Below are 72,089 nucleotides of genomic sequence, written 5' to 3'. Positions count from 1 at the left end.
CACAAAGGCACAGAGAATTTAAGGGAAAACCAAAAACCTTTTGGGAAAAAAAAAAAGAAAAATTATGGAAATTCAAACTGGAAATGCGTTCATTTCACCTGATGTTGTCTGTGTAAAATGCTGTCTGAAGCCAATGAAGAGGCACAGACATCTCCAGAGGGGAATTCAGTCCTCCTTTCTTAATGCTCTACTCACTGCAGCCAGAGGGTGCTCTTTAAAGTTCTGTTTCCCTCCACTCTGCAGGAGCGATTAAGTTCCTAGTCAAAAGCAATTAGTGATATTTTAAGTGCTGTAGGGATTCTGCCTGCCCTTCAGCCACTTCTTCACAAGCCTTGGGTCTCTTTGCAGACCCTGTGTTGCAGTTGGCAGTGCCATGTGCATGTCTTAGGTGCCCTGGATGCCACTTGGGCAAGGTAGCCTGCCTCTTGCTACTTGTTGAAACACTTCGCTTTTAGACGTCTTAGTGCCATTGAGACATCTGATGGTACAACATTAAAACCATTTAAGAGGATGCTGTCAAGGGCCTCCATTTGCTCTTGAGCTGATGGTCACCTGACCACGCAGTAAGCCAGTTGAAGTGTTGACCTGTCCAGTTCAGCTCCCTGCTGTCCTATAGACAGCCTCAAACAAGCCCCAGTCTCTACAAGGAGGCGAGTGGGACTCTGGCAGTACAGCCAGGCTTGGAATAGAGAGTGAGACTCCAGCAACAACAATTCAGAGCAGCTCAGACTTTGCAGAGTGATCAAAAGATAAGAAAAGATGAAGTTGTCTTTCTACAGTGTGGTAGCAACATTCTCCATGCCTTCCATTCTCTTCCCCTTCTCCCCAGTTCCAACAGAAGGGGCTGAGCTGGTTGCCTCCACAGTTTACTTCGTGTTAATTTGTCTCATTCCAGTGGCAGGAGAAACAGGGCTTATTTTCAGTGCCAAACACATTCTGGTTTTTCTATCACCAGAAGAACTATTGTGAAGAGAATATACTTCATATTGACCAATACCAAAGGTAGGGGATTAATTTTCACAGACTCGGTTGTATGTGTTGACTCTGACCCTGTGGTTTGTGCATAAAGAGAGGCTCTGAAGTCGTTACAAAAGGGAATAGGTGAGTAGCTTTCTTTTCCAAGACTCTGCTTGTTAAATGTCTCCTGGAAGCAATGCATAGCCCCTTTCTAAGGCTAAGGGTTAAACATCATCAAGAAATGTCTCTGATCTGTCAGACCAAGAGGAAAAGAGCAGGGGAAATGTAAACTTCACATTGAAGTAGATGCAAGTAGAATTCCTTCTGCTGGCTAGGGTGCATAATGGCATGGCCTTTTTAAAAGATAGAGGTATAATAGCAGCTCCCAGCCATCACAAGAGCTGCATGAGGCCAAAACCTGAACTTCCCTCTCATTTCTTGCATCTATACCAGAGCGAGTGGCAGCCAATGGCAGCTCTGTATATTTGATGAACAATTCTGTCTGGCCTGAGCAGAGAACAGAGCAATATCCACCCAAAAGCAGGAAAGCAATTGCACCTTCACAAACAGTGTGCTTCAGAGCAGTCTCCACAGACACACCATGTCAAGGAAAAGCTCATAACAAGCCTTAGCAGTGCCTATCTGCACACTCCTCCCTCAGAGTCCACATACATGAGCGTGTGTTTGTCATACATACAGGCTGACCTGTATTTTTGTTACACCACAGGCTGGTCCTGTTTGTGAGGCTACTGCAGCAAGGTTTTTACTGGCCAGTCTTCTAATCAGCAGATTTCTGGCTCCCGTTTGCTTTGCTTCCCCTTCTGTTCCCCTCTCCCATTTTACAAAGGAAAAAATGAAGGAGCAGAGATGAAAACCTGAGCTACAGAACCAGCAAGGCTAGGCATCAAGCATTATTAGGCCTTTGCCTGAGGGCCACTATCCATGACTGTGACGAGTCGAACGATCACTTAGAAGTAGCTTATGGAAATGCCTTCTCTGATTCCTTCTTCCTGCCTTTTTCCTGTTTACTGCTCAACCACTTGACCTATTCAAGCCCATGATCTGGGCTTGTACTCCAACCAATCCATGAGACAGAAAAGTGTTTCTGACTATTAAGGGTTGGGGGTTTTTTTGGTGTGGTTTTTTTTTTTTTTTATTCAGCTTCATATTTTTACTGGTGTGTAAGAAAACTAGATACAAGAGATCGTTAGAGAAACAAACAAGAGACTGCATCCTCTAAAAGTATGCTAGGAATAACCACCAGCTAGCAACACTGAATAAGTCACCTTTTTCTTGGTGTTGGCATGTTATGGCTGGAGAGTAATTTACTAACTTTTCCAGCTCCCACAGTGCATAGCCTTCCGATATCTGTTAGATTATCCTAGGTAAACAGTCATCATCCATATTAATACCTGCTTCTGGCAGTGGTTATCGATCATCTAGCAAGAAGATGACGTATTGCAAAAGCACAGGGCTGATGCTGATGTACTCAGAAGTTATTCATCTGGCTAATGGGGTGCATCTCCAAGTGTATCCATCTTTCAATCATTTCCCTGGCTTCCTGCAAGACTACAGGTTTCCCTCAGGGGTCATCAGACCTTCTACTTCTCCATCTACAGGGCTGACAAGAGATCCCTTTAGACTCCTCCACCCTGCCACAGAAGGGGAGGGTTCCTTCATTCCGAAGATTTAAAAAGGGACCCCCAACCTGTAGGAGATCTTGTGATGCATTATCCCATGAAAAGAAGACTGAAGATTTTCCACTGAACTAAGTATGAAGGTGAGTGAGACTCTTCTGGTGTGTGGGAAACATTTAATTTGCAATTTATGCTTTTTCATGTGACTATAATATTTAGAAACTGCAGGGGAGCTTAATAATTTTAACTTAAAAATAACCTGAGAGGAATATATATATAGTTATATTCAGTGTGCTTGAAACAACCGCATTGAAAAAACATTAATAGCCCAATGTGCTCTCAAAAACGGGATGAAATAAACCCTTGTGAATCATAATGTTAGATGCTCTCTGTTGCCCGTCACTGTTATCAATGCATGAATAACTACATGATCTGTGCGAACAAGCTGAGATGCCACTTGTTCACAGAGGATTCATGCTCAATGCTTTTGTTTGCATACGCTGCATCAGTGAACAAACTCCAAGAATCAAAAAAGCCTCTCTCGTGACTCGTGTGTAATCTTGGTTGATGCAAATAGGATGCTAAGTTTAAAAACTTTCTTTTCCTGAGGAAGTAGCGATCGCTCTCTGGTTGGTTGGTTGGTCTGTTTGAATGGCAAGTCCCCTACATTTCCTTGTTGTCTAAACTCCATGATTCAAGGTCTGGTAAAATCAAGAAATACTTTGCATCGTCTTCCCCCTCAGTTTGTACATTGTTCTCATTTCTGGAGGCTCTAACATAGGAGCACAGGAGGTGCTTGCCTCGATGGCAGTTCTCACCAGTATGGAACTTCTATAGTTAATATGAGTAAAGAGAATAAAGTATGTTTGATTTAACATTCATCCTCCCATCAGATCACTGTGTATTGAAGCTGAAATAGCCACTGAGCAAGAGGAGGTTTGGCAGCAAGACAGGGAGAAAAGAGCAACTGGAAATACCCTCACATTTAGAAGTGAGGTTGAGATGATCTACAGATCTGAAAGGCTTTTTCTGTACCTTGTGGTTCTTTGTTGTTCACAGGGACTGTGTAAGCTGACGGCACCTGCAATGGCACTCTTCCTGGCAGCATCCTTCATATCTTTCTCCTGGAGTGCTCCTCAGGTAAACAGCTTGCTCAGGCTGAATGTGCATTGTCCATGAATCTCACAGGCTGGCGTTGTTCAAGTATTTATACTAGTTAGTAATGGCACGCAACATTGACATGTCTCTCTTTTTTTGGCATAAAGGCCCATTTGCAAAGGAGAAACTGGACTCCCCAGGCGATGCTCTATTTGAAGGGTGCACGTAAGTCCCAACCCATTTAAATTTTGAGGACATAACTTTCTCTACCAGTGGATTATTCGTGATCTGCTTGGCTCCACACAAGCAGTAAATCCACACGGATGCTGTGGAGGTAGAAGTTCTGAGGCCTGAAGGGATGTGCTAATTGTTATTTCTTCTTGTCTCTGAAACAGTGGCATTACCAGTATTGGGTTTTTTTAAGAACTCGGGTAGAAGAAAGCAAGTATTAGAAGAAGAAAAGCAAAAAAAAAGTACTGAAAATGTATAAAGTTCAAAGCTTGATTGTAAAAACTATTGGAAAAGCAGCTTCCTTATCTGAAAAATCTCAAAGGGGGGGTCTAAGACACACTGGATATAGTTATCATTCCTTATTCTCACTCAGGCTTTAGTATAACTTCTTCTCAAGCAATAGGAGAACACACATTCTTATTACAAGAACCTTGCATTAGAATTGGTATTAAGACCATAACCAACTTCTTCTGAGGAGAGCTTGGATGTCAGTGTTATCAACACACTGTGGTCTTAAGGATGTGCAAATAACTGTTTGAATTACTACTGTTAGTCCAGAGCTAAAAAAGCATTAAATATAAAGATAAAATTTAGAGCCAAAGAGATATTTTGTCCTTTGATGCAAACCCATGAAGTTTAACAGAAATATTCGTATTTTTAAAAATTCTATTCTGCATTGTTGTTTCAAAATTTAAAAGTATCAGGCAGGGTAGGTATTAAAAGAGTGAGAAAAATAAATTCCTTGAAATAAAAAAAAATAATTGAACCTTATAATCCTGAGAGAAATGCAGAAGGGAGGCAATACAAATGATAACAATACAAAATAAATATGGGCCCTAAACAACTGTAAGTGTAACTGGAAGAAGTTCTGGTGACATTAATAAAACTATTTCTATTCATAAAAGCAAAGAATTTGGCGCTTTTTCGTTTTGTTTTATTCTTCCAACTGAATAATGCACTGTGTTAATGTGCTATACAGACTTGTGTATCATTCTTATTGATGCATAGGAGGTAAGATGATTTTATTTTTTAGGGTTTTTTTTCATTTTTAAATATAAATATCCCTTTGAAAGGCAATACTTTACAGTTCAGCAAAGAGATTGAAGGATCTTGACCATACAGCAGTCGAGGAAAGAATGAGGGAAAGACAGTAAATTCCTCCTTACGTGCAGTTCCTACAGCAGGTTAATACAAGAATGAAAAGTGCTGAAACACCAGTTCCATGGAATAAAGTATGTCTTCAGTGTTCCAGTTTAGGACGGGCTATTGCTGATTTAGAAACACCTCAGGACAGACTTATGCCTCCCATTTTATATTTGTAGAAGTATTGCTGTAATTTTGTATTTTGAAGGGACTACTTTAGGGATTGTAAAGTAGGAAAGACAATAGATTTGGGAGGTTGCTTTCACCCTTCTCTCACTGCTTTTGCAGAAGGACGTCGATTCATCTCAGATGAGGGACAGCGAAAGGATCTGTATGACAGAATGCAGCTTGGTAAGTGCCTGTGCACAGGTGTATGTAACACATCAGTCTTTCCTCAGATTACGGGAGAAATATGTGGAAACTGGAGAGGATTTGTTTTCCTGGAGTAACATTCAAGGAAGCAGTTAAACTCCCTTTTGTTAGTTCCTTCATTCCAGAAAGCACATGATAAAGACTGACTTTCCTCTCTTGTGTACCTGGGTGACTTCATTTACATAAGTGACGGTCCAGACTGACCTGGCTGTTAAGTGAGATTATCATCAGTACCTTTGACTTTCTTTTTCCACTGGAAAAAATCATTCAAGTTATTAACTGTGCTGAACTGACAAATGACAAAAGTAGACAACATTAATGCATGATAGACAATGTTTCTGGAGGAAACAGAATGTTATAGCAAAGTATGGAACATATGAAAAGAGAAAATGACCTTTTTACCTTCTAAGGGACTTTAAAAGAGCCTCTTTGTAAAAAAGTTTGCTTGTCTTTTCTGTGTTAGATATTTATCAGGCTGGTTTTGAGCAGAGAATGTTATAGAGCGAAGAAGACAACAGTATTTTTTTCTCTTTGGGTCTCTAGTTATAGAGATAAAAAAGCAAAGAACAAAATAAGTAAATGCCAGCAAACACTATCAAACTCTGCACCTCTGATTTTATAATTCTAGAAACACGCAGCCGAAACACAAATCCTTTATCTCTTCCTGAAGCTGCAGCACTGTTCCTTAGTTCCTTACGGAAAACACAAGAAGGTAAATGCATGTTTTGTCTAACCTGACTTTCTTTAAATGGGTTTTTCATTTACTAACAATTTAGCAAATTGATCTAAAAGGCCTGGTTTGAACTGAGATATTATGCCACAGAGTGCATTGTGTTAGAGTGTACATTTGCACAGAATGTATTGTATGAGGGTGTACTTTTACACAGATTAGAACAAGAATTGGACAAATGTCAGTAGGTAAATTTTTGTATATTCTACTTTTAATTTGCTTTTCAAATTTTTATTGGTTTAGATTCAAAGGAATGGCTATTTTGAATTGAAATTTCCAGAACAGAAATTTGCTGGTGCTCCTCTTTCTGCAGAATATTTTTTGTTTGTGAAATTTTCATTCCTCCATTGGCTCTTACGTCTTGGTGGAAAGGCTTAAAAGAATCCCAAACAGCCCCAGCAGAGGAGCTGTGGGATTCAAATCTGGCTCCTGAGAGTTCTGTTGCTGGTGCAGCTTAGAAGGGGTCGTAATGGTATTTAGAGGCAGAGCGCTGAAATATCGTGAAAAATCCCGAAATTCATTCATGTGTTCTCAGCCTCCCGGAGATATTGTCTAACCCTCCCATCTCTGTCTCCTCGCCACCTGCTATGTGCTTCCACTTCTCACTTCAGAACCTCAGAACCCACGTCTCCCTCCCACAATACCCCCCAGCAAAACCCAGGTAATGAGTCAGGCTTAAATAACTTGTGTTTCCTCATCTCCTTCATGCATATTGTGCCCGCTTAGAAGAGGACCCCTATCCTATGTTCCCCAGCTCCCTCACCCTACTAGAGTTCACCTTTCCTCCCTAGAGCAGCTTTCCTGCAAAGCCATTATCCTGAGCCCTTCATCATCTGATGCATACATACAGCTCAGCAGGCTGAGACCCTAAATCTTTGCTATCCATGTCCTCTGTCTTTCTACCTTTCACCTCTTCAGGTACATAGACTATTTTTTTGGAAGTGGAGCTGGGGACAGGGAGGCTGTAAAGGCAGGATACACCCTATAGTGCTGTGGAGAGTCCGTGCCGTGCCCTGGCCCGGGGCTGCTGGGGAGGCTGTTGTAGCACATACAAGCCCAGGAGTTTGTCTAAATTAGGCTCTTCCCCTTTTTGTTTCAGGAAAGGAAGGAACCAGACATCGCTAGAAGCTATCTTTGTTTCTTACTGTCCTGGTTGTGAGCTCCATATTCAGACTGTTAGCTTCTGTCATTGTGACAGGAATAAAAAGTGCTTTACTTGAATTAGGAAACGTGAAGTAAAACCCTAGTGAAATATGAGGCAATTTTGTACCTTTCACATAGGTGAGTGGTAAGGCAGGCCTGTTAACCACCTAATCACCTTTGACATCATCAACAGTGTGTAATGAACAACTGCCTTGCCATCACTGCCATATCACCTCTCCTTAGCTACCTGAAGCGTGCAGCTTTCCTGAAACGAAAAGAGGGTGTGAGAAACACCTGACAGAATTTACCTGGTGCATGTGTAGATATGCTGTAATCACTCCTGTCTCCTCCACTTCCTAAAATTTCCCACTGTACATCACGTAGTGCTGGGGCTCTGCCCTCAGCTCTCTGTCCCCTGCCCTGGCGGAGCGCTGCTAACTGAAAAAATTCAGTGGCATTTTGACTGAGAGAAAAAGGCAGAATTAAAAATGAGCGTAGTGCTTTGGACAAAATATATGAGAAGCTCTGAAGATAAATCAGTGAATGTGGCGTTTGTGTGCTAACAAAAAGAGAAAATGCTCTGAAGTTCAGGATCTGTACATTTTAGTGGCATTTTCCTGTCTGCTGTCGCTATTCCAGAGGAGACAGTGGACAGCAGCAGCCCCCTAAAAAAAAGGTGACATATTGGAGAGAGCTAAGCAGAACTGGCAGCTTGTTTGAAAAATACTATGTGGAATAGCATTGCCATCGTTGTAGTAGTGAGCAACACCACGGTCAAACCTGGGTAAGCCCTGCACTTTCAGAATATCACTTTCAGGTGATTTTAGAATCCTCTTGACTGAGAGAAAGGTGCAAATAAAGAACAAATATTTAACTCTGCGTGAAAAATTTGTGCCTTGTACTGAGATATCCCTCTGGAGGTGGGTTGTATCTTTGCTCTTCAGAATACAGAAAAATTCCTACGTTTAAAATGAGAGAAGACATGACTATTTCTACAGATGCCTGCACCTCGTAGCGAAGCACATTACACTAGGCCTGTGCCTGAGGCACATCTGTCTCATGAAAACGTTGGCTGACTGAACTTTTCCTTTATCTACAGCTTATTTTTTCCCCATTGTGTCTTGTCTTACAGTTGAAGACGAGAAGAGTGATCTCCCTGGCTACTTGACAGATAATCTATCAAATTGGTGAAATATTTCAAATTTCTTTAACATTCGTATTGCATATATCCTGAAATCATGATTTGTGTAAACACAGTATTTCGTCCATCCTCGCTTAAGCTCCCAAAGGGTGATGTATATACTCATTGCAACATTTTGAATGCAAACTGATTAAAAGTTACTAGTTTAGTTAAGGAAATTATTTGTAAAGTTACTGCCTTGTTTAGATCATTTTGCCTGTCCCGCCCAAAATTTAAAATACACTGTATCATCTTGCATGAAAAGATGATTTGAACTGTCTTTTTGGACAACTACTTCATTAAAAAGAATTTTTTCAATAGTCTTTGGGAAACCTTTTACCATCTTCTGCCCAGCTGTATATTGAAGCCTTCTTACTTCTGGTAAAGGTAGATTCCTTCACCACTCCACTGCTGGCCCTATAAGTTGCTGATGGTCAATAAAGTCAGCGAGATACTAAAACAATCCAGCTATTTTGGACTGCAAAGCAGATATTTCTTTTTTTTCCAGAAATCTGTCACTACAGTGAATAGGCAACAGCACTTACTTAGATCTCAGTGCTGCCCCAGTTACACGCATGCAGAAATGTGTGCGCTGAACAATCCTATTGAGCAAGTCCCACCGCATAAAGCCAGTGTGGGGGTAGGTCTTACAGGATCAGGGCCTCATTAATGACCGCGGCACGCGGTCACTGCTGTTGCCAGGAGGTGCAGTACCGCTGGAGCTAGTGGCGGTGTACTAGGTACAAATCCAGTCCCACACGGGACAACAGGCACGCAGAATATTAATTGCATTGTTATTGTACCGTTTTGTTAGCCTGGTTTTTGAGTGGCAAAACTGGAATTATACATAAATTGGTTAATTATTATTCCATGCTGATAAGGATTTATTTAACAGTATTTATGTAGTTTTGTGGTCTTACTGGAAAGCCCTCTGTAGTTCTCATGTAATTAAAAAGTAGCCACATGATTCTTGTGTCCAAGCAACTATGTTATTTTTTTTTAACCTTTAACCGTAGTCATGCTCTTCATCTTTTAATGCTACTTTCCTCTGATCTTTCTCACCACACTGCTAATTAATTTTGTTAACTCACACTAACCATAATGTTGCTTCTCCTTGACACAAAGAAATGCAGCAGAAGGAACAGAGGAATTAATTTCTATCATGGGACTATAGGCACTTTCAGTAACTGTTTATAATCGATATCATTTCAGGGAGGAACATAACTGGAAAAAACAAAATGTCCTTGTTTGTTCATTTTTGAGCACTAATATATCTTTCAATGGCAGTATACGTTGTATGAAGGAATGCATTCCTGATGAAATTCATCTAAAGACCAATGGCATCCACCAGAACCGTTTCATTAATCGCTCTTTGTTTCAAGCATACTCTGACATTCTCAGGTGCATCTAAGTTATTTTTCAGCATATTTTACAGTATGATCAGTCAGTGCTCAGACAAAAAGTAGAAGGCTTATACCTCCTTTGGTTTATTAGTATCGTGAAATTCATATGCCTCTAAATGTCCCAGAGGTACAAAAACTGTAATCTGGAACTGGAATCACATTCCCAGTTGACTGATTTTTGTATGTATTCCTGATCCCAGCCCACAAGCTCAAACAATTCTTTACAAATATCGTGAAATAGAATAAACATTCTCCCTCGTTGGTGGGCTGTTTGTGAAACCCTAATATTTTCAATCTGGCAGATAATCGCTTATGTAACAGATAGCTGCTACCGAGCTTGTCAGATGTCAGTAACTGTTAGAAATGTGTGGCATTTAAGTTAGGCAATCTGTCGCCTTGACTGAATGAAAAGCCTTTCCCTGTAACACAGCAAATATAAAAAGGCAGAGATGTTTTGCTGTAGTTAAATAGCCTTGCTACTGATGGCTAGTCCAAGCATTCAAGGCAGAAATAAAATAAGCCCAGAGGCATGAGGCAGAGGTCACTCTGGGCACTGTGGGACCGTTTCTGAGAAGACTGGGCACAGTATTCACATTAGTCATATCTCAAAAGTTATGCACTTTCTGTCACCGGGCAGGTGCTCAAAGCACGTGAGCTCGCTGAAACAAACACAGCTGGATTTGTGCGAGATGTCATGCCAGATCTCTGCTCTTCCCAGGGAACTCAAACACCGTAAGCAGAGGAGCTGCAACCTGGGACATACATGTTGCTTATTTTTCTCCTCTGGGACTTGTCCAGAAAGAACAAGCGTATCTGTCTCAGTGCAACCCTAGCAAAACCCTTCCGCTGTCGGCATTGCCCGTGCTGTGCCTCCACCGCTTAGCGATATTTACAATATGTGTGTAGTGATCGTATCTTCCACCACTGCAGTGAAGCTGGGTCCGGAATGATGATAAACAGATGTTCACCAGCCCGCAGCTACTAGAACAATTTTAGGCAACAAAGGAAGTGCTGGATCACTCTCAGATGATGCTAATACAGTTTTGATGTCAAGGAATTTGTTTACTTCAGTAAAACAGTGCATTGAAATGCAAGCAATAAGGTCAGATTTCTTGAAATGTTTTTATTTTGAAGAGAACTGTAACTTTCAGTCAATTTCCCCTTTAAATGGTCTTTTGTTGGGACTCTCAGCCATTGCATTCTTTGACTCTGCAAGGGAACTTTGATTAAAAGCACTTTGGGGAAGAATGTATATTTCTGAACTCACAAAATGCAGTTGTTCTCCACTTAGTAAACTGTATGAAGGTAAATATTTGCAGTATCTTTGTTTTCACCACTTCCATAAGAAAAATAACTACTCATTGTTTTCATTACTTTTAAAATAGCTAAAAAATAGTGGCTCCTTTTAAATCCAGTGAAGTTTTCGCCATAAAAGCCTGAACCTGTCTTCTGAGAATAGTTATTCTTTCAGGTTTCCAAATCTGTTTAAGAATGCAAGTTTAAATTTAGAATTGATTTTAGGTGGCCAAAAATACAAATAGGCACCTAATCACTTCTATTCTATATGGCCTATAGTAAGAACCACGTCACTAAATGTTGGTTAAGCATTTGAAAGGTAGGTGTCTAATCGAAGTTGGACATCTAGGCTCCCCCTGGGATTGACAGTGAAGGTAAATACCTCCAAAGGTTACATCGTCCTACCTGCCGAAGAACAGGCCAAATCGATTCCTGGAAATGTCTCTTCTTGAACAGCAAGAAAAATTCTTGATGCACAAACTTCTAAATTAAAGATAAATCTCTTTCCTAATGTCTTCATGTCAAGATCTACTTTGGAAGAGCATGTTCAGGCCCTCTCTGCATCTCTAGGAATTTAAATTTTTTCAAAAGCTTTCTGTAAGGCAAATGAAATGTCTAGTTCTCCTTGTGAAGTTCAGTTTTTCCCCAAGCACTTTGAAGTTTCAGGTGCTTTTCAAAATTACATCTGTGGGGCAGATGTGTTCTTGGAATTCTTTTACCTTATTTGTTATGATTAGGTCTCTTCTAGAAGAAGTGAAATAGACCGTGGGCTAACGGGCTAATTGGAAGAACTAGAGTTACTCATCTTTGAACGTTGTCCCATTGCTCTATGGCATGTACGTTTGTCTGCACGGGAAGGTGTTAAGGAAATTTTGTTGTTCTCTAGCTGAGTCACATTAATTTCTTCCCAAACTAGTTTGTTAGCAGACTTAGAATCCAAGGCAAGATGAAAACAATGAGAGAGACATACTAGAGAAATCAGAAAATACACGGTCTGCTGTTTATTGTGGGTCTAAGTAACTTCATAAAGATGAATTCATTTGTCTTTCAAATTCAAATGCCCACTGCATAAGACTTTATATAGTTCCACAGGAAGTATGTTTTACCACTGGATCAAGACACTTCTGTGTGCCGTAAAAAATGTTTTAAATGATGTAAGCTTACAATAAACAGCATAAGAAAAAAGAAAAAACATTTTCTTTCAGTGTACCTTTTTAAACCCTGCCAAGGTTTCCCCAGTGTAACACTTTTTTTCTCTAAATCTTTGAGCTCTCTCTTAAAGTTCGTGTTAGTTTAGAAGGGAAAAGGAGGAACATAAATGAAGCAGAAATACATTTGGGACACCCATAATGGAGCTATCAGCATTGACTATGATTAATATAGATAATTATGTAGATAAAGGTATGATCTGCCGTCTGTATAAGCTCCTGCGGGCACTGTTGCATTCTAGGTTTATTAAGCTTGAGAAATCCCTTCTACCTCAAAGGGGCACAGACGAATTGTCATTTAAACTACGTTCAAGGTGAAACAATATTAGTCTTTCCAACAGTGTAGCTCAAGTTACATTTAAGATTCCTCTAATTTTATCACACTGTCCTTAACACAAAGCTTGCCAAGCCTACAGGAGAAACTGTTGAATGGATGGAGAGACCCTGCCAGGGTGAAAGCAAAAAATTCAGTTCCTGTACTCTCCATGTTGCTTCTTTTTTCCTTGCGGCAATACTCCAAGGGAAAAGGGAGACTTGATGTTCTGTCTATCCCTTTCAGCTTCCTCATCCTCATCATATCTTTCATCCTCATCTTCATCTTCGCCTTCGCTATGGTGAGGGCTGGAATGCTGAGAGACAGAAGGTGATGGTGGCACTGATGAAGGCCTGGGGTACCTGAAACCTTCCGTCTGGCAGAGAGAGAAGCAAGTTGTATATATTATCACAGTGTTCCTCAGTTGGTTGTATAGAGCAATTTAAGGCTATCAACACTTCAAAGGAAAACAATGGTGGGGTGTAAGCTAGACCTGCTCTGCACTCTAAAATTAAACTGCCTTGAACCCAGACCCCCTCAGTCCTCCTCCACCACTAAGTACACGCTTGTATGGCAGTGATCTTTACAATGTGCTGCCCTTCCAGCACTGCTTTTTGCAAAATATGACTATCTTTATTGAGGCTTAAAACCGTCAACACAACACAAAATCCTTCTGTACTCTGTAGTCAGAATATTCTAACTGAAAGTCAGAATTCAGTCCGAAGTTTAAAAACTGTTTTCTAGTTATAATGTCACTATCTGCAAAACCAGAACCAAGCAAGGGATTTTGGCCTGAGCGTCATTTCTCCACCTTATTTAAAAAAAATTAGTTGTTCTCTGGAGGTGTCTGGAGGTTGGGTTTCAAGTAACATGGTTCTTAAACTGGATCTGAGCAGGCTCCCTTCTCAAATCAGTGCCATCGTGGACTATGCAAGAACTCTTTGAAGGCATGCCTTTACACTGACCCCTTGGAGTTCCAGCCACAGCCTCCTCCTCACATACCATGTTTAGATGATGGCAATACTTTGCCTTGCTTTCCCTAGAACATCCTTTCCCAGCTTCTCTTCTATCTGGTTTGTGCAGAACGTCTCCATAGCATTTATCATAGAATAAAAGAATCGTTTATGTTGGAAAAGACCTTTAAGATCGTCAAATCCAACCAGTAACCCAGCACTGCCAAGTCCAGCACTTCACTGGACAGCCTGTTCCAATGCTTAACAACCCTTTCAGTGAATAAATTTTTCCTAATATCCAGTCAAATACTCCCCTGGTGCAAATTGAGGTCATTTCCTCTCACCCTATCACTCGTTACTTGAGAGAAGAGACTGACGCCCACCTCACTACAACCTCCTTTCAGGAAGTTGTAGAGAGTGGTAAGGTCTCTCCTGAGCCTCCTTTTCTCCAGGCTAATCAATCCCAGTTCCCTCAGCTGCTCCTAAGACTTGGGCTTTAGGCTCTTCACCAGCCTTGTTGTTGCCCTTCTTTGGACATGCTCCAGCACCTCAAACAGAAGCAAAATTAGAAGCTGCCACTTTTCTAATAGGAACTTCAAGAGCCGTTTCCTCTGCTGGTCTGAAGTGGCACAGTCCCATCCAGGTCACTATAAATCACCTGAATAATGGTTCCTGCATTGCACTTTGTACTCCTACTGTTTGCATCTAATAGCATTACAACTCCTGACAGGAGCTTGTGTCTATAACTTGTTAAGCTTTTAACTATGAGTTTCTACTTCCCTTCAGTTAAAACAAAACTTGCAAACTCTCTTCTCTCTCACATACACGTGCACTCTGTTTCTCTCTTTCTTTGTAAAGTAGCTAAAATGCAGATGAACTCGTCTCCAAAAGCAGACCTTACCTTTGGTGGAGCACTTGGTTCCATCTCAAATTTATCTGGGAATGTTCTGCTGAGGGCCAAGTGTCTGGCATGGATGTAATACTGCAACATAAAAGAAGAAGCCTGTACAAGTCAAGGAAGTCTTGGGTAGAATTTAAGCAGGAGAAAAGGGAACATAAAATGAGAGTCTTCTAAAAGATGATGCTGAACAAAGGCTAAACATGTTTTCAGCTAAGGATAATTGAACTGATATCACTGCTTGTAACGAACACATTGCTGTGAAGTAGTGAGCCATTCATGTTAGATTCACATTGAAGTAGAGTCTGGAACAGAAGCTGCATAAGTTTTCTGTATGACTAAGATATATCAAGATGGAAACCAGCACTTGTCTCGATCAGTGTAGTTCTTAGCAGTGATAGGTATTCTTTATCCCTCTAGACAGAACTGGCTCTTTTTTAACCAGGAAAATTTACATCTTTAAGTGTGCATGTGCATACACATAAACTTTGGATGCGTCCTTGCATAGGAAGCATGTGTAACAGTTACGGAGAAGTAACATTTATGAGTTTACCGAGGCCTGGTATTCAAGAATTTGGCAAAAATATTTATGGATCCACTATATTCATGAGTCTCCATCACACGCATCAAAAAAATAGCTTCTTGTGTCAGGGTCTTATGCTGTGTTGGGAACCATATAAACAGAAAGGTTCTCACACAGGTATCAGAGCCAGACAAGGTCCAAAATAGTTACAAAACTGATATATGTGCATCCACTTCTTTGCTCCTGTGGACTTGAGAATACTGCTTCGCTGCTACCTTCATAGTAGGTGGTGCTGCAGTGTTTTCTGTATCAAATTAAAAACAGCATTTTGCCTTTAAGGCACAGATGTAGTTTAGGAGCGTTGAGGAGCCACAAGGCCCAGCAGCATTTTAGGAAGAACAGGTAGGATTTTTGAAAGAGTCCAGGTGACTTTGGAGCACAAATCCTACTTAGTGTAGAGTTGCCAGTGCTGTCAGAGACACAAGCTTTTTACATTGTCTTTAGCACAAGGATTACAAAGACCTCAGTGTGTCCAGCTTCTGCTCTAACCTATTCAGTTAAGTCATGTGTCTCTTTACCACTGGAGAATGGAAGCATTACACTGAAGTGTAAACGCAGGCTTTGCCTCTATCGCCTTTGAGAGGTGCTTTTCAGAACAGGGATGTTTTCTTGCACTGTAGCATGACACTGAAGGCTGCTAGTTAGGCCTGTGTGTCTGGAATTTTTAATACCTCTATTACATAGTTTCACACACCCTGCCGAGGTATCTCCAGTCCAACAGATCTGAGAGCCTCTCAGTTCGGTTTCTTTGGATGATCCTCTGGCGGCGGGACTGCTGGCAAAATCCATATAGGAACTGAGTCAACTGGTTGCATGATTCATCAGGTGAGCGGAACCTCCTGTCAACTATGTAGATGCCTGAAGGACACAGAAAAGGTGAAGATGAGTGGAACTGAAAATGGGTTCCGACTTCTTACATTTCCCTTCTACCCTCTATCACGTAGTCTTACAAACATTATATGTATTACATGTTCTTTTTAATGTTAGAAGGCAGCTATAACTGGAACACTTGTTACTATTCTGATGGAAAGGAAAACTGCAGAGAAATATGTACTTTTTATTTTAATTTTCTTTACCTTTCAGGCTGAAATTCAGAAAATTATTCAAAACTCAGAGGCTTTGCTTTTGTTGTGTAAGTATGTCCAAAAGGATTCAAGAGTTTCTGGAAAAAGATGTATTTATTTTATCTGCCATAATTTTTAAAATACTGACTGCTTAAAAAAAAATATGTAGTGCTTTCCTAGTTTGCAGTAGGATTTAGAAGTGTGGATGGTCAGAATCAGCCTGTAGGAGAGAGGCTGTGTTTTCTGTAGAAATACAACTGTTTCCATAGAGATAGCTAACTTGCATACATTAATCAATACATAATTCTGGCAGAGGGAGGACCAAGGTAAACTTTGTCTCTATGTCGTTTGTTGCCATCAATACTTTATTCTTGCCACCTTCCTTACACCAGGGTGTTGGGAAAAAGAGGGTACTAGACCTCAGATATCTTAATGGACAAGACAGACACACAACCACCTTAACTGAAGTGCCTGGTATCCAGGCAGGAATGTACAGTAAGTTACATCAATGCTTACATCTATGTTTTGGTAGAGAAGAGCAAGTGACCTGTGCTCTTGGTCTGTGACCTTTCTGAAGGTGTAACCAAAGTGATGAAATCAATCAACCAGGGATGTTGTTATATTATGGGAACATGGGGTGTACGAATCAGTGTATCTGTTGATCTGTATTTTAGTCTCTAGGTAATCATTAATGTGAACAAAACAATAGACTATGTGCTTCTGTCAGAAAAGGATGACAAAATGTGGTTTCGTGTAGTGGACTGAGAAAACTGGCCAGGACTGCCAAGATTAAGAGCCAAGTAGGTAAAAGGTAATCCCAGCAGGGGGAGATCGCAACCACTGACTCACGGACCACCAACCCAAGTAACACCACCTACTCAGAAGAGAACAATGGATAAGGACAACTGAGCCTGCGAAGCAATTTACACATGAAGCAAGCAAGTTTGTTCCAATCACCAAAGAGAATAATATCGAATATGTGTGGATAAAATGAATATGTATATTTTTAGTCTATATAAATCACATGAGAAGGTGTCTAAGGTATGCACGTTAGGAGGAGCGAACCCCCGTGCACCCAGCACCATGAATAAAGAACGCCTGCTCTTTAATACTAAACTGGTGTTAAAGAGTTGTTTCTGATTTTACCGTGTTTTTCGGTAACAAAGGCTCTCAAAGACATGTCTACCCAGGCAGGCAGGCAGGCAGGCATAGTTATATTTTGCAAATGGCTCGACCCTGCCCCTAGGTCAGGGCATAGCTGGGACTAGTGTGGAGCCGTCATTGCCTGGTTGTGCAGACAAGCCAAGGTACTCAGAAAGAGGCCCTAGTCTCAGCACATTTCCAATATTGGCCTGCCTGACACACCAGGAGCTGGCTACCCTCCTCCTCACCACAATCCAATAATGAACGACTTCTAAACCCTTATTAGCAGATTCTTATTTGTAAGTAGGTTCCTTTTATTTTCACAGGTTTATTTTTTAGCCTACATGATAATTTACTCTTTGTTTGGTGGGGGCAATTTCCAGTGGCCTCAAAGACCCGGTACATCCTTCTTGGACTTTTCAAAGAGAAGCAGATTTTTGTTGCTTCTTTTGAAGGGCTCAAAGTGTTGCACTGTAACCAGAGGCATTAAAGGGAAGCGCTGGGAGACTCTAGAGTAGTTTGAGGAGCTTTGATTTCAGAAGGATAAAGTAGGCGAAACGTTAAAGGGAGACAAAAGAGAGAGAACTTGGAATGGGTTTGGATAAATACAAAAGCTTGAATGGCTGGTTCAACATTCTGAGGTATTCAGAGCTCTGAATATATTCTCCCAATGAACTCCATTGCACTAGTGAAAGCACAAAATTGGGATCAACAGCATTGTTGCTGTGCTTTTTGCTTTCCTAACTCAGAGGTGGTAATTTGATATGGTGTTAAAAATTTTACCATAAGCCGCTGGGTCAGAGACATGTTCCTGCATGAAACAGCCGAATCCAGAAAGGTTTGTGGTTACACTGGGAATGCCCATCACAGTACATTCAGCTGCCGAAAGAAACAGACAAAACGTGTTTCAGGTCAATATGCTTTGAATGGTTTCACCTTGAGAGAAAAGAAGAAAAAGAAACAGGCAGACAGAAGGTCCCATAACACTAGAGCTGCTCTGAAAATGTCAAGTGAAAACAATTATGCTTTGTTGTGGATTTGGAGAAAAAGAAAAAAGAAAGAAAGAAAAAGAAATTTTAAAAAGCAAATTTCACACTGTTTTTGCAAACATATCTTTGTCTTTCCCAGCAGTCAAGTGCTGAAACAGAGAACTCCAATATACATTCTGGACTGTTTGTTTGGATTTTAAATTGAAGCCTGTTGTACAGATATGTCCACTAGTTGTTCACAACTATTTACAAAAGGGAATCTCTTAAGTGCAGGAGCATGTTAAACTTTGTATTTTGATATTCATTGTTTGTGAACTGGTCCCTACAACAAGAAAAAGACCCCCAACAAACCCCATCATTAACTTAGGACTGCATTCAAAGTAGATATAGGGCTAGTTTTACAAAATTAGGAAAAGTTTGCATCTTTTGTAGTTATTTCTGTCATTGCTGTGGCTAAGGATAACTGTTTACTCAGGCTTAAAGAGTTTTTGCTAGTGAACATAAGCCTAATCTAAGACAGCATACGGCTAAAGTAAATGGTCTTTGAAATTCTGAAAGCCATCTACATGGCTTTCATTCATATGACAATAAAACTGGTGTCTATAAAACAGAGCTTTAAATCTACCTTAAAAACATCACTTTTTGTTTCTGGGAGAATTAAATGGGTATCAACAAAGAGAATCACTTTTGCACTAGTAAAGGAAACTACCCTTTTAACTGGTGTAAACTGAAACTTTCCTCAAAACTGCTAAGTACCAGTCTAACTTTTCTGACTGGGTTACTTTAATGTACACTTCAAAATCATCCCTGGCTGTCACACTTTCTCTATACCTTAGCTGAGATTAGAACAGGAAGAGAAACTGCTGGAATTCAAGACAGTTGTCTTACTCGGAATTGAATAGCTTTCTTACTTGGCAAGAAATAGCTCTGGAGTATTACTAAATTTGCAAAATTTCTATTCTGATGCATTGGCTTGCAATAAATGCTCTCCAGAGGGGCACCTCGACTTTCAGATGTGTATCAAGACTACAGAAGGTATTTTGGAGCACATAAAAAACACAGGCACCTAGGCTTTGATCTTCATAGGCATTCAAATTCATAGTTTACACTGATTTCGTTCAGGTGTTGAGTGCCTTTTGTAAAGCTGGGCCAATATTTTTTTCCTGTCAGAACTACATGCTCTCTATCTTTAGAAATTTCCATTTAATTCTGTGAAATTGTCTACCACTGTATGTATTTGTGGTAAATATCTTAAATATGGTGTTACATAATTCTATCAAACTTAATTGTTATCTTGAATTAAATCCACTGAAGTACATCAGCAGGCAGCAGCAGATTTCTTGCACTACTTTTTCACTATGTACATTCCTCTAAATCTTCTTTTAAAATCCTTGAATCAAGTTAAGAATTAAGTTTAAAAAATTATTTTTTTTTCTAAAGCCACAGAAAATCAAAAGATTACATGTTAGTACGGGAAAGGGTCCAGCGCAGGGACAAATGTGAGTAGTTGTCAGTCAGTAGGTGCCATTTTATACCACCTGGCCCCCAAATATTGCCAGCAGTAAGACCTTTGCACTGCAGAAGAAACAGAGCCAAAAGAGTTTTTTCAGCACTCCAGAAGAAACTGCCTGCAAAGCTATTCTGCATCAGAGGAGTGGGTTTTCATCTTTTGATAATGGTTGTGTACAGATTGCCTACCTGGAGTGTAGCCCCATGGTTCATAGTATGATGGAAATACACCAAGGTGGCAGCCTCTAACGAACTCCTCATAGTCCAAGGGCAGCAATGGGCTTGTTGAAGAAAGGAATTCTGGATGTAGGATCACCTGAATATTCAAAATGTACATTAGAGGTGAAAGAAAACCATCACCAATACCTTCTAATTACCAATAAGCTTAAGCAATTTCTTTACTCTGGTCTTTTCCTGAGTATCTGGACAACACCCCCTTTGCCCATCTGTTATCTAATTCACTTCCCATACTAAAATGTATCCTGCCTGTGTGCAGTCTTGTGCTGGAAATAGTACTGATAATGAACCTTTTTTCTGGACAGGTCTTCACATATTTCCTTGTTGATCGAGGAAGACCATGTGCATTGAGAATTATGCCTAAGGCTGTGGCATTTAGTAATACTAAATTGATTCTCTTGGTCTGTTGTACCAAGGTACAGAGTATTGGGATGTCTCGTTCCAGAGAAGGACTCAGGAGGATATAGTACTTCTGAGCTTCACAGCATCCAACTGAAATTTAGAAATGCTTATGGTACTCAATGGAGCTCTCAAGAACTGAGAGAATTTTGAAACCAGATGTATTACAGCCCCACCATCACTATCCTGTGCCTAGGCTAACTAATCTTGCTAAGAAACAAAGCTTATTAACTTAGGCTTATTAACTTCAGGACCTAAGCTAATTTATCTGCATGACTCTGCAGGGCTTGGGGTCGCTGCCCCATATTCCACTGCTAAGTAGAGAAGTCCCTTGTGTATGCTGTCCAGTCAGGTTTGGGAGGAAGAAGTGTGAGGGAAAGGTTTAACCTTCTCTGGGCTTTTTTCCCCACATAAACATACTGCAGCCATTATTCCATGTCATGGATATGTTTTTATCCTTTCTTAATAATATAGTCATGCTACTCACTTGAGTAAATCAACACATGAACGTATTCAACCAATAAATGGGCTGTAAACCCATTATGCAAGCTTATTTGACCCCAGTGAACCAAATAAGATTTTCCATTGGCATTGCAGAGGCTATTTTTCACGTGCCAACTGTGTCTGCATGGATATGTCATACATCTCTCAAAATTACTTTCCATTTGAACTTTAAAGAATTTTTGTCTGTGGCATTCAGCTTATATAGTATTAAGCTTGTTCGTGCAGCAGGTGATTTTCCAGTGGTAATGACAATTTTGTACAAGTTTGGCATATACATAGCCAAACAAGTCTGCTGAGAAGCAGGAAGAGGTGCCTGCAGTGTTATATGCTATCTGCTTTCTAATGACATCAAGCAGTTAGTTCTGAGGAATTTTTAATTACATTTATAAGCAATATAAATGAGAATATGTTAAGCCAGGAAGAAGCAACTAGGAAGTTGAAGAAAATGTTACTCAGTTATTGTCATGGGGTCAAGAGCCAAAACACTGAGAATAAGTGATATGTCATTTCAGAGATACTATGGATTTGACTTTAAACAGAAGGTTTGGAAGAGGAAAAAATTGCAATTTTAGATTTTACTTTGAATAGATAGATGATGAGGTAGTCATAGTTAACAGAGAATAACAGAGATTGCCAGACCAAAAAAACCTTTGGCAGACTTGTGAAAGTGGGAGCTGATCATTTCTATGGTCTGGCAAGATAGACGTGGAAGTAAGAAAAGTATTTATTTACATATATTTAGCTTCAGCCCTTGATGTAAACATGAGCACAGCATGAACAGGAAGTATTTCTGCTTGGGATCAAAGCCCTGGTTACCTTCTATGGCAAATGCTGAGTGTCAGGGTGCTGCTCGTAAGAGATGAACTCCAGAAATATCTGTGCTTAAACTCTGGACCTCCAGTTTTAAGCAAATGAATCTATTACAGGGTTTTATATCTGGGTGCAAACAACCTGTGGCACTTTCCAGATTTCAGGAGTAGTAGCTCCTCATTCAGTACAGGAGGCAGCAATGAAAACAATTCCCTAACGTCAGATTTCTAACTTGAAATTAACTTGGTTAAACAGCAACTGAGGATATCTGTGAAGTGAGTAGTTGTTACTCCTGGAAAGAGAGGAAGAGGGAAGAAGCACTCTATTAGTATAATACTGCCTATCAATAATCTGACTGCACTCCCAATGCTAATGATCCAGACTGAGAGTGTTGAAAGAAATTCCATTTTATATCTAAAATGAAAATGACAGAATGTACCTTTACTCTGTCTGTACGGTTATTGAAAAGGCCAATGCGTCGGATGGTATTGAGTATTGGATCATTGCTGTCGTCAATCATGTTGTGAGTGGTCACTGGAGGCAGACAGTGTCGCTAAAGAGAGAAAAGGCAACCCGTAAGCCAGACAAAACTGTTGGCAAAGAGGCCTGTTACCATTTTCTAAGGTTACTGGAAGACAGTGGGAGATTTTTTCATTGATGTGGATAGGTTTTTACCCTTTCATTTTAAGGTACGAAAGGAAAGTTATGATCAAATAATGTTGTCTTCTACATAACTAAGGCCACAAATGAGACCATAAAATCTGTCATAGGACTTGTTTCATTCACCTCAAAATAAATGCATTTGTACTAACTTTTAGAAAGGCTTACCATTTAATTTTAAATTATTTAGTCAATACGTTACATCCCTTTAAGAGATTGATTTTACATATTTAATAAAAATGCAAAAATACAGGCTTCAGGAACAATGCAAAGTTCACACAGTGCAGAAGAAAAGAATCAGGGATTTTGGTGTCCTGCACATGACTGGGGGAATATCCATTGATTCCCCAAAGGAATTACTTTGGGTCATAGTCTCATTAAAAATGATCACAGGTGATTTTTAAATGTTACCAATGAGAAGTATATTTGCTGAAAACTTCTTTTTCAATGCACGCATATCACTATATGTCATATACAATCCTTGTACATAGTCATGTTTATCATTTATACTAGATGTTTGTGTAAATAAAACATTTTCTGACCTGAGTTGAAAAGATGGCTCTTTTCATAATGGTTATATCATCTCGGTCAAGAATCTTGTTCAAGTCTGGAATTTCTCCTCTGCAGAGGCAACACAGAGCCTATTTTACCAAATGACTTATTATCAGATGTATAAACAAAATGAAGAAACAGAAAACAAGGTCTGATCTGAAATCTGCTGATGTCAACATGAATCTTTCCTTTATTTTCATGGCCCTTCTATATTCCCTACATTTTGTTCTCCCATACCCTTGCTGACTTTCCAATTAGCTTCCAAAAAAGCTAAAAAAATTATATTTTTTTTCTATTTTTCAGAAATGCCTTGTTTTTGCTGGAGTTCCAGTCATCTCATCTGTGCTCTAGGTCATTCACTTCCAACTGTCTTTTGAAAGCATATGACTAAGCCACTAGTACATCTTATTTTGGTGCTTTTTTAAACTGAGGTAGCTAATTTTTGAAAGCAAGCAAGCCTTTATATTACTTAGACATCATGTATGTCCCTTAAGACTCTTTCCATAATGGGGTGCTAGTACCTTTAAATTTTTTCTCTGTGATTTCCCTATTGAACAAGTTACCCGTATACGGAATAGAGGGTCCCATATCCTTCTCCTATGCCCTCCATATGGATGTAAAAATTTCTTACACAAAGAGTAGAAGCACAGAAAGACCACAGGTAAGCCAGCTGAATATGTGGCTCTGCAAGACAGAGCAAAGTAACCTACACACTCACTTTAGCAGGGCATTGTACAGCTTCTTTCCAAACTTTTCTTTCACAGATTGTGCAGTGTCCCTAGGAAAATAAATAAATATATGTATAAAACAGAAGAATCCAGGAAAAAGACAGAAAAAAAGAGATTCCTGCTGTTGGAAATTAAACTGTGCTTTCATGTATACTGATGGAATCAAGAATGCAGCAGCAGAGGTCTGGTTCTCAAAGCTTTTTTATCCAGCCAGCAGCCATACTGATGGATTTCAACACAACGGAGGATTTGACCTGCATCCAAAGATGAATGCACAGTGAAAGCCAGGAGCAGACCTCGCTAGTGATTACTTCTAATATTTTGCTCTGTGTAGACCACGCTTTAATCTCAGCTATGAAAAACAGAGCGTATATATGACTCTACATAGAGAAACATGATCATTAACATTGGACACTAATCAAGACTGAGAGGTCTCCAATCTAACTTGACCTAGTAGAAAGACGTAAACAAGTTAAATAAATAGGGATTTTAAAGCAAGATTCTCCTTTCACTTTCTGCCCTATTGCCTAGCTCAAAGACTTCTGAAAACAAATGTTAGACTAAAAGGTTGTTTGCCATAAATTAGTTTGCAAACCAAAAAACTTCCTGGAAAGTGCAGGCCATGTTTTAAGCTAATAATAAAGCCTGTGCCAGACAAATGTTATACTTTAGCTAAGAAAGAACTCCAGTGAACAACTCTTCTAAATGCAAAAAGCCATTTATATTATCCTGCCCCAGTTGAAATAACTTGAAAGTACAGCTGGAAATGCCGTTGTCAAAGTAGTAAATGCCCTCTCAATTTGAGCAAAACACCCACTTCATGGAACTTTTCCTGCCTTTCTGATTTCCAAGAATTATACTTTAGGCTAAGACAAAACTTGTTAAGTGAAATCCTGAACTCTACCAAGCTGAAAATCCACATACTTGTTAGTTACTCTTTCTCCCAACTCACATAGACACTATAGTGGATGGGTTAATTTTGGATGAGTTGTAAAGCAGCTAAATGTCAAACCAAATTGATCCAAATCCCAGCAAGCTAGTTCCCTCATGACAATATTTTCATAGAGTCATGCCATGAACAATATCCAAAACTTAAACCCAGATAGGATAGAATGCTGGAAACAGCATTTTTTGCATGATTTCCCATCTTTAGGTTTGCCTTTACTGTTACTATTGTGCCTGCATTACTGAGTACCAGAGAAATAACCATGTAGTAGAGATACAACAGGCAAAAACCTTTGCATATTTCATTTAATTTAAACTTTCCTAATATCCATATATGATTTATTTAATATGTACCTGTTGTATCATATTCAAACATTACATACTTTTTCTCAAAGACAAAGCAGAGGTCAAAAGCACTTGGTGCAAGCATGGCTGTTTCCCACTGCACATTATTTTCCTACAGTTCTTGTGTACAGGTTTGTCTGGCTATGTTACTCCACTTTAGCCATCTATAGTTTAAGCTAGTTGCACCGATCCTCCATGCATCCAAGAGGGTGACGGTACATTTCAGAGCATGATTCCCTTCACTCCTCTTAGACACTTCCTGAAGTGGTATAGGGTGAAACATCACTTGAAGTGAACCATCACTCTCCACCAGCAGTGAAGGCAGCTCAGATGCATTACTTTTAGGAAGCCAGAGTTGGACAATCAATTCCAACCTCTGCATTTGTGGTACGTGTTTCCAGAGTCGTAACCAGGCAGAATGTTTTCTGTAAGTCCCAAGAAGTTGCTGTGTGATGACTTCAGGGATAATCCTATCTGTCTTCTTTTCCAGATATGGCAAAGGCTACATTATTTCAATAATCCTTGTTAAACTATTTCTGTCACTGTTTTTGGGTAGGTTTAGTATCTATTAATCAAAGACTTCAACTTGATTACTGATATCCAGAAACTGAGCCAGAAATCATCTGCTGGAGGCAGTTAATGAGATAACAGGAAAAATTGTATCCTTCTCTTACACAGTGCCTTTCATCTGCAGACCTCTAAGTCGTTTAGATTTCTATCATTTTATAAATATAGAACTGGCATCAAAAAGAGGTTAAACAGTGAGACACAGGCATAAAAGCAGAAGCTAGGTCTTGTGGGTTTCACTCCCTTAGCTATAAGACCAGCTTCCTTACTTCTGCAGCAGAGTTTAACCGCTCTAGCCACCTGATAAGATGCACATTTCCATTTCCCTGCTTAGATACTTAATCTGTAAATATGTTGAGTGAAATGGCATTTTTCACTTTTTTAAACAAAATTAGTCCTTAATAACCCACCACTACTTTTCTTTATGAATCTGAACCTTCAATTTTGCCATGTCTCTTAGTTTAGAAGTACCTCATAATGTGTCTTTTCCTATATAGAATCACATAGCAGTCAAAGTGAAGTGAAAGCTAAGTGTGCTCCTGCTTTGTTTTTTTTGTTTGGGAAGTTGTAAAATTAAATCTGTTTACCTGAGAAGGGCTGTGACAATTTTCCCTTTATAATTTTAAGTTTCATTGCTTGGGTATGGCCATTGATTATTGTAGGCTATATAGAAAATTACACACAATTGTTATCAACTGTTATTCTGCTGGATTAGACAATACAATTTCCATATTTCTAATTAAAAGAGGACATGTAATTAAGTTCTTTTTCCCACTGGTGGCAGAGAAGCTCACTCTGATAAACTAGCAGGTGGTCCTTATTTTGTGGAAGCTCAATGGCATGTCTAAAGGGAGTATTAGAAACAGTCAGAAGACATCCAGAACACCATTTTTTCTGGAACCTTTGACTTTGTCACTGCAAAACAAGTACTATTTGCTAACCTGTTACAGAGAACAACAAGGCAAGTTTACTAAAAATAACGTAGGACAAAAAAAAAAAGATAAATATTTGCCCTTATGTATCACTCCATCTCTTTTACCCCCACAAATACATTCTAGTTACCCACAATCTTGATTTTAGCAGACCAAAAAGAAAGAGCATATTCTTCATCAGAAACTTTTGCATGTCTCCTCAGTTCACTGTACAAGGCCCTCAGTGAGAATGGCAGTTACCAGAGCTGCTTCCGGACTGCTTGTCCTTTCAGGGTTTCCACATTGAAATTGTTTGTCTTGGCTGGCATGATGAAGAACACAACAACTGTAACATCAGTCTTATGAACCTACATGGACACAAGATAGAGAGAAAAAAAAAATCTCACTACGAGGTATCACAGCCGACTTCAACAGTAAGAATTAGTCACAGGAAAAGCCAATGCACTTTTACTGGTTGTTCAGGAAGGCTCTGATCTTATAACTCTCCCTTCAGCTGTGAAGTTTTTGTCAAGTCAGAGATATAGCTGAGGATAGATACAGGTGAACAGATGTCACCTGATTCCAATTTGGGCAATAGAGATCATCCTGACTTCTTATGGTTTAGAGGCCATGGCTTAGGAGGTGAATATAAACGACAAAAAATAAAAGTCCTACACACATTTTCTCACCTGACAGTTACCTGTCAGTAACTATTTAAATAAAAGCTAAGGGTGAACTCTGTTAGAGCTGCAAAAATTAAATTATTTTTAATTGCCTCCACTCTAAACTTTAGAGACATAAATATGCTATTAGCATACCTTCTCTCAGATTGAGGTACAGGGAAATGTACAGTATAAAATAACCTATGGTAGTCATCTATCATTTTACGTTTCTTCCCTTCCCCTTCTTCAAGGCAGGTTCAAAGTCCATCATGCTATGATCTCAGTGTGTATTAACAATCTGTCCCAACATTCATATTTTATTTCCAAAATGTTAGTAAGGTTTTCAAGTAGCAAAGGGAAAGGACTCTATAAAATAAAATAATTCCATCTAATGCTATGTATTTTTTAGGCTCAGGCACATCAGTGGGATTTGTTTAAGAAGCACCACCATTCCCAGATTCACAAGTAGTACAGGTATTCTGCTGTTCCCAATGGAATTACCTCTTGAAATAATTACACAGCAAGTGTTCTTTGAATAGCTAATCAAGTGCTGGCATGCATGTGGGAACCATAATGCAATAATGCCAGCCTCAGCTTATGGGAAAAGCAAGTCCCAGTACACTGCTCTAAAGAGATTTGGAAAACTAGCCTGTTTCCTTTGACTTTCCATCAGCTTAGCTTGTCATTGATGGTGTATAAATCATTAGACACAATAAGAGATCGCTGCAATCATTGCTCAAGCATGAGACCTCCCACATTATCAGCATTTATAGTTAATAGCTATGTAATTGCCATTAACAGATAGTTGATGTTGCACAGCATTGCCAAACAACAGAAGTCAGTTGTGGAAGAAATACTTAAGTTAGGTGAGGTGACCAGTTGTGTGAGTGAATGGATTAAGTATTTCCAGAAAGTCCACATGCTCTAATGGCATATTAACAGAAGGCAGCGGTAGAACAAGTTTACTTAGGGCTTTGAACATTAATATTATTTCAGCCCTGCTGACAATACAGTATCAAGATTTTAATCCAGATTTTCCATATCATTTAAAAAGCAGAGTACAAAAGACAGTGTCTGGGAGAATAGTCAATTGATCCTTGCTAGATGACTGAAAACTGATTAGCATTTTTCTTATTTTTTATTTTGAATGTATTAGTCTTTGGGACACACCTGGAGACATTTTCAGTGACCTCATTTGTAGGTGGTAAGTGTTCTGCTCTTTGATCGTGACAAGGTCTAGATCTTACCTTCATTAAGGTACTCCATAAAGGCATTTAGAAACATTACACTCATTTTTTTACCTGAGAAAACAGACGCTTATTCATCAGGTCACTGCCATACTGTGAATTTTAATGCAAGATTCCCATCCACTGGGATAATAGTACTCAAAAATTTAAAAGATCATGGTCAGGTCCTAAAGAATTAAGCAATTTCCTTAAAAATATTTTTTTTAATTGCATCGTTAAAGGATTATTTTATTTGCCTTCTAATATGTAAGCCTTCGGGGTAGATCCTTGAATCATATTTTCAGTATTTTTCTCTAAAAACAAGGGAAGTAACCATGGATTAACTTCTTGAACCATGTAATCAAGTATTTTTAAGCAGCCTGAGAGTAATATACTCTGATGATTCAGGGAGAGAGCTTTATGAAAACGCTGACTATCCCATAATTATTTTCCTATAAACCAGAGTATGGAAATTCTTACAGCTGACCTCCATAATATTGTAAGTTTGAGCACAAGCTCTATCTTATCTACATTTGCAGAAGCTTTCTTACCCTCAGCAAAAAGTTTAATCTTGATAAGGCTTCCAGAAACATATCAGCTCCTTTGTTGGAAAACTCATATCTCCCAGCAATGAAGAAAAACAAGGTCTTCTCAAGACTGAAATCAAGGTGGCTGAAACCAAGCAAACAGAGAAGTGCAAAGTATTTCTCAAGTTATAATCAAACAAAACACACAACAGCTTTCTATTCTGGAGGAATTTATCATCTCAAGAAAATAATGAAAGTGAGGCTTTTCTGCTGTTCTCTAAATTAAGATGACTATCTTAACCTGTTAAACTGCATCTTGGGTAAAAAATGACAAAATCAAGACCTTCTGCCTGATCCCATAATCTGTTAAGCAGAGCTAGAACTGGTGTCTAAAATTCCTTTAGCTTCCGAGGAATCCCAGATAGGTATCTGTATAAGTTGGTAACATTTCACCTCCTTTATGAAGAACTTGGTAAGTCTTCCTGCTTTGGTTCTTGCTTTAGATTGTGTTGGACAACCATTGCCAATTTTTGAAAAGTAAAAGCATACCCATAGAAATGACCTCGAATGAACTCTTGGATCCTAGCCTTGTACATGGAATGCAAATTCTGAAACTCATGCATTGCTGAAAATTTCTTAATGTTCAAGCCATTTGGGGTGACAACATCTGGAAAAGCAGAGAAAAGGCAGAGGTAGACATCTTCAGAGTCAGAGAAACCTTTAAGGAAAGAACCAACCTGTCTTTGAGTTGTCAGTATGTGAACAGGCTACGTACTCTTATTACTTATGGGTAGGGAACAGCACCGTCTAACACAATGGTATCCACCGGTTTACCCCACAAACCTATTGCATGTGGCACTCCACTGTCTCCAGCATTGAAGTGGCTTTGTACCATTTTGACTTGTACTCAACATTAGCATAGACCCTGCTGAACTGTAAGGTCTCCCCATGCCTATTTGTCCTGCCAAGACTTAAGTAACATCTCCATTTAGCCATATGGGTTTTGTGCCATGTGCCCTTCATCTCTTTATTCTTGATAGCACTGTTTCCTGCTTTATCACTATGGATTGAAAGCTCTTGAAAGCAGAAACTGTGCTGTGCTATGCACTTGTTTACTGCATGGCATAAGAGAAGTCTGTTCTGCCAAGGCTTCTGAGGATTTACAAGGGAGGTAAAGGGAGAACAAAAGAAACCTTTTTAAAAAGACCACCTTTCAGTAATCTGCTGGATCTCTGCTAAAAATAGCCACAGAATAAGATGCTTTACACTTTTATGGTTGCTATCCTCAAAGATTCCAAAGCATCTTACAATTAAAATTTGTTCATCTCCAGTATCTTCTAAGACAGAGTTATAGGATATACATAGAATTATAACCAACCAACACTGAAATTCAGCCACTCTTCACCTTTCTGGTAGAACACAGCAGCCTTTTAAAAGCTTGCCCTAAATCTAGTTGAAGTAAATGGAAAGAATGCCATTTTCTTTTCTTTGAGTTGGCTTATGAAAGCCATGTATGGAAATAAAAGGGGAGGTCAGTTCCTCGGCAGATGTATTTTACAGTAACACAACTGGCTTCAGTAAATGTATACTGACTTACGATACCAGAGATTCTTCAAATAAAATAATCTTCAAAGAAGCACAAAACACTAATTATTAGAGGGTGCACTAGTGCTGATTTCATACCTGTTCTCCTTGCAAGTGTCATCAGGTGTCTAGTAACCACAACCACTAACTGTAGTAATTTTAAAAGTTCCATGCATCATCCAAAGGAGTTTCAGTAAGATATCATTCCCAACCACACATGTTTCATGCAAACAAAACCATCTCCTTTGATCTCAGTGCATATGGTTAACTCCCCCCCATACATCAGGGTTACTGATGGGAGTACAGTCTCTTGCTTGCCACCGATACAGGACTTGATAATTACTTGTTGTGCTCTTTCGGTCAAGAATGCTTGACATTCAGGGTTTCCCACGCCTTCCTCTAAAAGTAGGTGCTTACATGTCTAGCACTAAGCATCTGACCTAATACAAAACTGTCTCTTATTTCTGGAGAGACTTAAGGAGACGCCTTTAAAACATCTGTGGCTCCTTTGGTTGTTTACATATCAAGATGATCTTAAAATAAGTACAATCAGTTCTCCATATGCTCTCCAGTGTACTTGCTTGACATTTTTCATGCAAATGCCATGGCCATTTTTAATTACTTCCTTGAAATTTAGTCTGCTTTAGCAGTATATGTATTTCCCTGACAGGTAAGTGATCTCTGATTACTCCTTATCTAGTAAACTGTTTTGAGACTCTCTAGGTTGAACAGCAGTAGATAAAAATATAACCTTTATTAGTAACCATGCAACATCAACAACTTTGATGGATTTGTCTTGAAATAGCAGTGGTTTGACAGTGGCTTGACAACCAAACCAGTGGTTGAACACCACTTCAAACTGAAGACCAGCCTTTACCAGGAAATCTTTTCTGTTAGGTACTTGGGATTTGGTTCCCAGTGACAAGAAAGGAGAATTTTTTGGTGGGCCTGACAAGCAAACTTCTGTTCTTATCTTCTGCTGTCCAGCACTAGGAGCTGCTCTGAACAAAGACCTATGTGGCCTAATATGAGTGAGGGATCTCTTTGTCTTTACCAGAACATATCTTCTCATTCCTCTGACCTGCTTCTTGTTCAGCATGGAAGAACTGGCTCATGCAGGACATAGCTTTGAGACTGCAACCATTTCAAGCTCTTCCCAATAAAGTAAGAATCCTTGACTTTGTATTTCTGACCAGTTTCCATCCACTGTCTTGCATTTATTTATCAGGGAGTTTTGGACACTCTCACCCATTATCAGAAGCCTGTATATAACCTGCTCCCATGTTCTTCGATTCAACTGCAGCTTCCCATACCCCTTCATCAGGATAGGGGCTCAGTCCACCTCTTATTTAAGCCTGTGAGATACAGAACAGATATGGTGGCCCAAAGCATCCGGTTCATTATTTCTGCTCAATTTACAATAATATTTTGAATATATGTGAAGCAATGTGCCTTTTCCCTAGGGAAGAAGTGATGAAAGAGAGCTTTGCTCCTATTTTAAAGGTTTTGGGTTTTTTTGTTTTCTAATTATTTAATGACATTTTTGTTTTAAAATTGTCCCAAGTAGGTCACATCAGAATGATCTGACTTCTGTATTTATAGGAAAGAAACTAGCATTTATTTAAGAAATAATAGCACAGTATGATGTTTTCTGTTGATAAGTCACTAAGATTCAAGGTTGACTCATACTTTTTCAGAGTTTTCTTCTATGATTTTGATCAAATATTTACAGATATGAAGTCTAGATCTAGATCTTAACTGATATATAAGTCTCTTGGAATTTTGATTCAAAGTCTTCTCTACTGCAAATGAGAAATGTTTCATATCTGAATGAAAATATTAGAGATCCCAAATCAGTTTTCAAATCAAGGGAGTATAACTTATAATCACTGACAAAATCTTGCATGATACATCAAAGAGGACAGGTTCAACATCAGATAATCAAGCTTTTGACAAATATGGTTTGATAAATTATTGATCAAATAACAACAGCAGCAAGTGAAATCAGCATAATGGAAGCAGTCGTTCTGCCAGGTTTAGACTGGCAAATTGGCCTTTGTCCTGGTGCAAAAGCTGTTTGTGCAATCATGTCTATTGAATTTTAAAAGGGCTTTTCCAAGATTTATAATTTAAATTATAATCAAAGTTTAATGTTAATGAGAAGTAGCAGAGACTCCTCTACTTACCACATTACCTCAGTTATTTTTAGTTACGACTTTGTTATGAAGTTTACATCTCAATAAATTCAAATGCAAACAAAAGTTAATTGTGTCAATTCTACATCTCCCTTTTAAAAGTTTGTTTTAAAGTGGATTGAGAAGTGTACAAATTCTTTCAGTATTCACATTCCTTTGCAGAATTCAAGCTTAATGATCTACTGAAGGACTGCTGACCTTTCTGAACAGCCAACATCTATGTTGATTTCACAACTTCAGAGCGAATAAATGTATAAGAATACACTCTTACAGAGTTTATTTGTGGCCTAAGATTCAAAGAAACTATTAAAATACTTATTCCCATCGGAACATATTTTCCACTTATAATTTCTCTTAGGATGTGGACTACCAATTCCTATTCAATTTTTTTCTAGCTGTCAACATGAAGCATGATATGTTTCAACAATTTTTTAACCCAACCATTAAATATATTTACTCGGTTTCTTCAAAGTTGCAAGAATAATCAAAAAAAACCCTCAGGCCTGTGAATATCTCTGCATGGAATTCTCTTAAGCGTCAACTGATGTTCTATCTGTGAGCAGTCTGCAGATTTTCTCTCCCAAATTAAACTGGATTCAGACTCATTTCAGTATCCTAAAATCCCAAAACATAAACTATGATTTTCAAGAGTAGCTGTTGAGGGGAGAAGCCTCATGTCAATTTAAAACAGCTTCAAAAGTCTGATTTTCAGATGTCAACTGCTCCCTCTGCACTTGGTAAAAACCAAGGCCTTTCAGAGATATCCCGGATTAGATGACTAAACACTTAAATTACTTTTAAGACATATCTGTCACATTTAAAATAAAAAGGAAAAATGTTCTAAGTTCATCATCCTATTGACAGCTAGTCAGGAATGAGGCAAAGCATCCAATGGACAACTTCTGTTTTATCCTGATGCGTGAATTATGATGTGGCTTGAAGCATTGAAGTTAACGGGGATAATGGTCCCGAACTATAATTAGCACTGCAATTCACTTAAAAATAGGTCTATAAAGAATAAGCAACCCAAAAAACCCCAAACTCATTTGAGCACTGCTATACTTAACCAACTAAGATGTGAATACACCTGCTAAATAGTTTTAAAATTGTTTTACGGTTTTCCCCCATGATGCTTACCTGCAGATGGAGTATTGTGGCTTGTCCTTATAAAGCACTGTGTTGATTTAAAAAGAACTTTAATGACACATCAAACTGGGATCATGACCTTATTCAAACTCCATGCATAGAACAGGAACACGTTTGTTGGTAAACTCCATATTTTATTAGATTAATACAAAGGGGAAAAATCGGACAAACTATTGGGCACATATCTCAACTATTTTTTTCACATTGTACTGGCTGGTGTAGTAGAAAATATTACATGTGTCTATGAAACTTATCATGTTTAGGTCCCAAGTCCATGACGGCCGCCACCACCATATTGCTACTTCTAGCTGTGAGAGATACAGCGTAATTAACTTTATTGACTTGGTTTGTTCTCATCTCTTTCCATATTAAGTAAAGAAAAACAGCATTAGCACTGGAAAGCAAAACTCACCTAACATTCTGTTTTGCATATGAAACTTTGCTACTTTTCTAAAATAATATATTACTCATCTCTAGCAAAGCAACAAACCTCACGCTGTAAAAGCTGCTGAAATGTACTGCAAAGGTTCCAGCTTCTGATTTCATCAGCTGATCTGAGCATATTAACATCACTGGAAACCCTTCTAGAGACAAAACTCCTGAGGCTTAGATGTCGTTGCAGAGAAAGCCTAACATCCATGGAGTTAAACTAATGCTCTCCTGATATGGTACTGAAAGCAGTTATTAAATGATGCTGAAATAGATTTCTTTAGATTACATATGCTACTAGAATGTGTTTCAAGGGATATTATCTGCACTTTTCTTTCGAAAATTGGTTATTCCCTGTAGTGTAGCCAGACATATGTATGCAAGTCTTATTGCTCCTCATGTTTGTATACTTGCCTCTATTATTTTCTGTCAGTCTGAGGAAATTTAGGTAGTCAGAGGAAATACAAGAACAACACAATTCAGGTCTTACCAGGATTTCTTTTAAGCATATGTTCTGCTTCTATAGCTGTTATCTGTGAGACTGTGGTGAACACATGGGCACAATGTACAGATGCCCGTTCCATACAGTACCGATGGTAAATCTGTCTCTCTCCTGCTTCCTTGTCAATGTCAAACTGTTAAACAATAAAACAAACAAAAAAGACACCTGTGTGATACGCTCATTAGACTTATTACCACAAAGATGCTCTCTTGTGTTAAACTTGATTTCCCCAGGGAATAAGAATCATGTGATTATGTTGTTGGTTTATTTTTCTGGGTTTTTTGAACCATTTTTGAACTTCAAAGAGTTTGAAGGAGCAAGAGAGGTCTCAGTTCCTGCATGTTCATGAAAAAATGGCAGCTCTCAATGGAGGGAGACCTAGATCAATGATCCCATGAAAGGTAAGGATATATGCTACTTGGTCTCTTGGGTGGCAATCCGTCATGCTACATTACCTGGGCTTGTTGGAAAAATGGGAGACCAGAGAAGTTGCTGGTAACTGAAGGTATAAGGGAGAAAAGGAAAAAGGAATGAGGATGAAGAGAGGACTTGGGGACGGGGTGGAATGGTTGGAAATATGGATAGGCAAGAGACAAATGGAGTTGTGGTGGAGAGGTAGGATGTAAGAACTCAGTCACAAATCCTGAGGGAACAAAGAAAATATAAAATGAGATAAAATGAGATAAGTTCTCCCGTAGAAGCGTACAGCTACATAGCCTAAAAAAGCATAATGCTATGTGTCAATGATTACAATTAAATTACAATCCTCTTAGTCTTACATGATGTTTCACTTCTGGGAACAGAAGTGTTGACCTCCTAAGGTCAACAGCATGGGCACCAAATAGACTGAGAGAGTTACATGGAGAGTGACGATTCTCAATGAGCTCTGTCACTATCACTGCCTAATGCTAGGTGCACAGTCTGATTTTGATTGCATTTGACTCTGTAACTTCATTGACCATAATAGATTTAACCATTATTATAAGCTGGTCAGACAGCACTTTCTATAGTTAGTACTATCTGACCTTTGCCATGGCTAGTTGCTTTTAGTGCTTTAGAACTTAGCCAGAAGTAAAGCTATTTAGACCGTGATTTTCATGCTGAATACACCCTTAAGATCAATATAGAACATATTTTAATAAATTTCAGCAAATGTGAACCATTTCAGGGAACAAGATTTAAGCAAACATTTTCTTTTTATTTTAACTTAGATAGGTATAGATGTAGATATCTTACAACTGTTTTGCTAATGAAAACTGCTTTTATCCAGTGAGTACTCTAACTTTGCAGTGGTGCTACACTGCTGGCAGAAAAGTGGCTTCCACTATATTAGTTGAAAATGCCACCTTAATGTGACCAAAAAAAGTCTTGAAAAATCTCAGCTGAAAAGTTCTAGAGAAACTAGATGCTTTCTTTTGGTATTGATGATCCTGTATGCCAAGAGTTCCTAAGCTTGCCAAAGAGATTTTTAGAAAAGCTAGGAAATATGCTTTACCACATAATATACTACACATTATGATACCATTTTTTCAGTTTTATCATCATATATCATATTTTCTGCATTCCCCAGGAGAACATGGTGCATGAAATACAACCATGTCACAAAAGAAGATCTTTTCTCTAGAACACACATCTCATGTGTCACAGAAGTTGAATGGTAGAAAAAGCACAGGGCAGGAGGGTAGAGGAAGAGAAAAATGAAGGTGAATTAATTTGATTCCCGAGAGTGCCACAGGTCTCTAGCATGATGCTTTGCTTACCCTAAACCAAATCTTTCATAAGCAGTCCTTAACTGTGTGTTCTTCCTTTTCTGGGAGACTACCTTGATGTCTTTCAGTCTGATTTGTTGAAGTGTTGAGCATTCATGTCTACATCTGAAATCCACTGGACCTATGCTCTGAGGTTATAAAGTACTTGGTACTGCTAACTCCAGTTTTTTTCCCTAAAAAAATTTGGATGAAGTAGTCACTTCCCCACATATGGCTGGAGTAAACTAATTAATTAATATTTCTGGACTATTCATATACCACTGATGAATGCTGCAAAGGGCTCTTAAGAACATCACAGATATATTCTTCAGAGCAGAAATCTTAATTACATGTCATAAATAAGGTAAGAAGCTGCATATTGAACAATAAACAAAAGAGAAAATCATTATGAATGTTCAACCATTCTGTGTACCAAAGATGCAAAATGGAACAGTTCTTTAGCATGGTGGGCAGACACAAAAATGGGATGGGGTACCACTGCACAGTCAAAACTATGCAAGTTTTTTCAAATATGTTTGAAATTTATTAAAAATAATTTTAAAATTGCTAGAAAACACATAGCTGGACAACCTTTAAAAGGCTCTTGTTCTCTTTTTCCTTTCTCACCAAGACTGGATTCTTTACAAAATGTAATTAAAAACTAAATTTGGGACATATTCACTAACTGTAGATAAAGGCTCCCTCCAGCACTACTGGGAGAAAGGTTCATAAAAGGATTGTTCAAAGCACAATGGATTATTTCTTGCTACTTTTTATTTCTTTGATTGCATGAAAGCATTTAACACATACAATATTGATATTTGTTTCTTCATTGCTGTTCATTTTTTTCATCTTCTGGAAACGGGAAAGATTTTATTGTGCACATGCTTACATGACTTTTGGCATGCTTTTTTGAAGGTACACAATTCCATGTCTATAGCAAGTATAAACTGAGGTCATGAAGTCCTCACATTTCATTTACTCTCACTCTCCAGCAGTTTCCTCCACCGATCAGTAAAGCAAGATCTTGACCTTTGACCTGACTTATAGTGTGGAGTAAGACACCTCATTGTGCACCTCTGAGCAGGCTAGACAAGTGACTTCAAAAAATAAGCCTTAGACAAGTTGAAGGGCAGGTTAAATGGAACTTAATTGATGAGACAGTGCAGGAGACAAATTTAATCCACACAGTACTGTACAAAGACAGCTGAGCTTGCTGTGACAGTACTTGCTCCAGAATTAGAGGCAACATGGGGCACAGCGCTGTACCGAGCCAATATGCCAAAATGAAGCAGAACCCCAGCGCAGCTAGTTTGCTTCTGCTCCCAAATCAATGTTTCTGCTCGGCAACCAGCTCTGCTGTCTGAAAGCTTGTCTGCCCTTGCTCAGGCACCTGTGAACTATGCTTCACAGCACTCACATTCAGCGAGGGCAAGGCAAAATATCTGTGAACTGTGTCATGCTCACTTTTGTTTGTTTGCTTTTATCATCAAAAGGGAACACTAGCAAAGCCACACAAAATCTGCATCAAGAGAAAATCAGATCGAAGTCAGATTAATTTTTTATAGAATCATTTAGGTTAGAAAAGACCCTTATGATCATCAAATCCCACCATTTTATCCCCCAGTGATTTTTAAAGACTAACAACTTCAATATCCACTTCCCTGTAAATATTCCACTGCTCCCAGTGAGGATGTTCTCCTACAGTGACTGTTAGAAACCAAACAGATTATTAGAATTTACATGATGGCAAGGATTAGGGGGGAAAAACACCTCCTTTATAAGGCCACTGTAATTTCAAAGCAAAACAGTAAGAGTTTCCACAGACATAACGTTTTGAAGTAAAACTTGCATTTGCTGTGATGCAATTCTGAGGAAAAATTTCAGCTCATTTCTGTCTTTTCTCTGGATCCATGTGATGAGCATAATATTTCATTCGTGTCTTAAAATTTAGCATGTTAGGGGGCACAGTAACCTACTGAACCTCCCAGCATGACATTCTGGTTAAGACAGCTAAGACTATCTTTGAATGCAAAAAGAAGAGAATATCAAGCAGTTACAGGATACTAGTGTTTTGTTTCTCTTGGAAACAGCGAACAGTCACTGAAGTAAAAAACCCAAATCAGGCATGCCTGCTTCAAAATTATAAAGACAAATTGCAAAGCATTTACAAAAGCACAAAAAGAATGATTTGAGAGTGGAAAAGGAGGAAAGACTATACTGGCTATGTAAATACTTCTCTGGAAGACAGATAAATAATTTGTCACAGACAGCATATAATCTTTAGATGCTTTCATAAAACAAAACAAAAAAAGTATGATGAAACCAATGGAAGTTAAACCAAGGCAAATTCAAACTGGAATGAAAACATGCTGTTTTGACAGCCAATAACTTTATGACACATTTGCATAAATAATATAGATTCCCCCCACCACTTGAACCTTACCTCAAGAGTAAGTAAGGTTTTTGTAAGTAGTTTGTATCTCAAATAAAAGGTATAGGTTTGATGCACTAATTTTTAGCAGAGAATTTTAGGCAGAGAATGAAATTATCTCTTCTAGGCTTTAAAATTGGTGGCACACTCAAGTTCACAAGGTGATTCTACAGTGGAATCATGAACAGTCAGAGATAGGTCTGACCTTCAAATTCCTTATCTATGAAAAGGTAGAATGGAAAGATCTTCATTTCTAGCATAATCTCACTGGCTGCCATTGTCTGAATTATGTAATAATTACTAATTTTAAAATCCAGTTAAATTTAACTCCCATTCATTGTTATCTTATGCAAATAGAACTTTCATTCTGGTATAGCTCTGCCATGCTAAAAAAGAATAAAATTTACACTTCCTGGCTTAAGTCAGATTTCCATTAGCTGCTCTACTAACAAAGCGGATCAGCTTTGCATAACAGTGAGCTCAGCCACAGCCGTAACAGTACTGTACTAAGTGCAATGGGAGCTTGTGCTCCTATAGTGTCAGCATAAGAGCTCTTGATGATTCATTTTCGTTGGGAATTTTAGTACTTTTCCTTTTAGACCTCTTGGGATAGAATTCACCACCACTTTGCAAACCAGGTTCAGCTGCACTTGTATAAGCTGAATGTAAAATGCTGCTAGGTCTAAATAAAAGTGTTAAACATTGGCAGGACACAACCTTATATAAGGAAAAAGGCAACAAAGAATACGACTAATTTTCGTTATTCTTCTTAGAGCACTTTCTCCATTGTAACTCAAGGTGATTTTTCAGTAAGAAGCATCAGAGGCTGAAGCCTACAAACTTCTCCACTATGCCAGGGCAGCGGTCCACAAAACCATCTCAGATGGTCACCTCCCAGATGAAATTCCAGGTTAGATCATTTGCCAAAAAGACTGTTCCTGACACAACTGTCTATTCACCTATGAACTAGCCTGGATCATCAGTGTCTATCAGTCAATTTATGAAAGGTGTTGGTCTATTTAAAACCTTAGAGGGGTGAAATGAGACAAAAAAAAAACCCCAACCAACCAACCAAGCAACCAAAAAAAACCACCAAACCCAAACCCCTAAATAAACCAGTCCCCTTAAACAATGGGGAAAGTGATAAAAGATTAAGATTCTCGATCTTCAGCTGAGAAGTCAGTTCCTCCTGAAGAGTAAAAGGTTCCACAGGCTCAGAACTTTTTCCACAGAACTTCCTACTTTCTGGATTAGCTAGTTTGGTTGAGTTTATCTTGGCAACAAACATAGCCTTACTTTCACCAGGGTAAAAACTACACTGGACACAGGGACAAATGGAAAAATGTATTGCTAGTTGACTATGTAGATCTACAAAACTTCTTAAGCATAGTTAAATCTATGATAATATCTCTGGAATTAAGCTCATAACATACCCTGCTTGTTATTGAAATTAGAAAGTGTTGACTTTGGAAGAGTTCAAACCAGTAACCTTTAGGTAGGGTTAGCAGTCCCTGACCCAGCTGTTTATGCAGGGTTCTTCAGATGCTTAAAGTAAATAAAAATATCACACGCTACCAGTTACTGTGCAAGTCACCTTCTTTTTGTTCTTGTTTTCCCTCCTTTCCTTCCTCCAGAATCAGAGGGATTTAAATGTGAATCTAGGAACTAAAACCTACACTGAATAGCTGTTATATGGTTATTGCCTGAGGGTTTCTTAGCTCAGACATAGCCCATCTGTTGTTTCTAACATGCTGCTGAGGACTTCACAGTATTACTTCTGGTGTTCATTATGCTTCTGTGCACACTGTTAAGGGTTTAACACCCAGGTTTCCACTGGAGCAGGGGCAGCTAAATTTCTCCCAGTTCAGATGAACTGAGTTAAGACTGTAGGAATATAAGAATTGTATAATCTCATACAGTAATGCTGTATAAGAACAGAGATCTTATGTCTGATTGAGGCAAAGAACAGACAGCTTGGGAAGACGTCAGGAGTCAGACAACATTACAGTCTTACACCCATAGTGCACCCTCTTATCTTCCAGCAATCTGCAACTCTAATCTACTACGTTGACTAGGTTTTCAGCCCCCCAGAAAATGTCCTCTTACAGCTCACAGACTGACATATGCCCTCAGCTCATGAAACAAAGAGCTTTGGTAGCCTACCATTCAGGCCTCTGTGTGATATAGGGAATCCATAAAGAATCATACATCACAGCATGGCAACCCTTCACTAAGTCATTCTTAACTTTTCCCCAAAAGACTAGTAAGTCTAGAGGTCAATTTTTCACAGGTCCAGTGTTTCTGGAGGCCATCAGAAGACTACATGGAACCTTCCCTTCCAGTTTTATCACCTGACAGGAGCTGGCCACTTGAGCTGTTTGTTCATGGAAGTGCCAGAGAAAATGCCAGCTACACTGCACTGCACAGCCCTTTGCCTGATCATTGATATTGATGTTCACTCCAATCAGGCTGGGACTTGGGCCAAAGTCTGCTCTGGTGTAAAGTTACTGACCTCATTGGCTTACTTCAGAGAATTCATTTGTAACTTCTACACTTGTGCCAGTTGGCACATATTGAACTTTCCTAGGAAGGTGAATTAAAGTGGTATTTTCCACTGTGGAATCCAGAGAAAGAAAGAAAATCTCAGTAATCCTTCATATTTTTAAAAGACATAATTCAACTCATCTGGTGTCTTCTGGTCGTGCTTATCTACAGGGGTGGTTTAACACTGAAGTGGAAAAGTGCTGCACTGTGTGGGCATGTGCACATGTGTGCATGTGTGTGCATCCTCAGAGCAGGCAGGGCTGATGGACAGTGGAGGACAGGGTGTGTTACAATGTCAGGGCTAACAGGAAATATTACAGTGAGGAACAACACACTGGTCACACACACCCAGAACACTGAAAGGAAAGAGAGAAAGGACTGTGAAGATGCCAGGTAAATATCTTTTATTAGTCAATCTTGTAATGGTTTTCCCTGTGAATCCCACTGTTAAATCCTTCCACATTGCAGAAAAGCACTTGGCCTTGGAGGGCTGAGTAGAGCTCTCTCTAGCAGGCGTTCTAAGCCAGCTTTCTGTGGACTGTGTTGAGGATGAGAAAAGGGAACATGAGGTTTCCTCTTTCCTCTGTAGGAACTGTGCATGCCTGGTTGTCTCTAGGCACAGTCAAGCCATACCCATTCCTTTTGCACTGCAACCATTTTTCCTGTGGTATCTGGTATGGCGCATAATACAGTTGCATCTTTTCCGCCCATCTCAGCTGCTGCACTTAAAGCTGGTGGAAATTGTGTTCTAGCTGTGAAATTCTGATCAAAAGTGAGAACTTCAAGTCAAATACTACTATGCTTTAAAGGAAGAAAATGATAAAATAGCACCGAAACAGGAAAACCAGCTATTCTACTTTGGGGTGGGAGGGGATGACACGCCCTAAAAATATATTGCCTCATCCAAAAATTAAATGTTAGGAAGCCCTGGAGAATCTTCTTCACTGGACAAATTGCTTGGTTGACCTTCATAGTTTATTACTAGAAGACAGCAACAAGAATAGCCTCTGAAGACTTAGCTATCTGTATTGTTTAATTACTGTACTCTAGATCAACCTCTCATGTTTCTCAACTGACTTTTGGGCCAGGTTGACCTTTTTACAGCCAAAGGAGCCCTCATGAAGATATATGATCTCTTACTAAAAGTTAACTTTGTCAGGAAAAGCTTTAGCACCCTACAAGCATATTAAACAGTAGTATAATATCTTGGCATAATTTCCTCTGTTTGTACCTTTAAATGTCAATCTCTTCACAGAGGGCATAAAGCATTAAGGTCTAGAAATCCATGAGTTTCCTCCCTTAAATATGATTTACAGTGGTTTACAATAATACTTTAAACTGATACATATGTTTCATTCCATATATTCTTAGAATAAAGTCTGAATAGGAATATTTGTATTTATCACATAGCTGAAAGTTACTAATGGAATTTGTGAAGCATTGCAGAAGGATGGACAGTACCATATCACATAAGTTGGCCATGTCACATGTGAACAGTAAAAATGATACTAATGCTGTGACTAGATTATAAATACATGAAAAGCTGTAAATCTGCTCAGATTTAAGATAATTACTTTTTGAGTACATAGACAAGGGTGAGGCCCCCAAAGTTATCATGAAGGGAAAAAAAAATTTGCCTTTGAGAAAAGCAGACTATTTTGCTACAATACTGGTAGCTCACCAAATTAATCAGAATACAAAACAAAAATTTCTTTAGAATTTCCTTTACAAAGAGACAGCAAGGCTCTGACATAGTACTTTTAGCATCAATTTGTAAAACAATCAGCATTCTCTTTTCTTTAACTCTAATTTCTCACTTTAAATGTTCCCCCCCCCCCTTTTTTCTTTTTTACTATGGCTTCCTTACTAACAAATTACATGTAAGAATGCAAGGGTGAACGAATAGTTACTGCTGAAAAGTCCCTACTTTCTCAAGTGTTAAACCTGAAACTGCATGGCTTTAGTTCTTTCAATCTAGCTCTGTCCAGAGAAAAATAATGTAATGTGACTTTAAAGCTAGATTTTGCATATATACACATAAGGAGAATATGAGGGAGTAAGAATGTCTAGACTCCTGAAAGTTTGGTCTGACAGCATGACTGGGTTATTTGTGCTGCCTCATTAATGCACCTAACAACTGTATCTAATTTAGTAGACTAGTAGACTAGTTTTCCTAGGTGATGGATCTTTCAGATGGCAATTTGAGGATGTTCGCTTTGCACTGACTGAAGAGGCCAGTGTAACTCCACAGATATATAGGGAGCCTAGGAGGGGTAACCACCTATGTTAGTTATCTCAAATTGGGCAGAGAGAATTCCCCCTGATCAATATCATGCTGCAACCTTTATTCATTTGAGTAAATTAGTAGAGACAGTCTTTTATTCTTAGTGTGTTCAGTGGATTCAGTAGTTGCCTTTGGTGGGAAAGAAAAAGAAAAAAAAAGAGGAGTAGGGTGAATGACTGTTTCCTTGGAGTACAAGGGAATGGCAATCTATTCTGTGCTTCTGAACAAGGCCAGTAGCACACTACTGCTTGGGCCTTGCCTTTGGAAGACACTGAAGCTTGACACACTGTGCAACAAACAACCAACTGAAAATTGCCAACTGAATAAATTTATTCACTGATTTTAGCCAAGGAAATTCATGGACAGTGAATAAGGCACTTGTTCTAGACCTGTAACTACCTCTACCCTCAATAAAAGCTGGAATGCAAAAATGTCGTGAACTCAGTTTGTCTGTAGCCATATTAGAAATCCCACATCATGTAATATACCTCTGCTGAAGGCAGTGCTAAAGACATCGGGGTCCTTGAAATATTGGTTTGTGTTGTGCTTGGAGTAGAAAGAGAACAGTGAAAACAAAAACCACTAGACAGTTTGCAAAAATCCCAAGAAAGAGATGTGGGTCTTTTGAACTCAGAAAATACTTCCTATATTTGCCAGTTTCCCATTAAGCCTAACCTGAAAAGTTTGAAAGTAGAAGGACTTCTTATGACTTGTAAGAATTAAGAAGTTGACTGGGGGTGGGAGGGGAACTCAGACCCAAAATATTTAATGCTATTCCATGGAATTTCAGCAAGAGGAGGGCTACTGGCTGTTTTTTCTACTGCTTTTCATTAAGAGTGCTGTGAAGCTGCACCTGAAGTGTCAGATAACGACTGCAGTTGAATAGGTTTTACATTCACTAGTTACTGACACTGCTAACAGTAACTCCCAAACCATAGTATGCATTGCTTGAGTTGATTGCCTTTCCTGAACACAAAGGGGAAGATTATCAATGACACTTCACTTGCAGCGATGTCTGGGCCTGTAACTCTCCTCTTGCTTTTGAAAACGTCCCAAGCCATTGAAAAGAAGGTTAAGAAACTGTTGGCAATCCTGTACTGCTACTATATTACTCCATATATCAGTGGACTGGACTAAGGCACTGACTTGACTGGAGGCTGAACGAGTTTCAGTACTTTGTAGTACAAATCTGGTAAATCAAAGTTCTCTGAAGGTACTGCAAGTATTCTAGGCTCTACTGAGCTTTAGGACCTGTCAGATGACACAGACAAAGGTGCTTATGCCTAGACACCCCATGATCTTACAAATACCATTTCTTGTGCTTTGGAACTGACAACCTAACACTCGGCTGTGGGTCAATCATAACTGGTCACACAAGACAGAAAATACAATACATGGTGTAGTGCAGTAAACAGGAAAGGAGCCAGGAGCTGATTAGCTGGAAAAAGAAGGAATGAGAAAAATGTGTCTTACCTGGTCAAGATTGTTGTAAAAATCTATACTGGCTGCACACAGGTATCTCCCAAGCAGAGTTGCATGGGTAGTAAAAATTGTGGCAACGGGAAGTTTCTGAGATCGAGACAGTATTAAACCCACTCCTGCCTGCCACTCATGGAAGTGGGCAATTATGTTGGGCTTGCTGTCAAACTGACAGGAGAGCTGAAAATAATTAGAAAGAACATACATGAAACACAATTATCCTACTCACCACCCCAGCATCAGAGACCTCTTTTTTTCATGCCTTCTTCTGTGGGCTTTCTTTCTTTTATATGGCAAAGCAGTACTGCATTCTAAGTGGTCACTTGTCTTGATTCCCATCACACCTAATCCTTAGCCCAAGAAGCACGTGTGCCTCACTAGTGCTTCAGAACAGTATCCTTCCTAGAGTGTTGGGGACCTCTGGCAAGCACAGGCACTCTTCTTTAACTTGTCCTTTGCTGTTGAAATGCTTGTTTGGATAGGAAAGTCATGAGCGCCTATGACAGACAGATGATTCTGCAGATTAACAAAGTTTCCTCTCTTCAGGAAGGCTGTTGTAGAGTGACATGTGAAGTCACAGTGCTGTCATTAATTACTTCTGTTTGCCTCTATTCCCTGTGCAAGGTAGTATCTAATAGCTGAGATATGGCTTGGCTTTAAGGACAGTTTGTGGGTGTGACAACTTGACTACCATAGGAGAGGAAAAGGGAGTTTGAGACCCTACCTGTAAGAACATCCAGTGACAAACAAGGGAGTTGAGAAGAAACAGAGGGGGATGTGACAGTAAAGACACAGCAGATTTCACACAGGGTGCGCGCGCACACACACTCCCCACAAAAAAAAAAGTTAAATGACCACTTAGAATTTAAGTTTTAAATATAATTTTGATCTACAACAGGTATCAACTTTCATAAAATCATAATTTTAAAACTGGGGAATAGGAACCACATCCCAAAGCTTTTTGCCCTGCTGACAAGGCTGAGGCTTGAAAATCTCTAGATTTAAAAACTGTACCTCTTTTAAAAACCAGGCTGTTAATGATCCAAAAATCACAGCATCATTGGCTTCTTGGTCATGAAAAGGGATCCCTATGTTGCTGACGTCCCAAAATTCACCTTTCCACCTGTCCAGATTCCAGGCTGCTGATCCTATATCAAACAGTAAGACATATGGGCTACCCTCTATCAGCCATCTTCCAAAAAAGACCTGTGGGAAAGAGGCAAGGATATAATCAGAAAATGTTAAAGTGAATGTAAGAGCCAGTTAGCATAACTATTTTTAATCATCAAGTCTTAAATATTTTACTCCTGCATTTGGTCTAGTATTACTCCATGTATTTTGCAAGGAAAACTACAAATCCTGGGTATGTAGGACTATGATCATGTATTCCTTATGTAAAAGGAAACTACAGTCTTCAGGAACATTTTGTTTTAAGACTTTCAATTTAGGTTTTCATTGCAATGTTAACTTCTTCCAGGAAAAAGAAACCTTAGGAAGATTATACTTTGTTGAATAATGAGGTCTTATGTTCTTATTGAAGTATTTATGCCATTTTTGTTCTTATGCCAAAATTATTTTCTTTCAGTGAGATTTGCCACCAACCTTTTTCCATTTATGCTAGATTAGTGGTGATAGATTTTGTAGGACAGGTGCTTGGGACCTGCATCTACCACGACATTTCCTCATTCTGGCCAAGCAGCACAGCTGATTCCCTTTAGTGGAGTGGAAGGATCAATCAGAAGGTGTAATAATACCTAAAACCACACCAACCTTAAATACAGCTTTCCTGTGTTATCTGCATCAATATAGTTAAATATCTCTAAGAGCATTTAGAACTCACTGATATAACCTACCTGCCTAACCAGGAGAGTAGGCTGACCTGTCATAAAGCAACACAACAGAGCTGGGCCCACACTACATATTGTATCAGTCTGCACAGTCAAATTATTTCACATTAATTCTACCACCAAAATGGCTGTAGCAGCAGAAACATATTAACTGGGAAGAAAGAGGAACTATAGGGAGCCTAATGCAGTTTATACCCCATGTGGAGGAATCTTTTATACCACTGTTAAATCTCTTTTCATTCACCAACCTTTGGGACCTCAGGGGTTCAACCCACCCCTGATGATAGAGTGGGCTGAATAGAGGTCAAGTCTTGAAAAAAAATTAGGTGAAAGCTCCTAGACCAGTTTGCACAAAAAATACGGGTTGTAACAAAGACAGGTGTGTGAAGGAGGGTCAGCTCCTTATGTACTTATTTCAGGCTACCAGGTTTCTTATTCAGGAAAATGAGGTTAAAGAGCAGGGAGTTTGTATGAACCCAGACTTCATCTAAATATGGAGTCAGGCTGTGGCAAGGAACACACCTGACCCGAGAAGTTTGGAAGAGTTCCTAGGTTCCCTGGTTTAAAGGGATCCATTGTGATGCATAAGCAAAATCCAGACATAAATGTTAATAGGATAAACGCAGCTCCTGGAAACTAGAGCGTCATTATTAGAGATCAAAGCTATACTTGACGTACCTGGGACAGATTTGCTGCTATATATGAATACTCCAGGAGCACAATGCACATGTTAGACTGGCAGAGTTGGCTGATTAAATTGAGTGTATTGCTGGAACAGCATGAAGGTGTGTATATATGGCATTGCAATTAATCTGCCCCACAAGTCTGTAGCAGTTTTCCAAATGAAGGAGTGTTACACAGCTTGCAGAGATGTCTCTTTGTAAGCAACAGAAGCAACATGGAAAACTTGATCAATCTCTTATGAAAGGTGATTAGAAATAAGAAATGGCAGTTAGATTAGACCTTTTAGTTTGAACCTCAGCCTGAATAATGCAAGCATCACAAAATGTTAGTGTCTCCAACAGACACTTTCCAAAGCTATGGCATACATGTCCAAAAATACGCTTCTACATAATATGCAATAGGGAATTAGATCCTAAAAACAGCAGAACTGCTGTTACAAAGGGAGATAACACATTGCAAGTGCCACAGCTGGTGGCAGTCCAAGAACCTTACGAATTTCTACATAGATGAGTTACACTGATCTGAGGAAGCAGATTCTTTGTCAGTTGGGTGCTTTTCTTAAGTCCACCTGTGATTCATCACTTTCAACTCAATATAATGCTACATACAAAAAGTTGTGAGCTATATAGAATGCTTTTCTTTCTCCAGCACAAGAATGCCAAATGTAACGTAAAGATTCAGTCAAAGTAAGGTCATATTATATCTACTAAAATCTCACTGTATTTAGAGACTGGATAAATAAGTCATTAATCCAATTAAGTAGACTTTCAGATAAATGACTTAAAACCTGTAATTGGATAAACTTGTTCTTCCTCAAAAATAACCTTTAATGAATTGTCTCTGCTGTTCTAACTGTGGATTCTGAGCCTTTCCCATTGTGACATTGACCAGGACTGCTGTGTCAAGTGGAACGGCAAGAGCATTAACCAAAACTGTAATCTCCTCAGAGTCAGCTTTGTTGCCCTGGGAAGCAGTAGCACATCTGATTTACCTGACACCCTTGGCTTTTCATGGTGTCCATTGCCTTCTTAACTGCAGGGTTTGGAGGCTCACATGCTTCCACCTGAGTCTTCACATTGTGCTCAAAATAGGGACCAACCAGAAAATAGTTTTCACCCCATTCATCTGCTGTAATTTTGGCTTTTGTCTGGATCACAGTGTAAATGCCTCCCACTGCAAAAGAAGATCACAAAGAACAAAAAGTAGAAAGGGGGTGAAGCCACAAAGCTCTTCAATAAGTTCCATCCCACCTGTGGATCAGGTACACCTCTAGTTAAACCACTTGATATATTCAGATTTTAAGTGAAACCCAGACTATCAAATAAATAGAAGTTCATTCTCTTAAATGGAATCAGAGCTTCACGGTTCAATTTAGGAGTATTCACTGATAGCAGACCATGTGTAATTCTTAATTGATAATTTAATGCTTTGCTTACTCCTGGGTGACTGCGTATGGCTTCCCTGAATTTCTCCTCTAATCTCAAATGGATGCTTTCTATCTTTAATTGCTATTTTTATCTAGTCTTAATTTTTTAAAAAAATTTCTTTTAGGTGTTCAAAGTCACACCACAAATGTTCAACCCATATATTATTTTATTCTTATGTTATTCCCCCCTTTTTGGATCTTGAAATCTTTACATTCAGATTATGGGATTCAAATCCTGAGCCTCATGCTTCCACTCTCCCATGCCTAATCTTGATTCTACTGCATCCTAAGTACAGCCTTCTGCTTTTTTATTGCAACGGTTATAATTTTCAAACATATTTTTTGTGATGTGGAAATGCACGTGGTGAGAACTCAGCTGGCACTTCCAGCTTGTTTTACACAAATCACCAAAAGAAGTCGAGGGACTGATGGATTTCATTGACTACCAACTATAAAAATGGACTTAAACCAATATCCTCAAAGTAAAAGGCACCATGTTCCATCACCATTCTAAAGAGCTGTTAGAGTTGGAAGGAACATAGCCTACACTGCCAACATAAATGTCTGCAGCACCTTCCACCAAAATATTGTCCATTTTAAAAGTAAACACAATACAAAACATATAAGAGAATACAACAACAACATCCCCTGATGAGTCAGTACAGATCTATCTAGTCTTGCACATGGTATGCAAGATTCACTTGGGTGCTCTTCCTCACAGGTTTCCATAGCCAGCCCCATAATTCATGCATTGGCAGTGCAGTCTTGCAAAGCCCCCTTTGCCATAGAACCCATGGGACCAGGCAGCAGGCATGCCACCACCCCAACTTTGGAAGAAAAACGGTGCATGCTTGAATCCAACAAGTGGAAGAGAAGGCAAGGGAGGAGCAAGTCAGAGGCTAGGTAGCTGCTGTACATCAGAGACAATTTGGCATAGCTCCAGTGATTTTTAAGCATGGTAAAATAAATGAAGTTCAACATGTACAAGCAAACAGCAAAGGAAGCAACAGGAAGGGAATTAGTGTTCCTACTTAAAAAATCTCACCCTTTCCTGAATTTGAAAATGTTTGGTAATACTCCAGGTAAGAAGACTGTGCCATGCCTTTCAGCAGTGACAGCAAAATTACATAAGAAGTCAGCACTGCAAGTTGCTAGCGATTGATAGCAGGTACTCCAGACTTATTTTTTAAAAGGCACCGGGGCATCCAGCAATGCTAATGCACTGCATCTAACTACATATGGCAAGAATCCTCAGAAGCTACCTGACTTCTCTTAAAAGTCTGCAGCAAATGACCACCATTTTGAGTAGAGCAGCTGAAGTTGCTCAGCGTTTTGGGAGATTACTTCCCAGATTAATTAAACTGTATCATGTGACAACTGCAGAAAGCCTTCTGCTAAGCCTGGTACCTTGCAGCCCTGAGGAACTGAATGACAAAGCTACATTTTCAATTGTGCTCATATAAAATAAATTGTGCACTTAAAATCCTTTTCTTTAGAAATATCCCATTTGTTTTGAATGCCTGAAGGGTCCTACTATTTTTATGTCAAGATGTCTCAGGATTCTAAGTATTTTGCAAATTAGAACGAATGCAGTTGCAATCTCTCAGCTTCCTAAGTGGAATTATTACAATAAATTGTTACCCTACATAATAAGTCAAGATGTAAGCTGACAAGAATCTTACAGGTGTATGTCCTAAGTCAAGCTCAAAGTTCAAGAGTTTCACATCATATAGACATGGAACTGCAGAAGTAATTCTATGCATGAGACTATTCTTCTCTACTTCGTTAGGACAAGAAAGGTAAGAAACTAACTTATAGTCACCATGTTCTACCATGGCTTCTCTGGACAGGGGTTTAGATAAATCTTAGGTAAGTGACACTACATATTCCCTCCAAGTTCCTCTGTTCACAAGATGAGAGAGACTACTTGAATAGCTTGGATTCAGATAAACGAATACTTTTAATTATACAAGACAAGTCAGAATGTTCAGCCTAGGACGTGATGCGGTAACAGTGACATGTCTGTTTTTATGGAGTGGTAAGTACATCATAAGCATAAGGCACTGCAATCCAACATGGGTAGATAAGGGGTTTCGTAGAAATCTTAGTCATGAAACTAGTTGGTTTTAACCAGCAGAAATACTGAGCTTACAATAAGGAAAGATTTTTGTGCAAAGCAGCCTGGTGATCCTGTAAAAAGAGAAAATACCGACTTGTAAGATGAAAGATACTAAATAACATGATAAATCTGTATATGAACAGAGTGGTGCAAAGCTCTTTCCCCACTATCACAAGAGTGGAGATCAGGCTCTTTCACACTAAAAGGCATTCGACTTTGGGATCAGCAAGGTAGCTGAGTTTTCAGAAGATAGCTGTGATAAAATCTCTGGGTTACCTGGCCCCAAAACTTGCTTTTGTCTTCTCTGTCACTGTGGAAATATGACTTACAAAGGATGTCTTTGCATAAGCTTTAATTGATGGGAGGGAAAGCGTGCAAGTGAAACTATGTATGTGGAAAGTGTTGGGCAAAACTTAAAGACATCTTGAGAAGAGCAGAGCAATGTCTAGAATAATGTATTGGCTTTTGAAATTACACTTTTCCATAGCAAATTCAAGAAACACATTAAGAGGTAGCTTATATCTGCTCAGTTACTTTGAATTCCCTGGAAATACCTGTGCCAGTAAGCAATGCATTACATATCCTACTGAATAACAGAGTAAGGTTTTATGTATTCACCTGAAGCCTAGCAGAATTCTCAAATTACTTCCAACAGTTAGGTAAGCCTTCTTGTTCTTCTCCAAGATGATGTTTCAAGGTCATATTATAAACAGAAAACTTTTCCAAACAACAGACATGTACCAAAATCCCATGACGTTGCAAGTTTCTGTACGTAGCCTCTGAAGTTTTGTACTTTAAAAGAGGTTTTAGAAAAAACAATAAGAGACAAATGAGAAATAGATGCAGCATCAGGAGAGATCAGATCCAGAGAATTGGTTCAGATAGTCACAAACACAGCAAATTAGCAGTAGAATGTGGATAGAGGGCTAGTTTAGTGTCCTGATCTCTATCAAAATGCTTTATTAAAATATTTTAAATTTTAATAATTTTTAAATTACTTTGAGATAAAAATATTTATATTCTTTATTTCTTCTTAAAATGTGTTTTTAACTTTCCAGCAGAATAAAAGAAACGAACAACAAATATTTTTTCCTATGTATTTCCTTTCCATTCTTCCTCTTTTTCCAGGAAAAAATAAGCTGGCATGAAAAACCAAAATGTCTGGTAAAGAAGGATTTTGTTCATTTAAGAGAAGTTTGACTTTTTTCTTAGTGTCCTCTTTAAAAAGATAGAAGACGGTAACAAAATATTTTCTCAGAAAATATTTCATAGACTTATTTTTAAAAGTTTGAAAAGTTTTCATATGTGTTACCACTACTATGAATTTGTCTAAAGACATTATCTACATCACTCCAGCCATTTTCTTCTTTCCATATTTCAAGTCCTGGTGCATTATTTCTTTTGTGTATTTAAAATCCAAGCAGCAATTAGAGCCCTCCAGGATAGACAACAGACCTATCTAAATAAATAAATAAAAATCTGTGAGTCAAAAACAGTCTCCCAATATCATATCACTACTGAGGACAACATTAGGCAGAAGTGGAGACCTAACTATGCAAATGGAGATCTTTGTGCAAGATCTAGCATGTAGATGTGCTCTTTCTACTGCAAGCTGTTATATGGAAAGAAGCATTGCCAATGCTTTTTGTCACCTGATGAGGAAGGGTCTCCAACTTCCAGGACTACCCGGGAACTGTGTTGACAAAAATTGTCTTCTGGAGGGGCGATCCTTTGAGCATGGAATTGCCAAAACTTCTCAAAGCTGCCAGAGATACCTACCATTCATTTTACTTGCTCTCCTACCCACCCCACATTACAGAAGGAAGGAAACAGAAACCCAAAATGAAGGAGAGAGATAGGAAGAGAAGGTATGCAAATGAGACAGAGATAAGTGGAAGTTGTTGCTGATCACTGAGTCCTTCCACACACACCTTTGCTACACAGACAGAGGATCAGGGTGCTCCCAGGGCTCTTCAGCTTCTTTGCTACAGCCTGACTAGGCCGCTCTGAAGGCACTAAAGCTTTCCTGAGGACCATGGCTGCCATGGAACCCAAGAGCGCAGTGGGACCCCACATTCAGGATTCAAATTGACTTTGCGGCCACAATTACTAGTTACATCAACTATCCTTTTACCCCTTCCCTTCAGAATGTGTCTCTGGTCTATAGAGATGTGATAAAATTGGGCTTGAACTAGTTTTTTTCTAATGTTTGTTTGGATTTTTATTGATTGATTGATTGATTGATTGCCTGTTGAGATATCTGGGGACCTTTTATAGAATAAGGTAGTAACATGCATTGGGTGAAAACAAACCCAGCATCTTCAGATAGAAGATGTTTTTCATGTATTTTTTGGCTATGTTTGTGGCCAGGACTCATCAGATGGAAGTTCTCTAAATTCTGTTAAATTCTGGCATTCTGAAATAATACTGAAACACTGAAATTTATGACAGATGTCCACGTTACAGAAGCTATTTCTGTGTGTATCATCCCCAGTGCACAAGATTTCATTTGAGCTTGATTTGACGTTGATGTACCACCCCACTCGAGAAATGCACAGAGCTTTGATGCTGTGCTTATGCCAAGTTTATGCCAGCACACCCCCACTCCCCAAAGTGTGTTAGTTCAGGTGTGTCACAGATTACATCACTCACCTTCTCCCAAGGAACTTTGATCATGGAAAGACATTTAACACAGAGGAGGTAAAATGCTGGTCCTACTGACTTCAGTGGACTCAGGATTTAATTTCCAAGAGTCCAAACTTTCACCAGAGAAACTGTACATAGAGCTCTGCTCCAGGGCGAGCTGAACCAAGGTTTGTTTTTAGCAAACTCTTCATTTCAATAGGGATGGAAAAAATTGTTTAGGATTCATCCACCAGTGACTCGAGCGAATCTGTTCACAGCTGAATGATGATACAAACTGGCTGTTTGCCCAGCATTTTTAAGCATTCTTCTATTTTCTATCTAAAAGCTGTTAGTAGTACAGCAGGAGATACTAATATAAATATTAATGGAATTATTTTAAAGACATCTTTATAGATCACAGACCAGATCTTGAACATTCTCACCCCTTCTCATTAATCAGAAAACCCACTAAACTGCAGTTGTTATTCTAACTTACAGAATTAGACTTCTCTCCCCTACCCAGATAAAATGCTTCTGTTTTCAGTGTGCAAACATTTAAAAGAGTTTAAAGAGGATGGAGCCATTTTCACTGTGGAAAATGTCCAGGACTGCTGACATTACTCTTGCAATGGCCTTTGGCCGCTCCCTGTTGGCAATTTCCATCTGTTGGGCTTCAGACACAAGATTTACATAGCTTGTAGCCACTTGCTTTGTGCTTCTGTCCTTAAAGCTTTTATTGGTCTTCATGTTAAGGAGGAAAGAAAACCAATCATCTTTTCCAATGTGCACAGAGATATGACCAGTCCTGGCTTTACCAGAGCATGGTGACCAGGTGAGAAGGGGAAGGGTAAAACATGCTGAGCTTCTCCATGATTACCACCAAATCATGTGGCACTGCAGTGCACTGGGTCCCTTGCCTGCCTGCTTTTTTCGCCTTCTGCCACAGAAACACAGTAGATCCACTTCACAGTATGGGTCTTGCCCATCAGTGAAGAGCCAAATAAAACAAGGAAAATCTTGCAAAATGAATGGTACTTTTGTCATTTCTTTGTCAGGGGACATTCAATGCAAGATGATGTCGATGTTGTGCTTGGTTTAGGTCGCAAGTGCCTTTCCACATGACTTGGGGGAAGGGGAAGGGAAAGCAACACTGGCAAATGAGCCTTCTTTTATTTCTCATTCTCTCCTTTGGCTACTTTATCTTTGCTTGCTCCAGACAGAGAAGAGGAGAAAGAAGAGTAACTGAGATGCTGATGCTTTCCAAACACATATGTCAGAGGTTGCCACTTAGCTCAGGCAGCAGCCAGGACAGAGAATATAAAAAGGAAGCACGGAGAAATAGAAAGCTCGCCCTTGTTAGAGCATGTGTTAAATGATCTAGACTTAAAAACAAGAGACACACCTTCACTGTGCCAGCTGCTGAGAAAGAAGTGGTGAGATTCTGGAAACAGCAGACACGTTTATGAATTCAGTGCTCAGGACAACTGATTTGCCCTTCCCTACAGCTGCATCTTATGCCTCAGTACCAACCAGCACCATCAAGGAAATCCCAGTAAATGCTCACTCCCCATGGGCAGCCTCGCACATGAAGACCCTCTCACACTACATAATCAGATGTGCTCCAATTTGCAGGACCCCTTCATCATCCTTAGACTCTGAAGGAGAATATATTTAACAGGGCCAGACAACAACTCAGCACGTAAAGGGCATTGTTTACAGGTGCAGGAATAGATAGCCATCTCTGAGGTCTGGTAGCATGCTCCCTAATAGGGAAGATGACATTCAACCTTACTGTCACTGCCACAGAGAAATGGAGAAACCAGTAAGAAACAGCGCTGGTCAATGAGGAAATGTACCCATAGCCAAGCATCTAGTGATGCGCACGAAGTTAACACAAAGACTTGAACTCTCTCCTGCAGGCAGGAACAGCTTTACACCACTTTAGCAGTGCAAACCAACTTCATGCTGAACTACTCTGATGCACCTTTGGATTGCCAGAAAGGAAGAAAGAACCCTTCACGTTAATGCTTAAAATTAGCTTGTCAGGCAATAAGGCCAGCTAATGCTTACCTTTCCCTCTATTTTGGGAACATATACAGCAACTTTAAAACTAAAACACATGGCAGTACTACATCTACATGGGGTCAGCCTAGTTAGTCAAATAAATAGTTCTCCCTTCTGCTAAAGGAGGCAGGAAATATACCGTGTAAGCTATTATTTCCTAAGCCTATGTATTGTCTGTCATGATTCTCCCTGCATTTTGTTGGCTACTCTCTCTACTAAGAAACACAGTGCCCTAACATTTTCCAAGAACTGTTTATAAAGTTAGGTCACCAGGGTACGGTATCTCACCACGTGACTTAGGCATTCAATTGCCTGGAAGATATAGAAAAAAAAAGTTCAGTATCAAGAATTCACCAGAAAAATAAGCTGAAATAGGCTTATTAAAGAGTTTTTACACATATGTTTCCAGTCAAGGTTGGTTAATGGAAGCTTTGCACAGAGATCCAGTTCTAAGGAAGAAATTACTTGCCATGACTGGTTCAGTCAGCCCCATTTGAATAGACGGGTTTGGTAAGAGGTGTGATTAACAGCACCTTATTTTTAAACTAACTGAATAAGTATCCACTCTCATAATTATGAATTCTCTCATAAAATGTGAGAATAACAAATTTTAGCTGTGTCAGTTGATTTGGCTTCAGGTAAGTCAACAAGAGCTCCATGGATGATTAAATGATTCACTGTGTTTTGTATATACATAGAAAGACAGATTGTGTTCTACTTTTTCTTAAACATGTTGTGTGATATCTATAAGCAGTGGGTCCAGATGACCAGAATATATATATACACACACACACACACACACAATGGAGTTCAGCCATGTTAGTGAGAACACCTGAATTTGCTGGATTTCTGCTGCCATCTGCTTGCCAGTGCCTTACTTATCATGCACACTCTGAAAGTAAATGCTGCATGCTCCAAGTTCTGACAGTAGGAAATTAACTCAAAAAGCTTGACTGAAGCTACTGAAAAATAAGCCCACAGGGATTCAAAGTGCACATATACTCTGTACTACCTCTGTGTATTGATACTCCTCACCACCCTGAAAAGAGCAACATAAAATTGCACTGTAGTGCAGATTAAATACCAGAAGCTATCACAGAATATTAATTCCAATTTCACCCTAGCGCCGTCTGTTCCTCTCACACGCATTTCCTATTTAGAGCTAAAATCTTAGCAGATTACAGATCCCCTCTCCTGACTGGTCTCTCTATCTGCCAGGACAGTAAGACACAGGAAGTCAATGATTTACTCATACTAACTCACTTTTATGGTAAAAACAGAGCCCATTCCCCCTTGGTGAACTACACCTAGCTGAAAGGGGATGATTTGATGGGTGAATTAGAAATGAAGGCAGAACAATCTTTACATAACAAACAGCATGCTCTTTGCCAAACAAGCTGTATGTAGTGGACAGATTTTCAATCTGTGCACATGCACGAAGCATGAAGTCTGCCTGGCACCACCTGTGTTTGCAAAGACCAGTCCAAAAGGCTTGCAGCTGGCATAAAGACTGCTGGTCATTGACATCTGGCTTTTTGTTCAGTGGCTTCAATGCAGCTATGTTTATTTATACCTATTTCAAATTTGGCCTCTTCTCCACACTGCTATGGAAGGCTGAGGGAGACTGCTGAACTGCTCTGAACCTGATACCTGTTTTACAGCTCACTTTCATGCATTACATTCCCAAGTAAATTTGCATGGAAGGTAAAATGCAAATACGTACAAAGCAACATCTATTTATCCATACATCTGCACACCCAGGCATAACGCTTAGATGTTTGTTTAAACAACCTAGCCCCGGTGGTAAAACATGTAAAGACACACAGACATCCTGACAATACACTCACCCCACACAAGCACAGGCAGATGCAGCCCACACACCACATGCACAATTACACATGGATGCCACATTCAATCCTTCCAGTAAAACAGCTCTGCAGCCTACTTTTCCCCAATCTCCCCTTGATGCCTTTCATGTCCAAGTCCTTCATGCCTTCCCTCGCTCCCATGAAAACAGCAATACCAGCTCCTAATAGTGTTGTACAAACCTTTGTTGGTAACTTCCCAAGAAACTTCAAAAAGCAACAAATCCTCCACTGGCAGGTCTTCATCCTCCCACTGAGGAAGCCCGTTAAGGGAAGTCATGGACAGTGATCTGGCCAGTGGCATTTTCTTCAGCCCTTGAATGCTCACCACGCAGGCCACAACAGTTAGCAAATGTCCAGTTAATGTGGTGGTTCTCTGCAGTTCTGGTTGGAGCAGTCTGCCAGTGTGCTGGGCTCCAAGGAGAAAATTTATTCAGATAGCTGGGAGCTAATGGGTTTAAACTGTCTGACCACCAGCATTAAATTGGCTCAATGAAATCCTCAGGGCTTGAGAAGCAGCTGCTGGCAGAGGTAAGAATTTAAGACTGACCTGAGAAAGGTCTTGACTGTTTTGGGGCCAGGCCTCTTTCTTTTTCTTCTCTTAGAGGGACATAAAAAATGTTTTTGAGCTCCTTAGACACAGCATTCGGTATCTACCACCCCAGGGACAACTGAAACTTGACAGCTGTAAATTCAGCACTGCCCTGAGCAAACTCCAGCAGGGAGGACGCTTTGAGTTCACCACCTGATTTGAGTCCAGCCCCTGAGTCCTCCCCTCGAGGTACACCCTCCCATTAACACCCATGGACCGTCTCTATCCACTGCCCACTTATAAGACAGGTAAGTAGACTTGTTCTACATGACATCTCTTAGGTTACTTGCTGGGTTAAACACTGTTGCTGAGTCTTGTGCAGTTCATCAGTCCATAAGCACTAATTTACCTTATTCCCTCCTCCACAATTAACTCCAGGGCTCTGTGCATGCTGTTGGCTTCATTCTGCTCTTGAGCAACCCTGCAGGCTGGCAGCTTCTACAAACAGAGCTACAAAGGCTCTATTCCTACTTTGGCATGCACTTCAGCCCTCCCTGCAGTCCTGGTCCACTTGGTTTCTCTTTTTCTACGCCACAGCTCTTTTCCAGCCTCTGGGCTCATGTTATCTGCCCAGGGAAACTAGTGGGTACTAAGTCGGGAACAGTATGTGCTTGTCTTGCTCCAGCACAGAGCTGGGATGCTGCAAGCACTGTACGTACATCTGCAGAGATGTCAGTCCCTAACTTGTAACCTGAGTTCCTCAAAGCTCCACAGAGCAGCTGTCTGCTTGAAAGATGCTTATCTGCTTATGTGTCTGGTTGAGAAGCCACTGCTTCTCGGACAGCTGCATAAGTTGAATCGGATTCTGAGCTTAGAGCACAACTTGCCCAAAATCTGCAGTTCAGCAGCGAGCAAAACTCCAGGTGAGATCCAGGGCATCTCTGGCACTGTGATGAATAACATTGCACCAGCAGGCACAGACTACATAGTAGCATAGAGGGAAAGACTAGCAGCTCACTTAAGACAAAATAAGTCCAAGGCAATTGGTTTAGAAGACAGGCAACCCATTTGCATAAAAGTCTCTTAGACATAATATAATACAGCTGAGCCTACTTTAACAGATAACTATCCCACAAAAAAACTTGTTCTTCCTCTTACACTTCCCATGCCTTCTCTGCACTTAGAGTGGTCAGACCCATCCCTGAGCTGATGGATATACCTCACCAAACTAACCTAAGGATGCAGAAAACTTTTTTGCCAAGTGAGGAATGAAAGCTGTCTCAGCAAAAAGCCTGGCAAGAGGGGATGGAGCAGTACGGCTGGGAACAGGGAGAGATGGGAAAGATGAGAGCAAATGCTGCCTCGCTTTCCAGCCAGTGGAGCTGGCAGGCAGGCTCACATGGGCTGTGCGTTGGGGGAAAGCTGTTTCCCTTCTAGGTTAACTGTAAGGCATCACAGCCTGCCCAGGGAACGGCTCAGGGTTTTATGGGCTGGGTGTCTTTTTGTCTCAGTGGTTTGGATTGCCCTATTTACCAGTTTATTAAAAAAAAAAAGCCTGGTCGAGAATCATTATTTTTGAGGCAGCTGTGGCTTTTACTAGCTGGAGGAGGTAGGAAACCATAGGTTAAAGGAAAAGGAAAAAACAGTAGTATTTTAAGGCTCACTTCATTTCTGCACCATTGAGTCACATTTTCACACTTTCCCCTGGAAACCCTGAGGGAGACGCTGAAAGCTGCCAGTCTTGCAAAGTCAATCTCAGGTGACCAGCAGAGAAGGTAAGAACAAAGCAGCCCACAAGCTCGTCCTAATCCCAGAGGCTTTCATCAGCCCTGTGTCAACAAATACACTCTAAAACCAGAGGTTTTAAATGAGACAGCAGGGGTGGTTAGCCCACAGTCTGCCTCACTGATTGCAGCCTACGGATCGAGTCCTGCAGCGCAGTGGCTAGGGGCGGCTTCCCCCCCCGCCGACCCTCGCGCCAGGCCCCTCTCCCGCCGCCCTGCCTGCAGGCCGCCATGTCAGGCCGCACCATCCCCTCGGCCCGTGGCACCAACTCGCATGGTGGCAGGCAGAGGCACTGGGATATCTCGCTAGCAGAACTGTCGGTGGGTTGGTTTGTAGTGTTAGGTGGTACGTATGAACTTTTATTTATCAAAAATGAGCCAGAGGAACTCGTGCCAGCTCAGTCATATTATTACAATTAACTACCACAAGCTTCAGCTTCCCAGAGGGAAACAAGGCAGGTTTGCAGGTGCGTGGGCCCCATGGTCACTGCTGGCTGGGTACTGCTGACCTCTACAGCCCTTTGAACCTTATTCAGGATGCTGAGGTCAAACTACCCACACCAGTTACCTCTCCAGGGATGACAAGAAAACCTCTAGTAGTGATGCCCGATAAACAGTGGCACGGGCTCACTGACATACCCCTGTCCCTAAGCATTCAAAAGCCTAAAAACCATGCAAATAATTTGAGAACAATGAACTGAAGTTGTAATAATAAAATTTTTAAGCTCTGTGGTTTTCAGGTTCTTGAGTGTCATGTTTTTCCACCTTTTGTGATAAGAGGATACTTCTTTTATTTTTTGAATTTGACAAAAGACAATATAACCCCTTAAACCTTGGAGAATGGGTTTGAAAGAATCATCAGATACCACAAGACAATTTCACAAGCACCAACACCACCATCATTGGATGAACCTAGGCAACTCATGTAACTCATCTTTCACAGGCTAGAGATAATACTCATGGGGTTTTTTAAGTGTTTCTGGTTTGATAAAAAGTGCGCAATAGCACTATGAATATTAGTATTCCTTCATATTCAGACTACATTTCGCTATCCAATCTGCATGTCTTAAAGAAGCTTTTTTTCACACAGTGCCATCCCACATTTATGCTTTTTTGTTATTAGTGAGGGAAAAGCATATGAAATGCCTTGGAAATGTTAGATCCAACAGAGAGTCTGAAAACTTTCATCCTTGCAAATGCTCTTAATTGCTAGAGGGCAAAGGGCCCTGTTCATTATATTTATGGTCTGCCAGGATTATGTTTGGGATCTCTGTGATGCACATGGAGGTGTCTGTTTACTGCCATAAAGTAGGTAATGCCTGTAGCTGTGTACCTACAGCAAAATGAGCTCTCCAGGAGAAAAGCTATATTCTGACAGTGAGAATAGGCAAACTTAGCACACACAGTGGAGGGGCAGTCACCAAAAGCAGAAACAAACAGAATGGCAGCCACTAGCTATCCTCTGTGTCAAGTGCAAGCGGTAAAAGGGACACTCTGCTAACGTGTCTAGAACGTGTCATTTTTGTCATAGAGAAGGGAAAGGTTGTGACTACAATTGTACAGTTTGTTCCTTTTTAGCAAAACAGAGGACAACTGCTGAAGTGGGAAGATGGAAACCTACACAAAATAGTAGGTTTTAAAATATAACATTGATTAAAATATTTTCCAGAAATCTGGAAACCAGTGAAACTGTTTTTGAGTCTGGCCTATTTAGGTTCCTATATTGCTCTTATCATCAAAGTATACAAATGCCCTCTGGTAATGCATTATTCAGTGTGACTCACTTCTGCCTGACATCATTTGTTATACCACCAAATTCTTTTTCAGCCCACAGAAGTGAAATAATGTCGCTTGCAAGGATACTGGACAATAAGAAGGCTGAGTCTGCAAGGTCTTTGAAGAGAAATCATACAAAGCGTGTATTGTTTTTCCCAAATTTTCTACAGTTCTCTGGAGATCACAATGCAGGGACAGTACCATGCATTCTGCTCTACCTAAAACTCTTTTTGAAACTGTTACCTCCCAGGATGTTGTCTTCTCTGCATGGTTTGATCTAACTCTGTCTATTTGGGCAGAGCAAAGTTTTCTGCAAACACTAACTCAGCACATCACGCCAGGAAGTGAGTCATGGATGTTGTCTTCACACCAGTGTTGCTCCAGAAAAACCACTTCAGAAAATCTTTTTTGTTGGAAAATCAACTTCAGCCTCCCTGGCTGCTGGTGAGAAAATGCACGTTAGGGGAAGAAACACTCTCAATGTGTGGGAGTTTATAATGAGATAACTGTCTAGGTCTGGCTTGTTCTAAACATAGCTGCGGTTTCAAGGTTTGCCTACGTTAAATGCAGGGGGGAAAAAAAGACATAGATGTTAAAAATGCTCATACACGTTGAGTCAAATTTTACAGGAGGAAGATACAATGGTTTGTAGCAATTACTGATGTACACACACTGTACTTCAGAAATAGAGCAGTAGGTGGCACTGATGGTATCAACATGAGTTCTCCAGAGTCTATTGTTTTGTTTGACCAAAAGGCTGTTTTATTCCTCTCAATAAATCCTGGTTTATGACAAACCTTAGTTTTACGAAGCCCGTGGAAACAATCACAGCACAATCACCAAAATGGGGGGTCTCCATTTGGAAGGAAAGCTCTTGCCTCAGGCTGATAGAGAAGAGGGGAAAAGAAGAGCAGAGATGGGATCCTTAATAAAATGAGTTCTTAGTACTCAGCAGTGTGGGCTGCCAAGGCTAGAGCAACCCTTATGAATAAAGTTAAGAAATGTAGAGATAGAAGCTGAGCTTTATTTTGTACCCCAAAAGGTAATATGCACGATTCTAAAGTGACACATTACAGATATTTTTTTTTTGCTGAGGATGCTGTTGACTTAAAAAAAGTAGTATGATAACATTTTTTTTTTTCTCTTCATCCCAGCTGTTTGTTCCCTTCTTTCTTTTCCCCTTTTGAACTTCATTGTGCTATTTCCTGTCTTCAGTTACTTAACTTCTAAAGGTGTTCCTTTGACCTCCATGTGATGTAGGTGCCTTTTTGACCCCACTGAAAGGCCTCACTGTTTATTACCTCTGCAATTTGGGTGTACTAATGAACCTCCCTAGAAATAGTTTAGGAAAAAACTCAGATTTTTACTTAATTAAAAAAAAATCTTAAGATAGAAATGTCTATCTTAGGTGCTTTAGTTCCATTTTCTGTGGTTTAGTTTTGTGTTATACAACCACAGTAAGACTTATTTGCACTTGTTTTTAACCCTTCTGAAAAGAAAATGGTAAAGTCTTACTGTATTTTGCTTCAGAATCTAGTAAATCTCATTATAAATCCCAAAATGGTAGAGAAAATTAGAAAAATAAATCAAACCTGCCTAAGTGATGTGTCTAAATTGTTCACTGGCATCCTCCTCCTTTTTTAAAGAGGCCTTGTGATCAGGCATCTTGGCTCTGCTGGCCAGCTGCCAAGCTGTCGTGGTCTGAAACCCAGTGGGAGAACTGGATTATGATGGATGGACAGGTGTGCATAAGACTGAGACATTGAGGTTCTTTAGTTACCCTTAGAGAATTTGGCACTCAGCGTATGGTCAAATTCTAGTCAAATTTATTGCAAAAGTGTCTGGGAAAAAATTCTGCGTGCTTTACATCCAAGTTCTAGTAGCTGATAAAATCAGGACCCGTTCTGAGAAGGTGGGGGATGCGTGTCTTGTTAGTTCAGCTAGCCTTTTCTCTTTCTCTAGTTGAGACACAGCTCCATTGAATATGCATGGTAAATTGCTTACCCAAGGGAACTCTAGAAAAACCTGTTCGTAGGGACATATACCCCCTTATCAGTTAGTTGATTTTTCAGATGTTTTGAGGTATCAAAAATGTTTATCAGCCGGATCTCACTTTCTAATACTGTAGGCTAGAAAATCATGTATTATTAAGCACTCTAATGCAGGTAGAAGACTTGAGCCTCAAACTCATCCTCAGACCTCTGCATTCCAGGGTAAATGGTTGTTGAGAAATTCCTGGCTGAGGATAATCCCAAATTGTGGAGGCTTCCTCAGTTCTGAATCCCAAACATATTAAGGATAATTGCATATGCTTAGAAGCCCGTTAAAGTCACAGACTGATAGACTTCAGTTTATATCAGCACTACAAAATATTTTGTATATATCTGTTAAAATAGTAATCAGAAATATCCAGGTCTTCATGGCAGTTAGGCTGCCATAAAAGGAATAATCTAGTTTTAGAGAGAAAACTGCCTGTTCATAACTGTAATTACTGAGGAGAGGATATTAGCAGTTGCGTGGCATAACAAATAACTAAACAATTTTCCATCACAGCAGAATACCTATGAAAGTAAAAGGAATTCATGCTTCAGAACAGCATATGAACTCCTAGGAGTGTTGCGGACCACTATTTTTGCAATGGCTGCCAACTTTAGGCCTGATCGTAAGGGCCTTAGCTGTTGCAGAATCAGCCCCCATCAGCTAGACTATTCCTTTTTGCTGCCATTTACCTGTCTGTGTGGGCTTTCCTGAACTGCTAGCTTTGCTGTGCAAAGCCATGAGAGGTGAGGCTGCCTGAGCAATCAGCTGAGGGTTCCCTGGCATTGTTAGCAACATACCAGAAAGCTGCTGGAGGACAAAGGTCTTTGCAGAGAGAATAGCTCTTTGAGATAATAGCTCATTTTCTAGCACATTGGTCAATTAGGATCACTGCAGAGTTCAGGGAAGATCAGGGAGTTATTCAGGAATGCTCTAGGGCCAGTCCTAATTGCCTGTCTGAACTCAGCAAGTTCAGATCATTCCAGCTGTGAAGCGACAGCCTTCACCCCTGCTTTGTGCAAGTCCAAAAAATGCTCCAAATCTCACACAAGTGGAGAATTGTTCCTTCCAGTTAGAAGATGGCTATACAGTGACCCTGTGAAATGACCAGTATGGAGAAGAGGCTATGAAACATTTTAAGTTTTGCGGAGTGATATGACACAATGGACTCTTCTCACTGACATCTGGTATAAGTTTTGTCTCAAATAGGCAGAGAGTGTGTGGACTCCATGACACACCAAGCACACAAGCACGTGCAAACACAATTCCTGAGAAACACCAAGATTTTCTGTGTGATGTCTGATACAGCTGTAACTTGTAAAAGTAAAATGCAAACTAATACAGTTTTGCCTTTTCTACTGTACAGTGCCATGCCCCCACCTATAATTCAGACTCATGTACTAAGACACCTGCAAAACACTTTCATAAATATACACACGCGTTTGCTTTGATATTTATTTGTTTTCTGTGGTCAGCACAGTGTTTGTATCATATTTAGCATGGGGATTTGTCAGTGTGTTGGTATAACTTGTGTGGTATTTTCTCCTTATCTGCAAGTGGTAATCACAGAGAGACTGAAGCCTCCCTTGCCTAATATTCTAGAACTTTCCCTTTTTATCGTTATTCCTTTTCTTATAATAATTGTTCTTCCTTTCTATTACATCAGAGAGGAATTTCTTAGGTTTGGGGCTTTTTGTTAGAAATGTTAAAAAGCTCAGGCTAGGCATAAATTCTTAGTACATCTCTCTTATCCTGTGTGACCTTGGAGGAATTGTTATCAGGGCTGGCAGCTCAGCTTCACAGAGCTTATCTCATCTCCTCAAGTAGCCAGGACTGCATAATTTTACTTCTCTGGCTGCAAACAAAGGCTTCTATGCTTTGAAAAACTATGCTGCAAACTCAGAGGTGTAGCGCTGAAAGAGGCATTTCCATTCATTTGGCTAAGTAAGTATAGTAAGGACTTTCAGTATAGTAAGGACTTGATAAAAACCAGGTTATCCCATGATCAGCATCAAGACTGAAATTGAACATGTTGAAATTTAACCCCATTCAACAAAGCACTTAAGCATAAATTCTACTCAGTGGAATTTAGGCACTTGATCTAAGGTGACTGCGGTCTTCTTTTCTGTCTGTTTTGAGAACCACTCTACTAACTTTGAATGACCTTGAAGCATGTTGAAAGAGATGTTTCTGTTTATTCTTCTCCTGACTTTTATCTTTCAAAAAAAAATATTGTAGCATTCAGAATCCGCCGAGTACAGAAATAATCTAAAAAATATTTCCTTCTACTGCACAGTTTCCTATGGGAAAAAACAACTCTGTGAAATTAACAGAAGGTCAGCGAATACTCTTCAAGACTGATCTTCAGTCTGAGAGTATCAGGGACTACTCTACTGTCATATGCAAGCACGAGAATAAGTTTGACGTGATTCTTAGACATGGTAATCATGTCTGATTCCCAGTGATACTGGGAGAGTATTCCAGTATCTACTACTGGTGGAGACTGCTGAATGAACAGAGACTTTGGAAATCGTTGCACTGCTGTCTTATTGTCTGAAATGCAGAATTAGCAGCACAGAGAAAACTGCCTCAGGCAAAATATCTTTTTTCCTTTCTTTTGTATTTTCATTTGGCACATCTCACAGAGCAAGAATTACGAATATTCCCTTCCAGAAATCAGTGCTGGTAGGAATCCACCTTCATGCTATTTTGACAAGTTTTCTGGATTTTTTACCTCAGGTATTGAATGTGTAGACATGTCTAAATAATGTTGAAAAGCTATTGAAGAGGACAGCATAAGGGAGAGAATATTTACTCTGAAATCTTACTTTGCATAGCCACTGCCTTGGCCAGACCATGCTTTGTTGCTTATGTTTCCAGGTAAATCATTCATTTCAGACACTGAGCAAATCCGGCCCTCCTGAGCCTGACTTCTCTAATAGACCAATCTAAGTTAATTATTTGCACAACTCCTTTGCTTGCATGGAATAATAACTCACGTAGCAATGGTATTCAGGAACGGCTATAAAAACGTAGTACATGACAGTGATTGGTGTGGATTTTAGGAAGACCCTGGCTACTGTAGTCTCTGAAAAGTTTTGAAAGTGTTGACTTACATAAGGCTGGATTCACAGGCGTGCATTAGAGGAGAACTGTTCATAGAAAAAAGAAATGGCCAGAATTAGACATTGCCCTGAGAGGGCACTGTGGCATTGTGTCCATCTGAAGCACAACATAAGGATCTGATTCTCAAACGTTTTTGGGCTCCCGGTCACGCTGACATCAGTGGGAGTTCAGCACTGCCATTCCACTAAGAATTTGTGGCTTAATTGTTCTGATTTATATCTGTAAATTGGGGAAAACAGCATTTTTCTGCAGCAGAAGGCTGACATGAAGTACGTAAATACAATGATAACAGGAACTCTGTGAGAAACTTAAGACACAAGTCACCTACTTACCATAAAGCACGGTTCTAAGGTAGCTGGTACGTAAGTCATATAAGCACTACTAGTCTAGCAAAATGCATATATAAAATGTTTCCATCGCTCTACCTCTACATGTACTTTTTAACCCTATTTCACTGTTTAAACCTGTGTTCAACAGCCTGCTCATTTTTATCCTTTGACCTCTGAAAAAGCAGCTGATTTAACACCACATCTCAGCTCAGAACAAGCTCACCTCTTGCTTGGGTGATGGCTGATTACCTCTAACCGCACCATTGTTTCACTAAGCTTGCAGACAGTTGCTATGCAGACTGATAATAAAGCGAAGGATGCCACTCATTTATCTCAATGTTCCGGCTGTGCAGGTGGAAGACTCAAGCTCTCTCTCCTTCACATACATTTCTTTGGAAAGCTGTGATACAAACACAGTGGTAATAGCATATATCCAAGGCTGACCGTAACTCAGAGGACTGAGTTCCAGGCCTCTGGCACAACCATGCCAGCAGTATCCCTCCTCTCTCTGTTGTCTGTCAGCATCTGCTTGTCTGTTGTCTGACTTTTGCAGGGTAGTCAAACTGCCTTTCTATGCTGTAGCCTGTATCTATATACTTGCAAATGCCAGGGGGTTTAGGTCCTTACAGCAATTAAAAAAACATTACTGGTCTTACCTCAAGTGAGTTGAGCAAGTTGTCCTCGGCGCTTTCTGAAGTGTTCTGCTGTGCTGCTTCTTACTGGCTGTAGTACTCTGTCCAACAGCACCACAATGTTTTCTGTAAGACCAAGGAGTGACAAAGGTACCTCTTGAACACACAGGAATGTGGTTAAAAACCTGTATTGCCTTTCATGGGCTAAAACAAGAACAAATTTCACATATCAATGGGCTGTACAAACAAGGCATATACAAGATAAACATGAGTCTATTATGTTCAGGAAAAAACTCCACAGTTTATCTTTTAGAGATAAAGTACTATGGCAAGATAGTTATTAAGGAATTTATATGGTTGATATAAGACTATATTTTGGATAGAGTCCAAGTAAGAGAAAGTGATAGGCTGACGTTGCATAAGCACACATAGAGAAGCTATTCTACAGCCATGCGACTGCAATGAAGATACAAGATAGTGTGATAAGAGTCCTAAAAAAATTATGGTATAATTAACAAACTTGCATAGGATTTAGAAACATCAGCGAAAGCAAAAAACAGTCTGAAGAGCCTATTTATAAAATCTCAAAATCCCCTAGCCTGAGATACTCATTCCTATTTAACAGTTTTGAACCAATTGCCCATAACACCCACAAGGCCACTTCATTATTGCTTTATTTTTTTAGAATTTTCCTTCATGACATCATCTCCCCAAAAGCAGAAGTTGGTACAGGGAGGCTGCTGATGTGCTAAGAGAAGTGCTCATCATGCAAACCAATGTGCTCTCCTCAGCCCATGAGTACCCTGTTTCATCTGTGCCCACTCTTTCTTGTAACAGACCACGCTTTGTTGTAGCAGAGATTGGCATTAGCTTTCTGGTTGCCTAATATCTAGGCACAAAAGATCTTGTGCTGCTGTTGAGTCTGTGATCACTAACACAAAATCCCTCTGTGGACTCAGAGGGGATTAAAGTAGTTGACAGACACTAGGTGACAGTAGCTTCCCAGCGCAGGCAGCAGTTACCGTGCTCCTTCCAAGATGTCCCAACCTACTGTCAGTCTATTTGCTAACCACAGAACAAGGTATGACCCTACACTTTAGTGGGCGAGGAACACATACTGATGCAATCAGGGACAAAACTCAGTTTTCTTGTAGCTGAGTGGTCTTTAAAAATAAAGATTCACTATCAAAAGGGAAAAGTGCCCACCCCCTGTCCTCTGAGAAAACTGGTGCCTCCTTATGCACATCAGTCTCAAGAATCCTGCAAGATAATTTCCCACATCATCATATCAGTCTTGAGAATCCTGCAAGATAACGTCCCACAACATAGCTTTGACTTACTTCATTAACTGAGAACAGTTAAGAACAAAGCAAGGAAGGAACTGTACAAGGTAGCCAGCTACATGCGCGCAGGGGAAAACTGGTAATGGGTGTGTCCTGCAAACAGCAGGATCTTATGCATTTACCTCAAGACAGCTGATCATGAAGAGTTCTTAGGAGAAACATAACCTAATCTTTCCAGGTGTGGAAAGCCTACTAGTAAGATCTCCACACTGAGTTATAAAAGCAGAGACTATAATTTTCCCTCCATAAAGAAGTCTGGCATTTAGCCTGCAACTGAGAATAAAACACCTCCCTGGGATACCCTTTGTAAATAAAGCTGTCACTAGCATCCTATGCATACTTCATTAACTACATGATACTTGCTAAATAAATCATGGGATAGCAGTTATCTTGCAATACGACAAGACTTGCATGATCTTTTAAAGGGAGCTACAAAAATCAAGCTACATGTTTGTGAAAGCATTTTAATGGAACTGGAAAAGGCCTTTAAAGTGTTCCAATTCAGTCTCAGACCATTCATTATGAAACAAGACTTGCAGGGCCCTTATAAAAGATATATGGATTTGATACTGTTTTATTTGATAAATGTCCAGGGGACAAAATAGTTTGAGCAGTTCTAGGCATGCCAAGCAAGTACTGGCTATTTCATGGTTAATATCTACTCCATAAGTGAACAGTAAATAAAACTTTGGGATTTTTACAAATCTGTTCTCCCCCTCAAGTATAGAAGCACTTGGGAAACAATCATGCCAAAATTTAGACATTAAGGGCCCAGTTTGACTTGTTCTATAAACAAGATTATCATGGGACTCCAGCCTAACTCAAAAAACTTGGATTTCGGTAATCAAATAGGACAAGACTCTTCTCTACACATTATGAAAACTAGCCACTAATAACAGGCAAAGAATTGAATCCAGAAGAGAGAAGGGCCTACAGGACCCTTTTTCTATGCCAGGGACATACAGAATCTTTATGCTGGCATATTTTTGGCAGGTGGCCCAGAGTCAAATCCCCATTCCATTTCTTCTCCCCATCAGTAAAAAAATAGGAACTAATATATCAGAAACAAGTCTGGGAATGAACTAACTAGAGTCAGCATCTGGACTGAAGTTAAGTCATTCAGAAAAGGCTTCCAGTAAGGTTGTATTAGCAAAATCCCAGAGGTGATTACTACATTGCTTCTAACCTTTTGAAAGAACATGTGTCTACATTTCCACGTGGTCTGTGGCAAGCACTAAAGGAGAATGCCAGGATAAGTTAGATAATTTAAGTACTTAAAATAAATCACTAGGACCACAAGACATGCCTGGAAGTTGCTTTATTTGTTCATAATGTCTGTGCGTTACAGCAAGCTTAAATTTAGCTACTGTGGACAAAACTCAGTCTAGAAGAGCATTAAATGTTAACCATGGAGATGTATAATGAGTAGAGCCCACATTTGCACACAACATGCTGTTTTTCTATTGCTGGAATCTAACATTGATGAGTTAGAGATCTTTGAGATCTTTCTGGATGTTCCACAATGTATCTGCACTCTTCTTCAGCTGAGCCACCTCATCATCCTTCAGCTTTTGGTTGATGACGCTTGTCAATCCAGAGGCACTTAGGACAGCAGGAAGGCTCAGGAAGACATCGTTCTCAATGCCATACATGCCCTGCAACAAATAAAAGATCACTCACACATGAGCCCATCACCCCAGATCTGCTTTTAGTTCATATAGCAGGAAGCCTTCTGAGAGCAGGGCTTAAGACTCAGTTTGAAGCTTGCAGAAAATTCAGTTTTCAGTCACAGTGTATTTGAGGAAAATAAAGAGTCTAGAGCTGTTTTAGACCAAGTTATTGTCAATACTGAGATAGTTGAGTCCAGAAACCCCACCTCCAAAACCCTCACTTATTTATGTACAGCAAGTATCTGAGAGTTTGAAGACACAGGATTAGGGCAGGACTTTTCTCCAGCTGCAGAGGGAGCAGTCAGTTTAGCCTGCTCAGAGTCCTTGCTGCACCAGAAGTTATACAGCTGGTGCAGACTAGATGCAGCCAGTTACACCAGCTATGAAAGGACACAGCTCTCATCCCTAGCACCTTTGCTAGGCAGTAGTTCATGGAATTGCAACTGGGCCTCCATGAAGTCTTCCACTTTTGCACTGAAACTTCCTTTAAATCTGAATGACAAGCTTTACACAGGGTAATACACCATTGGTTAGAGTACAGAAAACTTGTGAGAAGGGTAAGCTAACAGGGCACACTAGAAAAAATTGCAGTAGTAAGTTCCCCTTTTAAATTCAAAGTAGTATTTTACAAAGCTTCCTTTGTTCAGCACCTTGCTAATTGTTACAGAAAAGCTAAATAGTCTCAAAGTGAACTAGAGCATCCAATCAGCCATCACTTCTTACCTTTACCAGTGTTGAGACTGAGTGAACCCGGTACAAGTTCTTCAGCATGGTCTCACAGAGGTCAGCAACGCTAAGGCCAATGGCCCAGTTTGTGTATCCCTTAAGTCTGATTACCTCATAGGCACTAAGGAAATATTGAAACACAGTTGCATTAAGAAGCATTCAGACAGTCCTGAAGGCAAAGTCTTAGGATAACTGAATGTTTCTCATTTTAAAAAAATCTGAAACTCCTAAAGCTT

The 72,089-nt window shown here is 39.7% G+C and overlaps 2 protein-coding genes across 4 annotated transcripts in view; both read right to left on the bottom strand.

Annotated features, from left to right (window-relative positions):
- Positions 1-12,168: 12,168 nt before the first annotated feature.
- Positions 12,169-68,268, bottom strand: GYS2 (glycogen synthase 2). 3 transcript variants are annotated; one of them, XM_064460142.1, is made up of 16 exons: positions 68,139-68,268; positions 48,791-48,972; positions 46,283-46,474; positions 45,263-45,448; positions 34,768-34,912; positions 29,473-29,590; positions 28,948-29,068; positions 26,770-26,876; positions 23,731-23,790; positions 23,003-23,081; positions 22,240-22,353; positions 20,040-20,166; positions 18,136-18,231; positions 15,840-16,003; positions 14,566-14,646; positions 12,169-13,087 (listed from the first exon to the last, which is right to left on the bottom strand). In XM_064460142.1, the coding sequence occupies exons 2-16, from the start codon at positions 48,818-48,820 to the stop codon at positions 12,866-12,868; spliced, it is 1,842 nt and encodes a 613-aa protein (XP_064316212.1). In that variant the 5' UTR covers positions 48,821-48,972; positions 68,139-68,268; the 3' UTR covers positions 12,169-12,865. The 3 variants fall into 3 exon arrangements, with proteins under 3 accessions (XP_064316212.1, XP_009508800.1, XP_064316218.1); XM_009510505.2 differs by lacking the exon at positions 68,139-68,268 and adding an exon at positions 58,082-58,620; XM_064460148.1 differs by lacking the exon at positions 68,139-68,268 and adding an exon at positions 58,449-58,619.
- Positions 68,269-70,760: 2,492 nt separating this feature from the next.
- LDHB (lactate dehydrogenase B) overlaps positions 70,761-72,089 on the bottom strand; it is a 10,850-nt gene continuing 9,521 nt past the window's right edge. Inside the window, exons 7-8 of the mRNA XM_064460119.1 lie at positions 71,851-71,974; positions 70,761-71,112 (exon numbers count right to left, since the gene is read on the bottom strand). Coding sequence (XP_064316189.1) covers positions 70,945-71,112; positions 71,851-71,974 — 292 coding nt within the window. The 3' untranslated portion in view covers positions 70,761-70,944. The remainder of the gene's footprint in view (positions 71,113-71,850; positions 71,975-72,089) is intronic.

Source organism: Phalacrocorax carbo, chromosome 1 (genome assembly GCF_963921805.1).
Source record: "Phalacrocorax carbo chromosome 1, bPhaCar2.1, whole genome shotgun sequence".
In the NCBI taxonomy this organism is placed as follows: Eukaryota; Metazoa; Chordata; class Aves; order Suliformes; family Phalacrocoracidae; genus Phalacrocorax; species Phalacrocorax carbo.
This window is presented reverse-complemented; position numbering and strand designations above follow the sequence as displayed.

Excerpts from the sequence above, each read along its gene's own strand:
- GYS2 (XM_009510505.2), bottom strand. The coding sequence starts at position 58,202 with ATGCCACTGGCCAGATCACTGTCCATGACTTCCCTTAACGGGCTTCCT. Across the intron at positions 22,354-23,002 it reads GAGCCATCTTTTCAACTCAG|CGACACTGTCTGCCTCCAGT; the intron begins GTCAGAAAATGT and ends TTCTCTCTTTAG. Across the intron at positions 13,088-14,565 it reads AACCAAGTGCTCCACCAAAG|ACGGAAGGTTTCAGGTACCC; the intron begins GTAAGGTCTGCT and ends TCTCTCTGCCAG.